This window comes from Mchenga conophoros, linkage group LG4 (assembly GCF_057382185.1).
Source record: "Mchenga conophoros isolate Kocher_MC1m ecotype Shallow Benthic linkage group LG4, M_conophoros_male_GT1.1, whole genome shotgun sequence".
Lineage (NCBI taxonomy): Eukaryota > Metazoa > Chordata > Actinopteri > Cichliformes > Cichlidae > Mchenga > Mchenga conophoros.
Genome location: NC_140529.1, coordinates 11,210,595 through 11,271,542, shown reverse-complemented (window position 1 = coordinate 11,271,542; position 60,948 = coordinate 11,210,595). Strand labels below are relative to the sequence as shown.

At 40.9% G+C, this 60,948-nt stretch overlaps 2 protein-coding genes, 1 long non-coding RNA gene and 1 pseudogene across 6 annotated transcripts in view; 1 reads left to right on the top strand and 3 right to left on the bottom strand.

The window, feature by feature from the left end:
- Positions 1-838: 838 nt before the first annotated feature.
- LOC146575558 (uncharacterized) lies at positions 839-3,805 on the bottom strand. 2 transcript variants are annotated; one of them, XR_014892157.1, is made up of 3 exons: positions 3,769-3,805; positions 1,848-2,750; positions 839-1,759 (listed from the first exon to the last, which is right to left on the bottom strand). It is a non-coding gene; the product is annotated as an uncharacterized LOC146575558 (long non-coding RNA). The 2 variants fall into 2 exon arrangements; XR_014892158.1 differs by having other exon boundaries at positions 3,760-3,804.
- Positions 3,792-37,083, top strand: LOC146575557 (TANK-binding kinase 1-binding protein 1-like). 3 transcript variants are annotated; one of them, XM_085270286.1, is made up of 13 exons: positions 3,792-4,395; positions 22,339-22,552; positions 22,665-22,796; positions 23,374-23,478; positions 23,598-23,748; positions 25,702-25,895; positions 26,417-26,484; positions 26,568-26,674; positions 27,261-27,433; positions 27,534-27,815; positions 28,414-28,494; positions 28,588-28,815; positions 35,002-37,083. In XM_085270286.1, the coding sequence occupies exons 1-13, from the start codon at positions 4,322-4,324 to the stop codon at positions 35,128-35,130; spliced, it is 1,938 nt and encodes a 645-aa protein (XP_085126412.1). In that variant the 5' UTR covers positions 3,792-4,321; the 3' UTR covers positions 35,131-37,083. The 3 variants fall into 3 exon arrangements, with proteins under 3 accessions (XP_085126412.1, XP_085126411.1, XP_085126413.1); XM_085270285.1 differs by having other exon boundaries at positions 22,336-22,552; XM_085270287.1 differs by having other exon boundaries at positions 4,286-4,395; positions 22,312-22,552.
- A 5,711-nt stretch (positions 37,084-42,794) lies between these two features.
- Positions 42,795-44,357, bottom strand: LOC146575556 (uncharacterized; annotated as a pseudogene).
- A 14,334-nt stretch (positions 44,358-58,691) lies between these two features.
- Positions 58,692-60,948, bottom strand: part of LOC146575555 (G2/M phase-specific E3 ubiquitin-protein ligase-like) — a 4,824-nt gene continuing 2,567 nt past the window's right edge. The window contains exons 6-10 of the mRNA XM_085272570.1: positions 60,727-60,948; positions 60,317-60,495; positions 59,981-60,162; positions 59,621-59,835; positions 58,692-59,530 (exon numbers count right to left, since the gene is read on the bottom strand). The exon at positions 60,727-60,948 is cut by the window's right edge and continues 92 nt beyond it. Of these exons, the coding sequence (XP_085128696.1) occupies positions 59,295-59,530; positions 59,621-59,835; positions 59,981-60,162; positions 60,317-60,495; positions 60,727-60,948 (1,034 nt within the window). The 3' untranslated portion in view covers positions 58,692-59,294. The remainder of the gene's footprint in view (positions 59,531-59,620; positions 59,836-59,980; positions 60,163-60,316; positions 60,496-60,726) is intronic.

Genomic DNA, 60,948 nt, shown 5'->3' with positions numbered 1-60,948 from the left:
TCTTCTTCCTCCCATCACCTCCACCTGGTAGCAGCAGATAGCTGTCCCTCCCTGAAAATGGTGATGGCGGAGATTTCTTCCTGTTAAAAGTTTTCCTTCCCACTGTTGTCAAATGCTTGCTCAAAGGGCTCCTTTGACTGTTAGGGTTGTATCCTTATTATTGAAGGGTCTTTACCTTACAATATTAGGCACCTTGAGATGACTGTTGTTTCGATTTGGCGTTTTATAAATAAAATTGAAAATTAAATGTCATCAGGGGAGGAATGAAAGGAGGAAGGGTAGATTGTTTTTGTCTGAATACAATGGGATGGTTAGCACTGTTGCCTCCAGGTCCTGAATTCAATTCCAGCGTCAGGGAAAGGATGGATTTGCATGCGCTCCTCGTGTCTATGTGGGGTCTTTCTGGGTACTCGGCTTCCTCCCAAAGTCACCATATGTGCAGTTAGTGGGGTTAGATAAATGGTGATTCTAAAGTGGCCACACCATAGGTGTGAGTGAATGGTTGTCTGTCTCTCTGTGTTTGCCCTGCAACAGACTGGCGATCTGTCCGGGGTGTACCCTGCCTCTCGTCCTCTGCCATCTGGGACAGGCTTGCTAAGTTGTGTAGGAGGAAGAAGGTGGATAAATGGATATTGTGTTGTGTGTAGACGAAGATCAGATCTCACAGATTGTTGCATGTCCAAAATGATTTTGTTAACCCCTGTATATGCAATCCATCCATCCTTCTCATTCCCCATACCCAATACAGGGTTTTCGTGAGGCTGGTCATAGAATGTGAGAAAGCCTACACTCTAAAAAATATTTTGTTGCCTCAACTTAAAAAAGTAAGGTAACAATTTCCACTCAGCTTTTTAAGTTACAAATTTTGCATATTATTAAGTAAATTCAGCAAGTAATTTTTAGGTTTGGCTAACTCAACTTGTTTAACAAACCAACATGATTTACCTTGACCTCCACAAGCATAATTAAGTTTATTCAACCTAATATTAATTTAAAATTTCTGGTAAAATTAAGTTGAGAAATTACATTAGTTGAGTTACACCAACGAACTTTTTTACATATATCCTACTCACAATTATCCATGCCAATTAGTTTAGGTTTCTATAGTAGCTTTTCTAAAAATCACACAAAGCCATTTCACTTATTCCAATTGATTATTTTATTACAAAACATTTTCAAAGTAATACACTTCTGTGTCAATACAACATAAATGAAACATTACAGCAGCCCTTTAATTATAAATGACTAAAAAAAAAAAAAAAAGTACTTCATGTACATTAACATTAACATAAATTGGTATCAACTTGTTCAACTTGTCGCAGAATCAAGGAAATGACAAAAGATTTTAATGTTCAACAACAGAACAATCCAAAGCTAAGATTATATGTATTACAAACTTTTCTCAAAACTACACTCATCTGGGACTGCATACAAAAACGTAAGAGGCACATCGGAATACTACAGTCCAATTCACATTCGTTTCATGACAGAAGTTTGCACTTAACAGACATTACCCGTGGACTGGTTTAAGCCCATCAAGTTCCAGAAATACCTCTAGAGTGTTCTTTACTTGTTTTGGGTAGCTCAGATTGAGAGTGTATATAAGCCCCATCATTAAGGCACACACTCTGGGCACATCAAGGTCTTCCAGGACTGCTGTTCCTTCAATCACAATTTTAGCGACAGCTTTGAGAGACACTGCTGCACATCTGGTGACTACAATCTTTACCACTTCTTCTGGGAACTGTTGTTCACCATCCTGGCAAGTAGGTAGTTTAAATGGAAACATGTCAGCATTTTATGTGCCATTTAAAAATAAAACACAAAAGAATGCGAGATTCACCTACCAGCTGTTCTCTGAAGAGATCCTCTTCCTTCTCTTTCAGATACACCTTCAGGCAACGGATTGCGACCTCTCTCTTCATTTCCACCGAACTCTGGAGAATAAAAAAAGCAAAACAAAACTTAAACTTACAGTTTATTAGGTGAAAAGTCAAAACTATTACATTTATGTGACTTGCATTGTGCCAAATATTGATTTTAAATATGTTTTTAAAAGAAATAAAGATTTAATCTTTGTAACTTCAATTTAATAATAATAATAATAATGGATACTTTATTGATCCCCATGGGGAAATTACTTGTTTTTCTCTGCATTTGACCCATTCACTCAGTGAAGCAGTGGGCAGCCCACTAAGCAGGCGCCCGGGGAGCAGTGTGTAGGGACGGTACCTTGCTCAGGGGTACCTCAGGGTAGCCGTTAAGTGGATTCGAACCGCCGACCTTCCGATCATGGGGCGACCACTTTACCTACTGAGCTATCCCTGCCCCAATTTAAACTGTTACACACTGGCCTGCTTTAAATGCCCACTTTGCTAGCAATAGGATAAAGTGACTAAAAGTAAATGTAACCTAAATTTCATCAACAGCACAATTGTGCTTTTGATGAATAGGACCTGAATCAGAGAATGACATGAACTATAACTGTAACTGTAACAACTAATTCATCAATACACCTGCGAGGTACATTATATATACTTTCCAGTTTTAGTAGTAGGTGGGCTAAATGTTTCTCAATTAAATTAGGCAATTCCCCAATTTCTTCATCCTCTTCATTTGCTACATCTTCACACAATGGATTTTCATTATGTTCCTCAAGAGGATCATCTCCTGCATTCAAACGACTGACACACCGCTGTATCAGCTCAGGCTTGAAGTCATCCAATGAGTGAGGAGTGTGTTTTCGGTTCCTATGAGAAGCATATGTTCAAATGAGCAGTTACAATCCCAGTACAGGCAAGGCATAAACAGTCCACCATGGCTATGTTTAAGCCTGTAATGCTTTAAGAGCTCATTCCTTCTTGATGTTTCAAACTTGCAAATTTTGCAAGTCCAATGCATTTTGAAATTTACTGCAACCTTTTGTAATGCAAAGAATTATTGAAGCTTTTGAGTTAACAAGCTATTTTAAGTATAAAACATTCTCTAAAACACTACAATGCAACACTGAAAAAGATTAATCATAAAGACTGAACAAAATTGAATTTTAAAATTGACATCTACAGACTGCAGTTTAAACTTGTAATAAGGTGTCAAATCCAAATGTGCAAGAGAAATTTCTTTTAAACTATTTAAATACCACTGTGGACATGCCACAATCCCACACTTTACATTATGCTTATAATTACAGAAAGCAAATGCAAGTCGTATGCACGCGCACACACACACACACACACACACAATAAATATTGTTTTTTGGGTTTTTTTTTGCTAGGTCAACCAACTTTAATCTCAGGCAGAATTCCCAGTCGAGCTTAGAACATCAACACAATTGATAGAAATACTTTTAGTCAGGGATAAATTCACCACATTTTACTCTGTCAGTAATTAGTTACCTCACCCGAGACCATCTTGTGGAAACACGAATTTACTGACACCATGATAAAAATGCAGGCAGCTACTGACCGGTTAATTTGAACATATACGGGTTCAAATTGAACATGCTCTGCTGTCGACATAGTCTATCAGCTAACCAAATGTACCCTGACAAGTGACATGTTTTAATTGTATCTGTACTCTTTTATTTGTGAGGAACGTTTGCTAGCTAAAAGAAACGGCTAGCTAAACTTAAAAAAACAACAACAACTATACTCTGCTAAATTACGATTAAAACCATCAAATTTCAGTTTTTTTTAAATATGACATTTTAGAGTGTACAAATATAACTTGTAATTCATCTATTTAGAATTCAGTACTTACTTAACTCACCGAACACAGTCGAGGGCAAACACACCTCTTCTCCCACGAAGCCACAAGAATCCAGAAACTGTTGCGCACGATACGAACATATGCTACGGGGTTGCCCTTGTCTGTCTGAATGGTCTCAATTCAAACAGGAAGGATGTTGAAACTCATTTTTACATGTTACACAAACTTAATATTTTCTGTTGTTGATTGATGACAAAAGTATTTTATTCAATATACTCAAACATTTAAGTTAAGGAGCTGTTTTTTAATTTTTGTGTTGCACTGACTTCTAACATTGATTATTCAACTCACTAAAACGTGTACATGTAGGCAACTTACTTTTTTTTAGCAGAAAAATGCTTTTTTGTTAAGTTCTACCGACAAACACAACAAATATTTTTTAGAGTGTACACCTTGTTCAAAAGTGTTTCTTTATGAATAACTCCCCTTTAGACAGTTTAGTAAAAAAGTTTTGCGAGCTGGTTTTCCTCAGTATTCATCTTTTCGCTTACCCTCCCCATGTTGTTAAAAGGGGGAGGGGGAAGTACACTCAACCCCGCTACACACACTGCTGATGTCAGACTCCAGTCATGTCGACCCTCCTCAGGATCAACGATACCATCATGTTCATGGCGTTTCTTCAGAGCCGTGAGTAAAAGTAGCTTTAGTGCCGCATGCGTCTTCTCTCTAATTTCCGATATTGTGCGTGTTGCTGCAATCTACTGTATCTGCTGTCCTGTTATGTTACCGGCTAAAACATGTCTGCATTTCGAAACGGGTCAGGATGACATGCTTTAGTGGCGCAACGGAGGATGCTCTCGGGGAAAAGCATCAGCAACACCGTTGTAGCGATTTTTTTAAAAACACACATTAATTTATTGTTACATCACAGAAAGATTATTTTCTTTTTTACCCGGCTCGACAATAGATTGTATAGATTGCAATATCCCCCTGCAATATAAGCATGGATAGAGAAATATAATGACATACACTTGACACAGTGAGACTGTGTGTTTTTGCGTGTGTGACTATTTGCAGTTATGACTAAAGGAGCAATGGAGATGCGAGGCTTTATCAATCGCATTAGACGTGTTGCCTTCAAGTACTGTCGGGTTTTGGACACTTTGTCAATACCTTAGCTAATTTCCTCTTAAGTGTGCGTGTGTGTGTGTGTGTGTGTGTGTGTGTGTGGGTGGGGGGGGGGGGGGGGGGGGGGCTTTCGAAAATGTGCAAATCACAAATCGTGCTATTCACACAATAAGGTTAGTACAGACATGACCCTACTTTTGAAATCGCTTTTGAAATGAGCTGAGATGGCCTATTTATAACTCAGACAAACTGATCATATAAATGGACTGGTTATTATATAGCACTTTTCTACATTATTTATACAACACGACTCATTCATCCATTCACACATATTCTACAGGTGTTAGTAAGTGCTTTCTATCTAACATTTACATGCATTCATTCTCCAGTGAATACATCAGAGAGAAACTTGGTGTTCAGTGTGTGAGGATACTTAGGCATGCAGACTGGAGCAGTGAGGATGGACCACTAACCTTCTTATTAGTAGATCACCTGCGCTACAGCCAAAATAGTATAATACTGTTCTTCCCCAAAACTAATGATCCACTGCATATGAGCACTGTAATAGCTTACCGAATAGAATACATTGAAGCTTAAATTAATATAAAATTTCGGAAAAAGATTAAATGTGCTCTCACTGATGGCCAGCATTGAGTGTTCATCTATTACTGAATGTATAAAATTGCTGGACTAAAATCATCAATCACATTATAGCTAATAATCAAACAGTTTTGTTGTGACACTTGCATGATCAGTTCTTGAATTTTGTGCATAATGATGCATAGCAAAGCATGACTTAAATGTGCCTTTTCTGTGCACACTTGGATGGTCATGCTTTAAAAAAGAGAATGGTCTAAAATAGAGACCTAGTTATATGAGCAGTGCTTACATAACCTAGAGATGGTTATGTGAGAAAATCCCAGTAGATCAACAGTTTCTGAAATACTCACTGATGCCAGACTAGCCCGTTTGGCACCAATGACCATGCCACATGCAATTTCACTTAAATCACCTTTTTTCCCCCCTGTTCTGATACTAAGGCTGGACTTTAATCATTGTGATCACATCTACATGCCTAATTGCACTGAGTTGCTGACATGTGATTGGCTAAAATTTGCAATAAGCAGTTCAACAGGTAACCTAATACATTGTCTGGTGAGTGCATACAGAGGGTAAAATAAGTATTGAACACTTCACCAATTTTTTAAGAAAATATATTTCTAAAAGTGCTACTGACATGAAATTCTCATCAAATGTCTCAACCCATCAAACCCACACATGCAAATAAATCAAACCATAGAAGTACATAATTAAATTATGTGTACTAATGATGCAGAAATGACACAGGGAAAAGTTTTCAGGATTCAGGTCAGGTCATTGGCTGGGCTAGTCTAGGAGGTTTACTTTCTTTCTCTATTCAAAGGAGCTTGCAAAGATTGCTTTCTCTATAAGCAAATGAGCGTTTCCTTGGCTGTGTGTTTGGGATTGTTGTTTTGCTGACACGTCCCTCGTTTCACCTTCATCATCCTGGTAGGTGGCAGTGGATTTTTTTTAATCAAAAATGTCTCAGAACATCTTTCCATTCATCTTTCCTTCAATTATATGACCCCCCCCCCCCCAATGCTGAATGCCAAAAAACAGCCACATACCATGCTGTTCCTACCTCCAAATTTCACTGTTGATATGGTGTTTTTGGGGCGACATGCAGTCTGTTTTTACCTCCAAACATAGTGTGTATTATGGCATCCAAATGCTTTAGTTTTGGTCTTAATTAATCAGGCTATATCCTGGCAGTATTTCACAGGCTTGTCTAAATGTTGGTCAGCAAACTGTAAACGCGGTGTGGTGAGTGTCCATACATGGTTGAGCGCATTATTTATTGCTTTCTTTCAACCAATTCTACCTGCTGATTTCAGGTCTTTCTGTAGCTCTCCACAACTGGTCCTTGGCTCTTGGAAAACTCTTCTGATAATTCTTTTCACTGCCTTCCTGAAATCTTGCGGGGATCACCTGGTCGTGGCCTGCTTATGGTAAAATGATGTTCTTACCAATTCTAGATTATGGCTCCAACAGTGCTCACTGGCACATTCAGTAGTTTAGGAATTCTTCTGTGACAAATCCCATCAAGATGTTTTGCAACAATAAGGTTTCAATGCAATGGCGTGTCCAGCGGGGTGGCCTGGGGGGGCACAGGCCACCCCCCCAACCAGACTGGCCACCCCAGGTGCCACCCCAAAGGTAAAACAATAAAATTCAAACAAATGTACGATTATGTTTTCACGGTGAAGCTCAGATATCCGAGTGTAAGTGAATGCAGCATCGGCTTCTGCGCTATGTGCATCACGTTAGCAAAGGTAGGAGAGCCAAGCACGAAAGACAGCACTGCAGGAAACAATTTTTCGGTGAAAGAAAATGAAGACAGAATAAATGTCCCGGTAAGTAATATTAAGTTTGTTGAGTTTAGTAAACTTCGGTGAAATTAGAATCCCAAGGAGAAAATAACACTTAAAGAATTATTGCAGCCGTCGTATATTTCAGACAGTATGCTACTGAGGGCAGCTAACATAAGAGTTATGAGTTAGAAGATATAATCTAAGTCGTAACATTGCTGTATGGAGCTGCAGATTTGGTTGCAGGTTAACATAGGACTGGCCATCGGGCATACCGGGCATATGCCCGGTGGCTTATTTTTTTATTTTTTATTTTTGTAATGGCATGAACAATGACAGGTGGTGGGCTGGCCAGATGCTGGCAGATGTGTAAAAATAACTCAGTTGTTTGGTGGTGTCTATGGCGGGGCTCCCACAGAGGCCAGCAGGTGGATGAGGGAAGGGGAGGCAGGTGGAGAGCCCCGAGGAGGCCACCAGTCCGAGTGTCAGGTGAACTGAACTTCAGGTAAGAAGTTATGACCTGCAGTCTATCTGGGTCAGATATAAACTAAGTTTAGGTGCAGTTTATTTTCGTTGTGCTGACTTTTTACTGTCAGTTGCAATAACTCGTACTGCGTTCTAGCCAGCTTGATGGAGTTTTTAGGTGGGTGATGTTACTGATAGTGAACTTTATTTTATTCATAAGGTTAGTTAGTAGAGTTGCCAACGGCTCCTTAAAAAAATGGGATGGTCCCTCATTCAGAGAAAATATTACACGTTTCGTATTGAGCTGAGAAGAGACGCAGTTTGTCCCGGACTTTAGCTAGAATGGAAAAAGACACAAAGCTGGAGTTATTCTGTCGTTACGCTGCACAGCTGCCTCTTCTTCTCTCATTCTCTCCCCCCTCCCTCTCCTGTTTCTACTTCAATCATAAAACTGATCAATGATCAGCTGATCGGCTTTTCTCTCTTGTTTGTTTATCACTCACTTTGCGCCAGAAAGAGGAAACCTGCTGATGTCGCGCTAAACAACAGCAGCACGTTTAAGCTTGATCAGCTGTTGTCAGAATTTATTTAATATTAATTTCTAGTATCAGCTGATGTTTGCTGGAGCCACAGCTGTAAAGCTGCTGGTCATGATGTCAGTTTGGATATGTGGTGAGAGGGAAACATGAAGATGAAACCAGGAGATGTCCTTACTGAATCATCAGAGCTGAACAGATGATGGAGAAACAAGTTTACCTTTTAGGTGACATGAATGAGTTGAAGGGAAGTTATGAACTGTTTCTGAGAGACAAATAACACCAGGATCCTTTTCTAAGCAGCTGACAGCTGGTAACTGTGCAGGGGCGGGTCTAGGAAGTTTTTGCCAGGGGGCCAGGTAGGGCATTAACAGGGAAAGGGGGCACAAAGAAATACTTTTCTTTCTTATTCTCATTTAAAATATCTAGCTTTTATTAAATAATTATCTAAATCTTACAACCATAGTTTTTATCTGACGTAAAATGTATAGAAATCATACATATACCAGAAAGACAGTGTACATCACTGTCACAACAGCATTTGTTTTCATTCAAAGTCTTTATGGCTTTAATGGGGCAGGGATAGCTCAGTAGGTAAAGTGGTCGCCCCATGATCGGAAGGTCGGCGGTTTGAATCCACTTAACGGCTACCCTGAGGTACCCCTGAGCAAGGTACCGTCCCTACACACTGCTCCCCGGGCGCCTGCTTAGTGGGCTGCCCACTGCTTCACTGAGTGAATGGGTCAAATGCAGAGAAAAACAAGTAATTTCCCCATGGGGATCAATAAAGTATCCATTATTATTATTATTATTATTATACCTGGTGGGCCGGTCTGTAGTCAAAATGCCAGATTTTCTGTCCCAGTCCAGCCCTGCAGGTTAATACTGGCAGTGTCACCATGCCAGCTGACTGTATTTCATCATCAGCCAGTGTTGTTCTTCATACATCAATATTACCAAAGTTTACCATAAGGCAGCATAGAAAGTATTTACTTGCTTTCAGGTTTCATTCAAATGTTAGTCTTTTCAGTTGTTTCCCCACTTTTTTCCTGTTTCAAAATCAAACACCAGTTTGTGAGAAGATTATCTTCTTTTTTTAATAGGCAGATAAAGTTTTGCATTGGCATTGGCTAATTTGTCAATTGTTTGTTACAAATGTTCGTATTTTAATATTAAAAAATGTTTTTGCCCAAAACATATGTGCACTATGTGTCAGTAAAAATACTATGCAAATATTGCTGTCCTTGAATGCTGAGTAAACACTGACAAAGCACTGATTGTATCTCTTGTACTTTATCAACGCAGTATCTAAAAACTTTGCACCGTAGTGGTTAAAATCTCATTCTAATAAGAGTTAAAAGCGCATTCGGTTATTAGGTTTACAGGGTTATTGAATTATGGTTAATGGTTGGTAGAATTTTTTTTAAACATTATCTGCCAATTACATCTGCCACCCTTCTCCAAATCTGTGCCCCTACCTGGCCCCCCCAACAAAAATTTTCTAGACACGCCACTGTTTCAATGGTCTGGAGAGAGCTCATTGGTTTTTACCCATCATGAGATGTTTCTTGGTAATGAGACACATTTTTTAAAATAGGTCAGTTGGGACTGAATCAGCTGACGTTAATTCCTGTTTTATTTTGACAGTGTCTGTGTACTACTGTGTGTTCAATTTTGCTTTCCCTGTCCTGTTAGTTCATCGTTTAATTATCCTGTGTGTATTTTAGTCTCCCCCTGCTTGTTGTTGCGTCATCCCTGTTTGCTGTGTGATTCCCTGTACCCTATACTTTCCATGTTTTCTAGTTCCCAGTTCCTAATTTCTCCCTCGTTAGAGTTTTTTAGTGATGTTCCGTTTGAAGCGGAGGCTCCGGTGCAGAAAACCAAAAACAACACACTGCTTCTGAAGCAGTGTCGAGGCTTGGTTCGGCTAACCTGAGTCACATGATCAGTGATGTGTGAAGCTTCATTTGGTCTCTGCTTCAATACCTGTTTCCATGGTTTATAATGAAGGGAATCATTGGCAGGATTTGTGCTGTGTTGTTGTGATTTTGTGTGAGAGAGCGAAGTGTGTGACATATTGAGAGACATGGAGCCAGCGAGAAAGAGAGGACATTCTGCCTATTCCTAAAGAAAAAATAAATAGAACAGTCTTATGTGTTGTTTTTATTTTACTAGTTTTTAAAAAATTCTACCCCAAGGTAAAAAAGTACCTAAAATACATTATAGATATAAGTTATAATATATTATATACAAGTGTAGCTGTGCATTGGTTAATTACATAACCATGTGGAAATGGGGACCTTACAGCACAAGCATACTCCCAACCTATTATAAGAGCGTGTTGTATATTATTATAAAGAATGTTTTGCTTTCAAATGTCAAGAAGTCAAACAAAAGGAGACCATAACACAGCACGTTTAAGAAAAAGTTTATTTATCAAAAGTATTTATTAATCAAATAATCATTCTTTTTCACTCCCCCCCGCCCCCCCATAAATACATACATACATTCATACATACATAAAAACATGTTCAAAGCACCTCAGTCACATGATATTAAACAGAAACTGTCAACTCAGCTCTGTAGGAAGCAGTTCATTTCAAGCTGTTTATTCAAGCTGCTCTTCATACTTTTGGCCACAAGATGGCACAAAAGAGGACTGTTGAACAGCTTCGAGTAATGAAACCTTTTTGAATACAAGCTTCAATGTTTCAGAAAGCTTAATTTGGCCATCATAGCTGCCACCTTAAAACTAATTCCCTTGTGTTCGAGTCCTGTGTTTGGGTTCTGCCTTGCCTGTCACACAGCCACATATGACATTCAATCTGTATAGGGATTAAAAATACAGAGTACAATACAGACAGTTTTACTAGTTCTCCTACTTTAAATGCTACTGAAACCTGTACAAGCCAACCAATAACAGAGGAATATAACGACACAGACGGCATAACATTATGGCCACTTGCCTTATATTCTGTTGGTCCCCCTTTTACTGCCAAAAGAAACATGGGGAGTCATGGACTATGCTAGACTGTAGTATCTGACAACAAGATGTTAGCAAAGATTCTTTGAGTTCTGTAAGTTGTGAGATAGGACCTCCTGGATTGAAATTGCTTATCCAGCTGTGTGTGTGTGATATTCTCTGTTTGACTTGGTTTGTTGAAGTGTTCAGTTTTGAGTTGTATGGAGGGGATTTTTACTTAGGTTGTGTTTTTGTTCATATTTGGTATTTATAGTTATCATTTTTAGATTTTCTTCAGGGTTGTTTTTTCTGTCCTCCTGTGTTCCCTTTGTCAAGTCTGCCTTTCTCTTAGATCTTCCGTGCTTAGTCAGTCTTGTCTTCATGTTTATTTATCTTTTGTCTATGTCACGTTCTTTTGTCTTCGTCCCTGTCTGTGTTTATGCATCTTGTTTTATTCTTTATATGTCTTTACATGTGCTCTGAAGCCTCGGCACAGTACCTCCCATCACTGTGTTCCCTGTGTGTTTCGCATTTCCCCATTAGTATCCTGAGTTTCTTGTAATTTTGCCCCGTCTACTTTTTTGTAAAGTTGTTTTGAGTTTAGTTCTGTCTCTGAGTTCTGCATATTGGGTCTCAACCTGCCTGCTACACAGCAACGCATGACACCAGCACATCAGAAAACAGAGACAGACTCTTTAGTGGAGATATCATCTGAATTTCAGGAGCGGGACCACTCCTCCTTCACTCCCCCTCCGGCCTCAGGCTATAACCCCCCCCCCCCCCCCCCTCCAATACCTGCTGTTCTCATTTTCATGCTCCCCCCCCCCTTTTCTTTCTGCTCTTCTCCTCTTCTCCTCTCCTCTCTTCCTTTCCTCCATTTATTTCTCGTTAGTACATGGGGATCTGCCCGGCCCGAGAGCCGTTGCCAGTCCCCTTCAAGGCCTTCCCCAAACCGCAGCACTATACACACTTCCTCATCCCTCATTGCCCATCGTTACCGAGGAAGTGGTCCCTGCTAGTGAATTGTCATTGTAGCAATGAAGCATTAAACAACGAAACTGAGTTGCAATTCTCTCAGTGCGAAAAGAAGAAAAAATAAAGTAAACAAAAGAGATTACACATTCAAATCCACTTCCAAATCCAGTCCCAGCTGAAGTTGATCAGACCCCAGCTTGCATCCCAGCAGCAACCGTCCATGGATCATGGATATGGATGTTTTAGCAATGTGCTGGGGGAACTTCAATTGCTTCCCCAAATGGGGTTGTAGCTTCCAGGCTGTGTAGAGAAGACCTGACCTTGTCCTTTGCTGTTGGCAGGACTTCTCTCCAGCTTTGACAAAGGCAATTCTCCTCTTCGTGGCAAGATGTTATTTCCCAGAGAAGATTGCATTGCCAATGCTTTCTGCCACTGCTTTCAGCATTTGGTTGTTACGCCAGTGGTAGCAACCTTCTGCAGAGCCTTTGGACATCTACTCTGTAGATGTTCTAAGTATCCCCTTTTTGAGCATAGCTGACAGATTGGTGTCTCATGGTTGCCCCACATAATAGAGATTGGCTGGGCTTGGTAGGGCATGGATGAGGAATCAGACACAATGGACATCCGCTTGCATGATGTTCCTCAGGTGATTTTCCACTGTAGCTTACGTTTTGTCCAGGCCACCTGCTGCCTGAGCCCCACTGTCCTACACATTTGCTCTTCCTTCACATCTGCTCAGTCCTCTTCTTGGATTATGTGGTCTCTCTCATTTTCTCTAGCCTTGTCCATGTGAGGCTTTTGGGGGGGGGGGGAAACAAGCAAGCTCTCCTGGATGCCAGTGTACCCACCAAATCCTTCTGCCTGAAGAATGACTTGGCCACCTCCACAGCTCTCTCTGCCTGTTCAGTGATACAACTTTTAAAACTTTTCACTAGCTGCCCTGATATGGAGGGGATGCCAATCCTATCTAAGAAAGATGGAATTTGTCAGCCACTTTCCCCCTTTTTAGCACCATAGAGTTTGATTTGGTGGGCTTAGTGCTCATCCTTGCCCAGGTAAAGGTGAAGTTTCTCAAGGCCTTGCAAGATGTCCTTACCTCCTGGATATTACAACAACATCAGTTAACTCCTGGAACTGATGTTGTTGTAACAGTCAGGTCATCCATAAATGCTCTTATCGGATGACTAAGATGGTACATCTGGTTATAATCCCTTTTTCCTGCCGATGACAATCTGATGTTTCTGTCCTAGAAGTGACGGTCAACATGAAGATCCTTGCTACTCTGCTCTCCGAAGGGTCCCCAACCTTCTACCTCCTTAGGATGTCTTGAAGGTCAGCTTGTTTCTTCTTTCTTCTCACTACACCTTATATGTTTTTTGAAGGTATGGAGCTCTTGCCTCAGCTGGATCTTGATGGCTCTGGTGTAAGTGGTTCTTGTGTAAGTGGGCTTGGTATCTACTTTCTTGACAACACTGAATCTTTCTGCTGCATAGCCGCAAATTATGTTAGTCATTGTATGGAGTCGGCGGTGTGAAGGCACCTGAAGGCCAGTACTTATGAGTGGATTCAAGCACAGACACAATACAGAGCAGTGTTAAGGTTTTTACAAGTTTTATTGTAAACACAGGAAGAACAACCTGGACCAGAAGCTGCTGTTGACTGTCTACCGCACCTCATTGGAGAGCATGGTTTCCTATTGCCTGGGTGTCTGGCCCACAGATGAGAACAGGAAGCATGCACATAGGGTAACACTGCTGAAAAAAATCTTTATTTTTTATTTATTTTATTTATTTTAGCTGTCCTCCGCCACCCTGGAGGCCGTCAATTGCTCCTGTCTCAGGAAAACAAGGGCCATCACAGGTGGCCTCTTGCATCTTGCCTGCCACCTGTTTGACCCGTTGCCCTCCAGACGGTATCTTAGGTTTATAAGGTTCTCACACCTCCAGACTCACAAACAGCTTTCCCCCCTGGGTTATCTGGATTTTAAAAAAGAGATCATTTATCCTTCAGATGCAGATGTACAACTGAGTCTAAAGGTCTCTCTTTCAAGGATGCCAATGTTAAAATTTTGGATAGAGAAAACAGATGGCTTGAAAGAGGAGTGAAAGAGGAGGTGGCTACGACACCAACAGTCTGATGTCTATAATCCAGCTTTTGAGATCCCTTCCCAGACACCTTAACATATAGCACTCACATCCTGGGCCATTTGACCTCAATAAATAATATAAATCACATGATAGGGTGGGGCTAGGTTTCACTATGGGTTCACCTGAAACCTTGGCTGATTGTGTCCCACACCGTTTTCACACCTTGGCTCGTGTGATTAGGTAGAGGATCGATACAGGGTCCATGACCCTCTTGCGGACACTCCCATAGGGCTTAAAATCTGGGACTCTCAACCAATTGCACCTAGAACTGAAGAAGCTTCTTGGATGAGAGGTGAAACGTCTTCAAGAAAACTTAAAGAAGTCCAGACTCTTTTATTTCCAAGCTCCTTAGACTACGATGACCTGGATGACTGAGAACCTTCACAGATACATTTAAAATGCTTCTCCTGACACACTTCAATAATCAGGCTCCATCTTATTGTAAAGACCTCCTAGTCCCATCTCACCCTAATAGTGGTGACTTGTGGTTCTTTAAAAGTATAATGGTAGGCAGAGCCTTCAGCTTTCAGGAGCTTCTATTGTGGAACCTGCACCATCGCTTGCCACGTGGCCAACCCCTGGACAAGCTTCGCCGTCGGCGCTGGACAAGTCAAGGCCGACCACGCAGAAGGCAGTGGCAGCGCGTTAACAGTTCAGGAGGCCGAAGCTGAAGCTGGACCATGCGAGGCTGATGCTGGGGCTGGACCAGGCATGGATGAGGATGCTTGACGCTGCAGGCGTGGATGAGGATGCTGCGAAGCTGAAGCTGATGCTGAAGCTGCAGGTGAGGCTTAAGCTGCAGGTGAGGATGATGTCAATGCTGCAGACGAGGATGATGCTGATGCTGCAGATGACAGCGTGGATGTTGTAGGTGGCAGCGCTGCAGGCGATGGCATGGAAGCCGCAGGCGGTGGCGCTGCAGACGACGGCGCGATAGACGGCGGTGATGGCCGGACGGGCTTCTTGGAAGCAGCAAGCAGCAAGCTGAAGCAACTCCTCGGACCTCCCAGCAAAAGCAGGATGCTGGAGCAGTTTCTCGGACCCCCCAGCAGAAGCTGCCAATGATGGTTATGGCTGGACGGGCTCCTCGGACCCCCCAGCGAAAACAGTCACAGAACCAGCAGGCACGTGGGCTTCTGGCACACATGAGGCAAAACCAGCAGGCATGGGGGCCTCTGGCACACATGAGACAAAATCAGCAGGTGTAGGAGCAGACACACACTATAAATACACACAAGGTAATGAGGGAATGACACACAGGAGGGGAGCACAGCCGAACCTAATTCACAAGACGAGACACAGACCTACAAAGTAAAACAGGAAACACACAGACTGTTTTACAACACAAATTCGGGGATACGAACAGAGCACAGAGGACAGACACAGGTAGGGCTGATAAAACACGGAAGCACCAAACCCTGAGAACTAATACAAAATTAGAATTAACACAAAACACAAGATGAAACCAAAAGGAAACACAAAACGCTGGGTCACCGACCCAGGACCATGACAATCTCTAATAATCGGCTATGTACCACAGGACTTCAAGCTGGCTGTAGTTAAACCTTTACTCAAAAAGCCATCTCTAGCCCCAGCTGTCTTAGCTAATTATAGGCCAATCTCCAACCTTCCTTTCATATCAAAAATCCTTGAAAGAGTAGATGTCAAACAGCTAACAGATAATCTGCAGAGGAATGGCTTATTTGAAGTTTCAGTCAAGTTTCAGAGCTCATCACAGCACAGAAACAGCTTTAGTGAAGGTTACAAATGATCTTCTTATGGCCTCTGACAGTAGACTCATCTCTGTGCCCTTACTGCTAGACCTCAGTGCAGCGTTCGATACTGTTGACCATAATATCCTATTAGAGCGATTAGAGCATGCTGTAGGTATTACAGGTACTGCGCTGCAGTGGTTTGTATCATATCTATCTAATAGAATCCAATTTGTGCATGTAAATGGAGAGTCCTCTTCACACACTGAGGTCAACTATGGAGTTCCACAGGGTTCAGTGCTAGGACCAATTCTGTTTACTTATACATGCTTCCCCTAGGCAGTATCATTAGAAGACATAGCATACATTTTCACTGCTATGCTGATGACACCCAGCTCTATCTATCTATGAAGACAGATAACAAACACCAATTAGTTAAACTGCAATTAGTTAAAGACATAAAGACCTGTATGGCCGCTAACTTTCTGCTTCTTAATTTAGATAAAACTGAGGTTATTGTACTTGGCCCTGAAAATCATAGAAATATGGTATCTAACCAGATTCTTACTAACAGTGTTACTAAAACCATTTAACTCAGTTACATCACTGCCACATTAATCCTAGAAGCACTTCGGTATAAGATGAAACTCCACAGATACAAAGAAAAAGAAGAATGGAAGCCAAAATCAGTAAGGATGTTAGTTAACTAATGATAAAGAGGTACAACAGGGTTTCCATAACAGAGGGTCTGGAATATGCCACACAGAGACTCACAGCTCTGGTCACTTAGCTCAAGAGATATACCAGAGAAGCAGAGGCCAAAAGAATAAATGGCCTGGTCTCCAAAGATCCATCCATGGTGTATTGTCAGCTTCAAGGGCAGACCTACCCAGAAATGAAAATAAGCAATATTAGAAGAACATCTGAGAGAAAAAGGTGTCCCACTACACCAATGCCAAGTGGCTGGTGGGCCTAAGAGTAGGAAAAAAGCAACCTCACAAAGGAAGGTATCCAACAACAGCATGAAGAGTTGGAGAGCACCAGGACCAGACATTGTCCCACAACTACTGAATGAAGAAGCTAATAGCAATCTATGGATTGCAGTACAAATAAAATGTCTGCTAACAGTATGTACTCATTCATACTGTCCAACACAGGGCAGAACAATAGCTATCAAAGGGGTAAAACAATATCAAGCTATTGGCCAATTATCTGCCTCTCCACAACATGGAAGCTCCTCTCAGATATCATAGCAACCAAGTTGAATAAGCACATGAGTGAGATATGAGCACACTTCAGAGACATATTGCAAAAAAAACAAAAAACAACAACAACAACAGGGCGTAAAGCCCCAGCTATTGGTTCACAGAACAGTTGACCAGACAGACCCGAGCATTGTCTGTATTGGCTACAAGGCACTCTGTGACTCAATGCACAGCACATGGATACTGGAGTCCTTAGCACTATACAAGGTTAATAATGCACTTATAACATTCATCAGGAACTCAGTGTTGAACGTGGAAGACAACACTGAAGGCCAACTCCAAGGCACTATCTACCTTCAAGTGCAGAATATACCAAGGTCCCTGCAGCTATTCCGCATAGGCCTCAACCCCCTAAGCCAGCTCATCACGAAGAGTGGAAGAGACTGGAATATACATTCAGGACTAGAATGACCATCAGATACCTTGTGTACATGAATAACATCAAGCTGTATACTACTTCAAGTAAGACATTAACTCACCTTCAATACATATGCCCCACTAGTCATCAGATACCCAGCTGGAATAATAAGTTGGCCAATAGAGGAGATAAATCCCACTGAAGCCAGACCAAGAAAAAAACCAAAAAACGTGACATTTCTTTTCTTTGTATTTTCTACTTATTTGGGGCAAGAGTAACAATAATCTTTGTATTTTTATTCAAAGAACCCCATAGATTTTTATATTTAATCATACTTCAGAAGTAATTTTAGCATTAACTTCATGTAGTAGAATTAAAGGTGTCTGTAACAGAACCTTTAAACCTAGTTCACACTTTAAACCTGGTGAGGCGTGATTGCAGATGTCACTCAGGTGCATCTGTGGTCCATGCAGCGGCACCGCAGACCACGCGCCTCCACATATCATATAAACTCCAATAAATAATCAGAAGAGTTTTTGCGGCGGCATCCTTCCGTGTCAAGAAGTGATGTTGTAACATTCAGACAGGTGTTCTTTCAGGTATGCCAGCATCAGTGTGCATGACTGAGAAGTCCTGTCCATGAGTGGCAGTCTCAATCGCATGCGTCGCAGACACAAGGAGACGTCTGATGAGGCTGGTGTTTGTCTGCCTCCCTTCTGGCTCTCTTTTCAGAGATGTGTGTAGCCCTGTTTTCCTCTGCCTTTTCCGCTCCCCTCCTGACAGTGAGGCGCCAGACTGAGCGATCAAGTGTGCCGGGTTTCCATGCCATGGTATTTATGCTGCACAGTTTCATGTCTTTTTTACAGACATCTTTAAAGTGCAGCCGTGGGTGCTTGGTCTTGCTTGGTCGCAAGCCCTTCATCAACTCGCCAGGTCCTTCAAGGATGCAGCCAAGTTCCATTTGACTGATGTGGCCAAGACAATGAAGGTGCCACTCACAAAGAAGGGCAAACATGCTGTCCATGTTTGTGGATTTCAGGACCTCTGAATTGGGCACTTTGTTTAGTCTTTGAATCCACAGAATGCACTGCAGGCACCTCAGGTGGACGTTTTCTCTCATGCCTCATGTAGTTGGTCGAGGCTTCACTGCTATAAAGAATGATTGTAGGTTGTACCCATCTATAGCGATGTTTTGGGGGGTGATCTTTACCCCGTGCCATGACTTGCATCTTCTTTAAACTTACAGCAAGCCTGAATTCCTTGTAAGCATAGAAGAGACAAGTAACAAGCTGTTTCAAGTGTCTTCCTTGTGGGATGTTAAGCCTGTGTCATCAGCAAAGAGCAACTCAAGTATAGAGTAGAAACTAGGGCTGAACGATTATGGAAAATAATCTAATTGCGATTTTTTTGCCCCAATATTGCGATTGCGATGCGATATGCGATTATTTTTTAAGGTCTTTGTCTTCTGTATTATTAAACAAAGACAAGCAATACATCATATAGTATGGCCAATACTATATTACATTAATTTTAAACTGTTCTTTCCTGGAAGACAGACCTCTGTTATGATGACATGAGGTGATGCATGAATTGATGACTGACATTTTTATTTAACTTCTTCAATCACAACAGTATATTTGAACATACACAATAGTTTATTTTTAGCTTACAAACATCTGAGCATAAAGTGCTGACAAGGAACCCTGGTGTAAACATTAAAATGAAAGTCAGTGCAATGTGCAGATTGCAGAAATATACATAAAAAAATCTGTGGCTTTACCACACTCAGTTTTTCGACATCTGTGAACTACTAGACAGTCATTCAATTAAAAAATAATATTAAATAAATAAAACTAATAAATAAAAAATACACACATCTTACTGATCTCTGCAGTCAGTAACATTACACATAAAGTGCAAACATAATAGCAATTGTATAAACACACACACAAACACGCCTTTAAAATTTAAAGGCGTGAAATTGGACGGTCTAGCCTTCTGATTAGCGTCACCGCTGTCTCGGTGGAGTTTAATAAACTCGGCCGTCTGCTTCTTGCTATCTAAAATATAACCAGACACTGGTGTAAATTCTCGACTGTCTCATACTTCTGTTTAATAAGTTTTCTGTTTGACGTTTAGTCAGCTGTGTGAAAACCAAGGAGGAACCCACCCGGGGGATTAATAAAGTTTTACTTTATCTAATCTAATAACTTTAATCTCAGCCAAACCGATTTACTCACGAACAAACAAAACACTGAAAAAAGCCCAACAATAGCATTTTTAGGTCGTCTAAGTGACTTATATATTACGTTTAACCCGAGCAGCGAAACTCCGCGGTGATCTGAAAATGATGTGCAGGGAGTTGTGCCGTTCTCGGCCGCATCAGTAACCCTCGAGCTCCCGGCTAGCTGTCGAGCTGGTGGGTAGCAGACGCCTCTGAAAACGTCGAAGCACTTTTGCAAATATGGGATATCTTGATAAACCGAGCAGATATTTGATGTTTACACAACTACTTTCTCGCCTGAAAATATGTTAAAAGTTTATTTTGTGACCCAGAAAGATTAGTATGAGTAATTTTAAAACTTAGTAGTGGCCGCCATTGCTGGAAACTGGAGTTTGGCTGGGCCGCGCTATGAATTCTGGGATATGGTAGTAATTTGGACAGCCTTCGGCGCGTCGCTGTGACGTAATCGGTCTACAAATGCGGCCTCAGGAGGATGCAGCCCATGAATTTGGACATGTCCAGAGTATAATCGCAGCCTTTGCGGTTAGAAAATTGCACTTGATCATGTCGCGATATTATCGCAAATGCGATATATCGTTCAGCCCTAGTAGAAACAGTGTGTGGATAACATGGATGTAGACTCCACTGTGTTTGTGTTTTAGTGAAGGGGTAACGATGTGATGAATACATACGGGCTTGCTCTGGTCTGTCCTTGGCTGATGCTGATTGTGCTTCTGTAAAAATCCCTTAATAATACAGCTAAGTGAATTGATTTGAAAATTTAGAGCCAAAATGGGGAAAACGACGACAAACACAGGCAGTATGTGGGCTGAATGTGTGTGAGAGAGGCAGAGACTTTGATGTGAGGGGTGGGGTGGTAGGGGGTGCATTGGAATTATGTTTTTTGTTACATTCAGCATGAACAAAATGTGTGGTTTTAACCATGGTCACATGTTTGAGTGACTCTCTGCTGCCAGCCATTCCTTTTTCTTTCCTTTTTTTATTTGAAAATATTAATTTCAAGTAAACCGATATGAATCAGTATGCATTAGAACAGTATCCAGAATCACAAGCAATAGATTACATGTTGTTTCTGTTCCACAAACTGTCCTGAGCTGTTGTTGGTCTGTTAAAGATCCATATGCAAACTGTATACCATTAAGGATATTTGGAATGGATATTTGCAGTTAATCAATCAATCAATAAAATATACAGTACTGTGAAAACAGTGGGGAGCCACCCCTCATTACATTTTGCTTCCAAGGAGATGTTCTGGTGGAGTTGCTCTCCGGGGTTTTTGAAGACCTTTCAAACCATAACAAAATCTCTTGTTTGTTAGGCAACTGTTCGGCCACCGTCATATATAAATCAGTTAAGCATAAAAAGGCACACACCACAAGAGACAAAACAGTACTGTATCTACATATAAAAAATAATAGAACAGACAGACAGAATCGGAGACACTGACACACTAGATGAGAGATGGATCTGGCTGATCACTTGATCTACTACTACTTGCTGAAGAAATAGTCTCAGTGGAATGGTGGCATTCAAGAAGCCATTCCTAATAAAGGGAAATAGGAACAAAAGGATAAGTAACCAAAATTACACACAAACTGGACTGGACGTTATTTGGAGCAGGTGGAGTGATGAATCCAAATTCAATTTCTGTTTGTTTGTTTCTTGTTTGTTAACAGGTATGGACTGTACAGAGAGTACCAAAAGGCATCGTCATGGCTGCATTTCTGACAATAGTGTTGGATGTTGTAACTCAAAGTTTTGGATGTCAAAACTGATGATAATGATGGATCACGATGGAATAATATATCACCATTCAGCAGTATTTTTGGTTAGCTCCCATCAATTAGTCTTAGGCCCCACTTCTATGTATCAAATTACAGGTAGTGATCTTTTTCTACTCTCCAACCTCATTGAAACATATAAACTCCTGGCTGCACACACACTGGCTTTAACTTCTGTCAGGATGTAGACTTTTATACATTTATTGCAGGTGCTCCTGTTGTGTGAAATGGGTGTGGAGGAGCATGGTGAGGTCACATGGCTACTAGTTTTTCTGTCTGTTCACCCATTCCAGTTTGTTGCAGTAATCAGAATCAGAATGCTTTATTGATCCCTAGGGGAAATTATTTTGGTTACAGCGCTCACACCTATGGGCAATCTAGATTAATCAATTAACCTATCCCCAATAACTGCATGTCTTTGTACGGTGGGAGGAAGCCAGAGTACCCAGAGAGAACCCATGCAAGCATGGGGACAACATGCAAACTCCACACAGAAAGCCCCTGGCCTGATGGTGGAATTGAACTCAGGACATCAACAGCGCTAACCTAACATTACTGGCCTTACGGATCAGTTTATTGTAACTTAACAGAGCGAAGAATTTCTACAATTCTCCCCCATTTTGTCTCTTTCCCTTGTAGCTAACTGATGATGGATCTGTTCAGCAGAGGGGAGCTGGGGCTGCTGGGAGGAGGAGAGGGCCTCAGAGATGATGTGGCTGCGCATGGCATCCGCTGGCCACCCAGTCGTCTGCCAGAAGACATGTATCCGCCGTCTGGATTGGCCCTGGCTGCTGCCTACCATGACATCAAGCTCCGACTAGCCAGTCTGGAGAGGGAGAACAGTAGCATTAAAAGGAAACTCGAACACTACGAAGTCAAGGTGGAGAGCAGCAGGCACACACACATATCCACACATCCTAGACCCCATACACAAAACAGCATACAGTAACATTTCTGTGTTGGGAATGCTTTGTTTGTGCCCTGTCCCCCAGTTCCCTATGATTACTGAGTTTGGAGAGGAGACAATACTGTGTTGTTCCTGTGAGCCCATCATCAAAGATACCAGCACTATTCAGTCACAGACCACCAACCTACAACAGAGGATCAACTCCCTCACTCAGGAGGTAAAATTTGACATGCAGTACACCAGTTAGATGTGTCTGGTCAAGTCTCTTATGTGAATCATGTTGAGGTTTTTTCTCTGTCAGCCTTGTTTGGATTTTTTGTAATCTGACAAATAGTGAACACACAGCTGAGAATCAGGCAAAACAGTGATGAGACACATACCAGACTGTTATGATGTTGCACAGCAGTCAGGACCACAAGCACTGTACTTGCACAGTGAAGCTCTAATTCAAGGAGTTTAAGAGAAATATTACATTAACTGTTCAGGAAGTCTCTCATTTTCAGATTTGATTAACTATCATGACATACCATTGACATACTTCAGATCCTCAGACTGAAAAAAAAAAAATGCTAAAAAAAAGTCCTAGGGGTTACCTCTTGGAACCGCAAAGCAATAACACAGATTTGAGCCATGGCAAATGTCTCAGTAACTAGGAGGCCTTCATAATGGGAGAAACCTTTCTCCTTTTAAAATGTAAAATTATATCATAACATATCTTTCTGAAATTTAGATACCTGTAGTATACTGTATTTCATTTGGAATTAATTGAAATTGTTAGAAATAATTTTTCTCAGCTCCAAAAGAGCAAAGAGAGAGAAGAGAGACTGGAAGAAGTCATCCAAGCTTACGAGAAGATTCACCTGGAGAAAAGCAATGTCCAGAGAGACCTAGACAAAATGGTAAATACATACAAACATAATAATGTGTTTTGTACTGTTAAACACATTTTGTGCTGAGGTATTTCCTAGCAGATTGGGTTTCAGTTGCAATTTGCTGTGTTTCCATTTGTGTGAGACAGACAACTCTAGTGGAGCAGCACGTGGACAGGATCCGCATCCTCGAATCAGCTCTCAGGCAGAGAGATAGTTCCCTGCAGAAACTCAGCACTGAGCTGCACAGCAAAGACTTACATAAGTCTCAACTCCATGCCAGTCTAGACATACCAAGAGGTGGGTTCTTTATATATCAGGGGCACATCTGCTTAAATAAATGTCTATGGTAGCAGTAGGAGAAATATCCTAATCCATAAAGGGCAAGTAAAAACTATACTGTTTGTAACTGTCATAGTTATAGTTCAGGATTTCCATTTATTTAAAATCTGTCACATTCACAAATTCATTGCTTTACATATTCTATTCCCGCTATTCTTCTGTACCAACAGCAGGGCGGGGCATTCCTGATGAATGCTATAGAGCACTATTAGCCTTGTACAGTGTGTGTGTGGCATTGGGTCATAGTCTGTCTTGTAGTCAATCCAAGCAATGCTGTCTGGTCTTCTCCACTATCGGAGGGCGATGGCCCTCTAGTATGCACTCCGCGCTCATGTGTTTACTCATGTGCCTATTCAGCTTGGTTGCTATGCCTTAGTGGAGCTTCTATGTTGTGAAGATGCAGGCAATTAGCAGGTTTGATGGTACTGGACCGTTTTGAGGATCCTTCATGATTACGATTGTTCTTCCATTCGTTAGTCAAACACCTTAGTAGTGCTGCCAAGCATCCTTGGTCTGCCTGTCATAGTGTGGATGTTTGGGGAGTTTGAGACCTGTTTTTTCCAACCTTGGAAGACACGTTTTCCTTTTCTCCTCCATTTGGGGCGGAGCTGGTCTCTGCTGTGGTCTAGGTACACCTGCTCATCATAGGGCTACAATAAAGTGAGGGTATTTAAGGACCAACTTGAACCTTCATTCTTGGAATTAACTCTGCTCTCTGCTCGGATTCCTGTTCGGTCCTTTCCTAGTTTGTTGAATTATGTCTTTGAAAATCAAAGGAATCCTTTCTTGCAATGGAACAATTGCTAGGGCATGATCCGGACAGCAGGAGGTAACAGCGAACAGAGTTGACCACCCACAAAGTTCTGGGACACACTTTCGGGTGAGGTCAGAAGCTGGTCAGCTAAGCAAAGTTTAAAAGAGCCTGCAGTAATAACAAGCCAGCCCCAAGTACTGCTTCATCTCCTTTTTGGTTTTGGTGACATAGTGTCACGGCGGGGTGCGCCGGTGTGTTTGTTGGAGCGGACCCAAAAGCAGACACTGGAGGCAAGGAGCTGGTTTGCAAACTGAAGGTGAGCCTTTATTTCGGCTGAAAACATGAAACTATGAAACACCAAGCATAACTATGATAAATTATGTTGAACCTATGACTGACCATGATAACAAAAGGTAAAACTATGACTGTGACTAGATGACATGAGGAAAATTGGCAGACGTCCTGACAATGAACAGTAATAGACAAAGGACTTAAATACACACATGAGGTGATCAGGGGAAGTGGAGACACATGAGGAAACAGCTGACTAGGATGAACATAATGATGCACAGGAAATGTAAACTAAAACACAACGACATGAAAACTGGACTTTCAAAATAAACAGGAAAACATGACACCACACAGGCATGACAGCATTAACCAGGCAGAGCAGAAACATGACACATAAGACACAATAAACAACAATGGGAACTCTGTGGCTCCACTCTGCTCCAACAGCACCAATTCATAGTCAATGTGTTGGTAACACTTGTCATGTGTTACCAACACACTTCATCCAGCTCCACTTGGTGAGCTGGATGAAGGGAGCAATACAAGCAATTTATCTCCCAGCAAAAATTATCTTAGGTGCTGCTGATGTTCCTCGGCCTAGAGCAAATTTTCCCATGATAACCTCCCCAGTGTGTATAGCTTTGCTTTTAGTTCCAGAACATATTGAAGTTCATTCTTACCTGAGCTTGGACCTTGCTCCCAGCTTTCTTTAATGACGTCCAGCACCCCCTGTGGCTTCCTGCCAAACAGCATTTCCTTGCTAACGCTGCTCAAACTGGGTTACACTGCGAAATCCAGAGCAGGGAGATATATGTGAAGCTGTCATTTCTTTTTTTCATTTTTGTTTTTTTGTTTTTTTTTTCCAGATGGTCCAGGGCCGACACTGCAGAGCTCCTGCAGTCTGGATGCCCTTCTGGACCTGAAGGTGCAGCAGCTGGAGGCTGAGCTGGAGGGTGCGCAGAACCAGGCTGAGGGGGCTTTTCAGAGAGAGAAGGCAATGAGGGCTGAGGTCCAGAGGCTGCAGCATGAGGTAGCAAAGCTGCGGGAAGCACAAAGACAGGTACCTCTCAATTGCTTTAAATGCTTAACTGGCCATGATCAAGTACAGATGGACTGCAGGACATTGTGATCTCACAACTGCTGTGGGTCAACAAAGCACACTTAGGCAGTCATGACTAAGGTGCTGCCATGCAGCCACGCTTTAACGTTAAAGCTTATAAGCTGCACTATTGTCCATTATATGTCAGGTTATTTTAAAACAAATTCAACAAACAAATTACACTCCTGGACTGCCACTTGCTGCAGTCTTTCAGAGTTATTGTGGTAAAAAAAAACAAAACCCTTAAATTAAAATAAATGAATAAATCTTCAGAAATTGTTAGAATACGATAATACGAGGATACTGAGGAAAGGTTTTCAATCATTTATCCCATGCATAGACTTTAAGCTTTATTTTACATACTCCCAAATATTAATTTATAATAATATTAATTTATAAACATTTATCATTTTCAGTCACATCTCGTGTTTTCCTTCAGTGATTGGTAGTTCTAACCACAGATCCTTGTGTGTCTGTGTCAGTCACAGGACCTGTCTTCTCACTGTGAACACTGTGACGTAGAATGGATAAAGAAAGCCGGCGATGAACAGTAAGTCTAATTACAAAGAATATTTAAATAGAAGTCTATAGTTCATTGTCTTATGCGTGTGTCTGTGTGTGTGTGTGCTCCAGGGTTAACCTGGCATTAGCTTACACGGAGCTCACAGAGGAGCTGGGTCATGTTCGCTGTCTGGCTGCAAAGCAGAGTGACCTTCTGCAGCATGTCTCACAGGAGCCTGGTAAGCAACCTGAAAGAGTGACTAATTTGTGGATTTTGTGGTAGAATATTTGTCAGAGAGACTTGTCCTGTAGATATGCTAAAAGTCTCTACCAGCTTGAAAGTTTTTCATTTTAATTGCATGTACTGTACCCACTTACTGGAACAGTTTTTGTACTGAGGCTCAAGTGTTACTGTGAAACAGTAATAAACATCTTTCTTTCATCTTAGTCAATAGCTGATAGTTTATAGCAACTCATGTTAGCTGTGGAGTTGTTGGATCATGATGAAAGAGTTCAAACATCCTCTGTTTACATCAGACTGCAGGAGGTATAATCAGCCTTCTGTATAGATGACCATACCGTGACCACTGCAACTTCTACTTGGATTCTACTTGATTGGAAGCTATGCAGTAACTTGTTGGACACATGTCAGCACCCACAGTAAACTTAAGTGAACTATCTATGGGACAAACCCTATAGTCACTAATTTAGCTATTGATTTTGATTGATTTTGATAGTCTTTGCAATTCTTACACATTTAAGCAGAAGTTGTTTTCAGGTCTGTTATTTCCTTTCTTCATTCATCTTTCTCTTGCTCTTGCACAGCTCCTCAGCATCTCTCTCCAACCTCTTCCCAGCGTGCCTCACTCTCCCCTGACAGACTCCTCCCCACTCCCCCATCTCCTATGTCCTCAACTGAAGGGTCCATCTCCTATTCCCATCAGCAGACTAGCAGCCGCCTACGAGCTAAGTTCCAGGGTCGCCGAAGTTACTCAGAGGTTAGGTTACACATTTTAGTAGAACATGAAAATGACAACTACTTTGTGAAATATTTTTATGTATTTTATTTTGTACTGATCCTTGCCTCCTGTTTCCAAGGTATCTAACACATCAGTCAACCAAAAGCCCCCAGTTCATCTGTTAAGGGACCCAGTATCTACGCTTCCCAAACCCAGGCACGTCCATGGGGACATGCAGGCTTACGGTCAAACCAAAAGTCAGCTCTGTACCTCACTGGTGGGTTTGGTCAGACCAGCATCAGCTCATGGAGCTGGAGTGGAGAGAGGAGGAGGAAGGGGCGTAGAAAGGTGTGGTGACAACAGCCTGAGCAGCAGTCCTTGTCACTGTGTTCTCGACCTGGACTTTCCTGTGGCTGCTGAGGTGAGAAGTAGAACTTGTATTCACTTAGTTCTTGTTTTTCAGATGTTATGATGAAACAACGGTTTGTAACCCATTTTAGCAGTGAGTGCTGGGTGCTCTGGCCATTACCAGTCCATAGTCCATAGTTTATTTGAAGATTTTATGACGCTTGAGCATGCTGAGTTAGACAAATCAAGATGAGGTATTTTAGTGTCAAATTTTCTCTTTTTGGTTACCCTTGATATTTTAGATGTAGTGGGCTTCAAAGTAGTCTTCCACTGATGGCCATATTCCTATTTGGCTTCACTAGATAAAACTTGCTGACCTATTGCTAGTGTTTGCTAGCACTAACATTCTTGGTAATGCAGACAAATGGCTTGATGCACAATGTAGCAGCTAGCTAATGGAGTCTGTGTTGTGCTAGGAACTGGTTGTTTGTTCAACTTAGTAAATAGTGGATTCGTTTCTAAGCTGCCTTTGGCTAGTGGATTATCAGAGAAAAGTAATCACTCTGATAATCATTTAGTCATTTTTGATGTAACATGATAGTTACATCAAAAATGACTACTATTCTGCCAAACTACAGTATCTACTTAACCCTACTTTTCTTCTCATGAAGGTTCACCACTTCTGTCACACTGATGAGCCAACTGAACCCACGCCACTGGTAACACCACCTCAGTCTTCAGATGATGAAGAGGTGATGATAATGATTCTGATGTTTACTGATTTTCATCTAGAGTTAGAGGTCATATTGAAGATGTGTGGGGTTGTGTGCTATGTAAATTTACAGGACGTATGTACATATCCATCGCCCGTTGCCAGCCCACCTCATACTCTTGGTGCTGTTGGGACTGGTTCATCGTCACCTAGGGAACAGCCCCTTCACTCCTCTTTCCAGTCTCCAAGGAAACAGTCCCACCATCCCTCTTTCTCAGCCCTTGAGGGCCCTACCATGCTCTCATGCCATCTGCCTCCCTACGTGAACACTGAGCATGCTCAGTCATGGCCATCTATTAATGTGAGTAGAAAACAATATTGGGGATTACATGAAGCTATTAAGAGATTTCCTGCAGACCCAACACGCTCAGTGCTGCAGCTCAAAAGAAGTCCCACTGAAGCACAAAACCCCTCTGTTACCTCGGGTAATTTAATTTGTTTAACATGCTGAAGATTATGTTTGTATAATTTGTGTATGGAAAAAAAATGTAAGTTGCTTTAAAAAGACATTCCTGTATTCCTTTTAGCTGATGCCACAGAGAAATAAATCTGCCTGTTTAGTTTGTGCAGTAAAGATGAGACACTGAAATATTCTTTTAAACTTGGTAAAAAAAAAGAAAAACACTCTCACAGACACTTGCACAAACTCTTAAGACTCTTAAGACTCTGTAATACAGGAGAAAGTAATATTTAAAGCCTGAAATAAGTTAGCAACTTATATTTCCAGTTCTCCTGGCATAGATGGGCTTTCTTCATGAGGTTTTGTTAGATGCTCGAATAGAGTCTCTGGTTAACTCAAACTTTACCAAGCTCTGGTTCTGATGCAGCCAATGGAGCAGATTGTGCCCATTCAAGACAATGATCCATCCATCATCTTCTTGCTCTTATTAATTTCAGGGTTGCAGGAAGCTGGGGTCCTACCCCAGCTGTCTAGTGCAAGAGTCAGGATAGACCCTGGACAGGCAGCCTACAGTGATTCAAACTTCACCAACTGTGTCATTTTAGAAGCATTCCAAAAGCAGCTTTCCACTCTGCAACACTGGACAGAGCTGGCAAGGAAGGCAGAAAAATCAAACTTTGCATGTGAAAAATTCCCAATGTAATTTGAAGCTCTGCAAAAAATTAGTAATTAGTAGCATCTTCTCAGAAATTTAATGTCACAGATACACACCATTTCTGATAAATATCTGTGACATTGACTCTTTGGCAATGTTGAATATTTTCATTATATTGTTCTAAATGTTGAAGTAAGTAAATAGCCACCCCATTCATGAATTACGTTTTGGTTTGCTCACAAGCGGCTAAATAAGACACTGAATGTCATCACATTAAACAAAGACACACACTTTGTTAGTGTCCAAATATTATCGTTTTGCTTCTTTTCATTATGTTTGCTCTTCTAAAATCATATAACTGTTATGAGCTTGTTGAGATTAGCTTGCCGAAAGCTTCAGTTCAATTAAATCAAGTTTTTTAATTAATGGGATGACTGTGGATCAGGAAATAGCACATATCATCTGCCATTCGGAAGGCTGGTGGTTTGATCCTCTGCTGCTCCATTTGGCATGCCAAAGTATCCTTGGGCAAGATACTGAAGCTTGAGTTGCTTCCGATGTGCTTATTGGAGTGTGAATACGTGTGTGGAAAAGACAAAATAGATAGAGAGGGGGGAAAAAAGAGTGAGATATAGGCCTATTTAACAACATATACTGTTTACACGAGATAATTTTATTTCCTATATGAATGCTAAATATTTAACTGCCATAAACAGCCATAACTGTACTTGACTGAAAAACACGTCAAGTGAATAACAAATGTACTGCACTGAAACACTCAGTGAGGCTATTAACTGCTCTGTATCAACTCATTGGTTATTTGCAACTTAGCCTACATACCTAATGAGAGGAATGTGCATGGCTCTGTAAACACAGTTCTGTGATGTCTTGGTCATTTGAGGTCAGCTTCAGCCTCAGGTTTGATTCAGATCCAATCTGCTTCTGTATTTTGTGTAGATACGTGATCGTAAATGGAAGGAGAAAGCACATCGCCTTGTCTGAAAGTGCAGGGTATTTCCTGCACAGCTGTATTCAAAAGTCCAAAGTTTCTGCTGTCTGCTATTCTGTACAGTTCTCCTTCTGATACTTCCTGTTTGGAGCCAGGATTGCAATGCTTTTGAACCGTTATTTTTCATTCCTCCACTTGCCATGACGACTTAGTTTGTCAACCCTTTTAGCTACTTGTTAGGCCGGCCTAGTAAGCTTGCCTACTGGCTGATTTAAAAAGGAATATGCCTTTTTCAAAAAAGACAAAACTTTATTTAAACTCAATTTTTGTGATCTTGAATGTTTTTAACATTTTAAATAATCATTTGATCTTAAAAAAGTCTTTGAGACGTTCCAGCAGTGGTACGTGTACCACAGTTTGAGAATGACTGTTTTAGGACTACATGCATTTTTTACTTGTAGGCTGGACTACTGTAATTTATTATTATCAGGAACTAGTTTTTCAGCGTCACTCTGAGATAGATGTTTCTAATTTTAGAGATGTTGCACAAATTGAAGAAAGCAGTCCTTAAACATTTGGTTTAATATGAACACTGAAGGATATGTCTTAGTCAGCTCACAGTATTACTGGAGGCCAAGGTAATGCCATCCAGAGTAAGCATGTGGTTAGATAACATATTTCTAAGATTGTCACAGTAAACTCACAGAGTCAAGCACAGGACTCTGTGAGTTTGGAATTGAAATTTCATGGCTTATTTACAACAACCGCCAAGTGCTATGGAGAGAAGGAGGACACCACTCTCCGCTGCAGTCAGACACTGCCAGAAACACACTCGAACTTCCAAACTCACTCTCAGGGATCCAGGGCAGAAACAGGGACAGTGAAATCTATATACAAAGAAACAGGCGAAGAATCAGTAGAATCTATTATCAGTAGAATCAGTATTGACGAAGGCGAAGAGAACATGAGTAGAAAGAGCCGGGGCTACACTGATGTGAGCAGTACAGCAACAAGGACCACTGAGCCGCCGTAGTGGCCGGACGAGTCAGGTCTGGTTGGGTATCATTTCATAATTAAGTGTGTAAAGAGGACTCCCCATTTACATGAACAACATTTACTGTCTATTAGACAGATATTATTCAAACCACTGCAGTGCAGCCCCTTTAATTCCTAATAAAATATTGTGGTCAACAAAAAAAAACGCAAATCTAGCAGGACAAGTGCAGAGACTCAAGATTCAAAGAGTTTATTCTCATGTGTACAGAAGAAATAGCATTTCTCTGTGCAATGAAATTCTTCCTTTGCTGTCCATACACAAATGAGATGAGCCATAAGATCATTTGTAAACTGTAACGCTGTCTCTGTACTGAATTCTGAAATCTGACCGAAACTCTTCAAATAAACCATTTCTCTGCAGGTGATCAGTTAAATCCTTTAACTAATGTTTCAAGTATTTTTAAGATAAAAAAAAAAGCTTGGACATTGGGCTATAATTAGTTGAGGTAGCTGGGTCAGGTGATAGCTTTTTAAGTAATAGTTTAATTATTGCTACCTTAAAGATTTGTGGTAGGTAACTGATTATTAGAGATGAGCTGATCACATTTGAGGAAGCATTAACTAACAGTTGGACTTCTTAGAGAAGTCTTGTAAGAATGGGTCTGCTAGTAATTCCTGAAGTTAACTCAGAAAGATCATTCTGAGAAAACAGGTCTAAAAAATATCAATGATATTTAAAAAGGCTGGACATTATGATGGGTTTGAATCATTTTTATCCAATGAATCTAATTTTATTTGTGGAGAAAATCATGAAGTCATTGCTAGATAAGATTAAAGGAATGCTTGGCTCAACAGACCTCTAACTTTTTGTCAGCTTGGCTACCATGTCGAAGAGAAACAGACTTTTTTATTTTTATTTTCTTGAATCAGTGATCAGTAAGATGTTCTAGCTTTGAGGAGGGGGTTCTATTTTTAGAGCAACAAGCTATTTTTAGGCTGATTGAAGCTCTTTTAAATTTGTGATGTGTCATTTTCTTCTCAAGCTAAAGCTTTGGGTTTGCCATGTGACACCCAAGAAACCTAAAGGATTTAAAGACTATGTAAAAAGGAGTGTGCCATAATCTCTCTTAAGATGTGTGTGTAGCACTGGTGGTGCAATTCTAGTAGTGGGCATTGATAGGTCTGTGTAGCACAGGCCTACTGCTGGAACACCGAGACAATTCTACTACAAAAGCAAGACGCAAGTCACCAGAGCACTTTGTGTTGCTCGTGCACGACGGAGAGAACTATGACGAGCGCCGTTCCTTCCACTTGAACCCCAGTCACTCTCAGTTAGCTCCCCCGTAGCACTTCTCTTTATTGTGGTTACATGAATATGTATAGGTTCATTAACATACATATGAACAAAGAGTACGTGTGTGTGTGTGTGTGTGTGTGTGTGTGTGTGTGTGTGTGTGGTCAAGATGTAACCCTGTGAACGACTCCCCAAAGCTGGTGCTAGGAGCCCAGCGGTCCACCTAAACAAAGGGCTCTTATGCTAAAACAGATACAGAGCAGGTGTCCTCCTATACCATAAATCAGTAAGAGAAGGTACGACTTCTCTCATGACCTTAGGATGTGTGTGCATATGCCAGAGTGCTCTGGGGGCACAAAGAGTCTTTGCAGACTGCTATATCATTATACAATTGATTATATACCTCTAAGCATATATGAGCAATTGTTTCCAAGCATAAATGACAAATCAACAATATAAACCTAACAGGCATATAAGACCTGTTAGTGCTACTTCTAGCCTTCTTTGCACATAGTATAGGCAGTATAATTACCTTTAACCGCAGTATGAGGACAGAAGGGAAATATGGGCCAGATCAGACAACTTCTAGATTCGTAGGTGCTAAGGCCCCCTACGAGCAAGCACTTTGGCTCCAGTGGGAAGGAAAAACTCCCTTTTAAATGGTAAATGGCATGTATTTGTATAGCGCTTTCAGAATCAGAATACTTTATTGATCCCTGGGGGAAATTATTTTATTTTTTACTAGTCCCTAAGGTCCCTAAGGACTCCAAAGCGCTTTACACATCCAGTCATCCACCTATTCACGCACACATTCACACACTGGTGATGGCAAGCTACCCTGGGGCACACTGCCGGACACTGGCGCTACCGGTCCCCCTGACCACCACCAGTAGGCAACGGGTGAAGTGTCTTGCCCAAGGACACAACGACCGAGACTGTCCAAGCCGGGGCTCGAACCGGCAATCTTCCAATTACAAGGTGAACTCCCAACTCTTGAGCCATAATCGCCCAGGAAGAAACCACCAGCAGAACAAGGCTCAGATCAGATCATGCCCTGCAAGGATTACCAGCATGGTGATGGTGGCTGCAAAATTGTTGTAGACGAGAAGGGAGAGCAAGGAAGGGCAAGAAAAGGAAAACTTTTACCAAATATGACACATATTTTATTCATGATCCATATTTATTTTATTTTATGTCACATAAGTTTCATCAAACTAAATTTTGCTTGGTGCATGCAAAAGGATTTTATGCTGCACATTATTTTAACAAATAAAGTTCAACTATATGAAAGAGAAGACAAAGGCTGATGTGCAGTAGCGGCATATAAAACAAGTCAAGTCAAGTCAAGTCAACTTTATTTGTCAATTCTGCCACATGTACAGGACATACAGAGAATAGAAATTTCGTTACTCTCAAACCCTAGTGATTAAAAAATGCAAATAAAATAATTAAAAAGTAAAAATTTAAATAAATACAATGCACTATTTGCCTATTTGCACTACTATGCCTCCTTAACTTGAATATTGTATATTGTATATTGCATAGCTTTTTTTTTTGTTATACGTAAAATTGTAAATGGAGATTTAGTAGTGAAATGGGAGTGAAAAGAGGTCAGCGCAGAAGAAATCCACAGTGCATTATGGGAAGTCCCCCAGTAGCCTGAGCCAATAGCAGTGGAAGGGATGGTTCAGGGTCACCTGACCCAACCCTAACTATAAGCTTTATCAAAAAGGAAAGTTTTAAGAGCAATTTTAAATAGGTTGTGTATCTTTTGAACCCAAACTAGGAGTTGGCTCTACAGGAAAGGAGCTTGATTGCTGAGACTCTTCCACCCACTTATACTTTTAGAGATTAAGCCTACAGTCTGAGAGTGAGCTGCTCTTTTGGGATAAATCATCTATTCCAAAGCTATTCTAAAAAGTCTCACTGGCATTTTGTTGAGTGAGCCAGGGCGAGGCTAACTTAAAATATTTAAAAGTATTCTCTGTGATACTTGATCTAAACAATTAATAATCCAAGCTATAAGAAGCTTTTCTACTTCATCATATCACAATTTTCCATCATCGAGAAACTGTGCTGAAGGACTTGTGTTCTCTTTGATTGAAGCTTTATGAAGACTTTATGAAGGATTTACCATTATTGATGGTTAAGCAATTTGACACCTATTCTTTTTTTTCTTCCTAATCTCCACAGTTATGGATGGAATCGGAAGAGAATGCTGCTCGGAGCTGCCCTCTGTGCCAGCTGACCTTCCCAACCAGTTACCCTGATGATGCCCTCATCAAACACATTGACTCTCACTTGGAGAACAGCAAGATCTGACCTTTCATTTTTATTTAAAAAACAATTGTAAGCTCACTTTTCACCAGAGATGTACATAAAGGTTATTTTTGATTGGTTCTTGGTTTGATCCAGGAACGGTTTGAGTAGCCTGCATGAGTCTTTTGCATCACTCCAACCTTAGTATGGCCATTACCCATCTCACTGAAGTGGATAGTCCAATCTAATTGTGAAATGAAAGCATTCACAGGCCACAATTTCCTTTTCAGTAAACACACATGGATTGCATATTATTTTTCATCAAGCACTATAGGTTTTCTTTCATTCAGAATCAAACTAACATTTGTACATTTAAGAAATTATATATGTTATAGTTGGAACCACTGCAGCTGGCACTCTTTTTGCAGTGCCGCATGTGCTGGCCTGAAAGCAGTCCTGGAAACAGAAGACAATTCAATGTTGTAGTGGATCAAGTTGGCAGTTTGAAAATATACAAACCTTCCTGAGGTCTGATCTGGGTATGAAGAGCACACTTGGTGTGCAAATTTAGACCCGTAGAACCATGGTAGCCACATTAACCCTTTAACATTCTCTGTAAGAAAATAATAATAGAACTATTATTTCTTAGCACTTTTTATTTACCATGGGCAATAATAATATTAATCAGTAATTTGTTTTTAAATAAATCTTGCATGTTTTAATATTGGCTTAAAACACGCTTAAAAATACAAATAAATACAGATTTTTTTATTAAATGATTCAGGCTTTTCATTTTAGCTCTATTTTATTTTATTTTTTTAACTTTTTAAACTAAAAATGTGATTACAAACCATGTAATGATGTATTGCTAGAAACATGTTTACCAGCATATGTGAGATTGTTAACATGGGACAAACCATCCTCTCCCTGGCCACCTCCTCCAGCTTGTCCGGTTCAACACCAAGGCATTCCCAGGTCAGCCGAGAGATACCTCTCCAGCGTGTCCTAGGCCTCTTCCCGGTGGGACATGCCTGGAACACCTCACCCAGGAGGGGCCCAGGAGGCATCCTTGTCAGATGCCTGAACCACCTCAACTGGCTCCTTTCAATGTGGAGGAGCAGCGGCTCAACTCTGAGCCCCTCCCGGATGGCCGAACTTCTCACCCTATCTCTAAGGGAGAGGCCAGCCACCCTTTGGAGGAAGCTCATTTCTGCCTCTTGTATCCACGATCTCATTCTTTCGGTCACTATCCACAGCTCGTAACAATTGGTGAAGGTAGGGACGTAGATCAACTGTTAAATTGAGAGCTTCGCGTTCACACTCAGCTCTCTTCACCACAACAGACCGGTACAGCGTCCGCATCGCTGTAGTTGCAACACCAATCCATCTGACCATGGGATTACTATTACCTAAACTGTCATGATTTTTACTTATTTGTTTGTTTATTTATTTATTTATTTTTTACCAAACTTAGGATACTTAATTACTTTAAAATAATATTGATGACATTATTATTATTATTACTGTTATTATTATTATATCCTTGAAAAAAGGAGCCGTGTATTTATTTGTCCTAAGATAATTATTTTGTTTTAAACTTTCATGAAGGAAGTTTAAGTTTTTAAACTTCCACTTAGAAAAAAAAAACAAAGCTCTACCAGCTGCTTGGTAGAACTTGGAAAAAGTTATTTTTCTTTTTTTCTATCAAGTTAGATAATTAAGTAGGACCTAAAATAAAAAAGTCTACTTGAGTGTCATGCCTGGACTGAGCAACAACGTCCGTGTCGGAAAAGAAAGGCCCAAAACTGTAGCCTGTCAGCTGAAGCTTCAAATTGAGGTGTCCAAAAAGCAATGGGTGGCTACATCCGTGTTTTATATGAAGTTTTATATGAAGAGGATGCCCCTGGATATTCAGATAACACAGATGTCCCTTAAGTGGGGACTGGAGGCTGTCTCCAAAGGCGAGTCAATGTGCATGTTTAAATGTCCATATCAAGCAAATAAATGTATGACATTGTACAAACGTTTTGGTCTCTGTGGCTTCTTTCCCCTTCATAACAACTATCATTGGCCACTTATTTATTTATAATGTAACCAATGATGTGAATTTTAACATATGCTGAAGTCTATCTTTTTTATAGAGTCTGGACTGAGTTCATGGTACATACCTTCCTGGTTTAAGCTAAAACGAAAACTTAAACTAAATCAAGATATTTAGTGTTATGTCAACAATTTAAAAATAATGTATGGTAATTTTAAATGTCCTTTAGTTTTATTTACAAATTTTCACAAATCTGCTGGAATATTCATAAATTTATGTAAATGATATAAATCTCCACTAAGAAAATATAGAACTCTTATTATGCTCTCTGCAAGTTGGCTCCTGTGCAGAAGATGTGGACATGCATCCAGAACTATAAACAAATATTTTGACTCTTGGCTGCTATTGTTTTATGGATTACAGACAAACTTAGCATTAGAGCTGTTACAATGATGAGCAGTAAGGGTTCACTGTCTCGCTGAAGGTCACCAGTACCAGTGTGTTACACCCCGGCCTAGGCAACCGGAGTGCAACACGAAAAAAAAAAAAAACACAAAAAAAACCCCACTAAGGCTCTCCACCAAAATCCCAAAACGAAAGTATCGACAAATCTATTTACAGCTATTTACAACAAAACAACAAACCATTTACAACACGGGGGAGATCGCGACCATGACACCCTGAAACACAGGGTTTAAATACATAGAGGGAGCAATCAGGAAAATGGACAACAGGAGGGAAACACAGCTGGGGCAAATTAGAACTGACGAGACAGGGAAACGTAAACTGAAAACACTAAGATAACACAGACTTTCAAAGTAAAACAGGAAACACATAACAGTCACGCCAAAAACAACACACCGACAACACCGAAACGTAACAAGTGCCTGTGAATGAACATATGCTGGCTGCTGGAAGTGGAATGGAAGTTAAATTTAAGCTGATTTACTGAGTGCTGCTGTCACAAAGCTGACAGGAAAGTGCAGGAGAGGTGTGAAGACTCCAGGTTAGCCTCTGTTTGGGTACACCTTCCTTTTATTTCATCGCTGTTTTTTTTTTTATTATTTTTTTTATTAATTTATATAGCACATTTAATAACAACAAAATGTTGACCTAAGTGCTTTACAAAGATAAAAAGAAAACCCAAAAAACAAAAATTACACAGTAACAAATAACATCAATAACAAATACCTGGTAACAGATGACTAGGTGGATAGATAGGTAACTCTCATGCGGTGTTGAAAGCCAATGAGTAAAAACGTGTTTTAAGATGGGATTTGACACCATTAGACGCTATTAAAGAGCTGAAGGCTGGCAAAGTAGCGGGACCAGACAGACTATGTGCCGAGTTTTATAAAGAATTCAGAGAAATTTTAGCTAGCCCGCTGCTGAACATGTACAATGACTCCTTTAAAAAGGGTCTCTTGCACAGTTCTTTAAGGGAATCCAATATATCCCTTATACTTAAAAAGGGCAAGCTACCTGAAGATTATCCCTCCTATAGGCCAATCTCTTTGTTGAATGTGGATCTGAAAATCCTCTCCAAGATATTAGCAAAACGTCTGGAACTTTTACTCCCCTCGCTTATTAATGAGGACTAAACGGGTTTTATTAAAGGGCGCAATTCATATAATAACATGCGTAGGTTATTGAATATGATCCAGTTCTTCCAACAAAAATCTCTGCCTGGTGTGGTAATTTCCCTTGATGCCGAGAAGACATTTCACCATGTTGAATGGTCTTACCTGTTTTTTACACTACATCAATTCGGTTTCAGTGGAAACTTTATAAACTGGATTAAGTTACTTTATAACAATCCCTGCTCTGCAGTTCTTACAAACGGGGTGCGGTCCTCCAACTTCCGGATACAGAAGGGAACCAGACAAGGCTGCCCCCTCTCCCCTTTGCTCTTTGCCCTAGCCATAGAACCATTGGCAGAGGCAGTACGAGTTCAGACGGACATACATGGTCTATCTGTAGGACAAAGACAGCATAAGATTATTCTGTATGCTGATGATGTACTTGTTGTGTTGACTCGGCCGGAAACATCAATCCCCTCTCTGGTTGAAACTATTAATAAGTTTAGTGAAATCTCAGGCTATAAAATTAATTTCAATAAATCAGAAGAGATGCCATTGGGCAGTCTGAAACAAAAACTATGGGCCCCTTCTCCATTTCCCTTCACTTGGTCCACACAGGGCTTTACGTATCTGGGGATTAGGGTTACTCACGCCTTTGAACAGATGTATAAAAGTAACTTTACCCCCCTATTTGAGCAGGTCAAACTAGATCTAGAGAGATGGAAGTCCTTACCGTTATCCTGGCTCGGTTGTATTGCTCTTCTGAAAATGAATATTCTACCTAGGCTACTTTACCCAATACAGATGGTTCCGACCCTTTTTCCACATAAAGCTATCCAAACTCTAAATGGCTGGTTCAGCTCCTTTGTTTGGGCAGGGAGGAAACCTCATCTTAAAATATCCACGTTATGTCTTCCATCCTTAAAAGGGGGCCTTTATTTCCCAGATATAAGGAAGTATCAGCTGAGCACCCATATGCGTATAGCTGCCGATTGGGTACAACAGCCTTCTCCTGTCTGGTTGGATATTGAGAGCTCTATGTCTAAATTCCCTTTGAAAAGTTTGCTTTTTGTGGGAAAACTTAAGACCTTAACGATGTTCTGTAGCAACCCACTCACATTATCTACTGTTAAAAGCTTGGCGAATGGTTCAAAACATTCGCCAAGCTTTAACTTGGCGAATGTTAAAGCTTGGCGAGGTAAGGTAAGGTGAGGATCGGGGAAATATGCTTGTGTCTCTTTGAACGTGTCAGGAAACGAGCTGCAGCATTCTGGACCAGCTGGAGCCGTGCTAGACAAGACTGGCTAACAGCTGCATATAGAGAATTACAGTAGTCCAGTTGAGATAAGATTGCTGTAGTTAGAGAAGCATTGTGGCAAGCTGAGCTACATCATCCTATGCTCCTCCCACTTTTTTGCATTCACTACTACTACTCTCTAAATGTAGGGTTATAAAATGTCTGTAATATAGTTTGTGTACCTCCACTTGTGTAGAGTTAATGTTATGCTGTGTAGCTTAACATTAACTGTGACACATACATGGTTTCACATGTCTTGATGCATGCTCAATCATCCAGGTAAGTAAATCCCAAAAAGTTGATTCTGTTCATCTGGACGTTTTCAGCGGGAGAAACATTTCATCATCATCCAGGTGACTTCTTCAGTCTCAGCAGACTGCAGGTTTGCCCAACCTTATAAACGGTACAATGACTTAAACTAGCTCACTGAATGATCAGGGGGCTGTGAGGTGAAGCTCAGGATTTATCCAAAGGAGAGCTGCATCATTACAATCTCTTCCACTCTATGAACCTGAAATCTGTGTGGAACAGCTAACCAATCACATATGCAGAACAGGACAAACATTATTTACTGTCGTGTAAAACAACAGGCATAAAGCCTGATTCCCCCCCCCCCCCCCCCCCCCCCCCCCCGTGGTGTCAGATTTTGCACAAATTATATGTGACTAAGTTACAGTGGTAATTATTGCACACTTTCTGTAAATCCTAAAAGCTTGATTTCACTTGTCAAATATCATTGTGGTCATCTGCTGATATATTTAAATGAAATTGCTGATGTAAAGAACCAATGTTTTCTAAAGGAAAATCGTGAAGATTATCAGGGGTGCCCAGTGCTTTGCATACAACTGTGTAAAGTCTCCTCCTGGAAGTGAAAAGCTTACAAATCCATATCCCATTAAGCAAGCTGCAAAGATAGCCCTGTTCACAACTGTCAGTCACAAATTGACTCTGAGCCTCTTTAGTAATTCCAGCAACTTTTTAAGATCAGACGATGGTTTCATGCAACTGCAGACATTAGTAAACGTTCCTTCTTTAGAACATCAGCCTTTGTAATGAAGATATTTTTCACAGGCTTTTCATGACCTCCATAACACACCGGGTTTAGAACACATCATAGCAAAGTAAGGTAGTCCATCTTCTGTAGTTTCAATACGGTGGACATCTGGCATCACATTGTTAAGGAGAGACAAGTGTAGGGCTGTTCCAATTCTCAGCAAATAGCTCTTCTCATTTCGTAAGTCCTTAGCAATTCTTTTACCGAGGAATAGGAGAGAGGTACTGCATATGTGTGGAACACACCCCGTGTTTCCATCATTTCAGGGTTAACAAACATGGAGTTGTTATCTAAACCTGCTTCCTGGAATACCCCAGTGGGCTCTACACTACGGGTTCAACAAATCCAGGATATCTTTGTTCACTGACCCTAACATTGTCTATTAGAATAAGTGGTGACACAAACCTTAACTCTTTAAGTTGACCCAGGGTTTCCCTTGGATGTTTACATGAAAGGGGTACACTGAAAAAAAAAGTTCTTTCAATTTACTTGATTTTATTGTGTACATCGGTCCCACATAATATGAATAAGTATGACTGACTTAATTTTCCACTTTCCAACAAGTAATAATTACTTGTAAAGCCAAAGTATTTCATTCACATTAGATTACTTAAAAAAAAATCATGTTCGATGTACATACTGTTTGTCTGTTACCAAAATATCAATGTATTACGTAATGTTGATATATTTTAAAGTTTAACACCAACGTATTTTTGATTGTCAGTGGTACTTAATGAAATTGTGTAACATAAAGGCATTATAATTATGTTCCTGCAACACAAATTATGGCTTTAAATCCTACTTAATTATTTTAAGTCAACTTCATAAAAATTCAGTCCTTGGTTTCTTGCCTATGTACAATATAATAATGTAAATATAAACTAAATGTTATTGACAAAAAAGGCAAAAAAAAAAAATGGGAGTGCTGAAAAGTTCACCTTTATTTTAACAGCAGTGAAAACAGCAAGCATATAAACTTGTTACACAGTTTTAGCGATTGCCTGCAGATATAACTGAAAGAAAGATTTAAAACATTTGTAAATATTTCCCCTCAAAACTGACCTTAGCAGCAATACAAGAAAGCTACAAATAAGTGCTTATTAATGATCCTGTCATCTTACACATATTTGTATTTAATTTCACAATTAAAAGTTTGAAACTAAATTAAGCCTACTTGGAAAAAGAATCAAAAAGCATCCATGAACAAACAGGCTTACACAAATATAACTTTTTTTTGCATTTAACATTTCTACAACTCCTGTTACCTGGAGTTTAAGAGACAGAAACCAGCAAGCTGCTTTGAATGATCAAGTCTGTACATATATAGAACAACTTCAGCTTAAATTGGTCTTCCAAAACTCAAAGAGGCAGCAAGCTGCTATTAAGGATAAGATATATCTTCATACATGTCACATTTTGTATTTAGCTGTACAGAATTTTTTTACTAAATTGAAGCTTAAATGACACTGTCACATAATACCAAACACCTAAAGGAATCTTCCTTTTGAACATATAAGCAGGATGTAAAGGTTGACCCAGAGCACATTGCTAAAAAACCTCTGTAAACATTTCTCGCAATACAATACCACCAAAAGGAAGAAAAGAAAAAAAGTGTCACCTTGAAGTGCAGTCACATGAGAAAAAACAACAACAACAACAACAAAAAACCCCCAAACAAACAGTATCAGCAGTATAACATTGCAGTTTTTCGTTTTGTGTTCAGTAAAGAATTGCTGAAGTGCAGTCTTTGACCCTTCAGTGAAACAGACGGTTTTTGAGAGCAAGAACTTTGTTGGAGAGTTTAGTTCCATGAAAACCTTCTGGAAAACCTCAAAGGTGTAGCAGAGGTCAGTAGGGTAGGCAAGGTTTAGTGCATACATGAGTCCAAATAGCATTACCACAGCAAATGCTACATTATCCAAATTCTTCACCACCCTGATGCCTTCAAGGACAACTCCAATGTCTTCTTGTTCATCTGCTGAAGCTTGTTCTTTAAGAAGATAAATTCCAACAGTGGTGTCTTCAATGGCCTCATTGATGGCGTCTTCATCCATGTCCTGTAAAAAATACATAAATAAATAAAATAAAAGTCATGTTACTCAATCCATGGCAAGTGAGCAATATGATGTACTGGTGAAAGTCACCCCCCCACCCCCCCCAAAAATAAAATAAAATACCCCAAGTACTTACCACATACTCCCGGATAAGGTTGTCAGGATCTTCACCCATGTAGATACACACTCCCTTAATGACACACTCACGTCCAGCATCAACATCTTCACACTGAAATGAAATTTGTGTGATTAGTATCTTCAGTTAGCCCTTCTCATTGATTTTAGGTTTTAGTACTGTACTTTACATGAATGCTTTCAAAGTAAAGGCACACATACTAATAAAGTTGACTAAGTAGATTAAAACAAAAACAAGCAGATGTAAAAGTAGTACAAGATGACAGCATTTATCATTGGAAAAACATTTACAATTTTTAACCAATTAAAAGTTTTGTCCAAAAGGGGTCATAGTTGTGTTAAGGCTTTATCACTTACATTATCCATTTGTGCCACAACTTTTTTCAGTCTTTGTCCAAGCTGTCCTCCTCTTCTTTTGAACAGCTTCACTAGGTTGTCTAAGTGGAGATCCATCTGAGACAGGAACTTTGATTGAAGGGGGATTGTGGTAATTCTTTTAAACTCAGCATTGATCTGAAAACATCAGCACAAAAGAGTGAGCTTCAAATGTTTAACACCAGGAAGAAGGCCACAATCACCAATGCTGAAGAAATTGGCTGTTAAATGTGCCTAAAGTATTTTAGCTTAACACCTCTTCCAAGAACTCCCGGTGTGAGTCAAACTTTACCTCATGGACATCAAATAGAGCAGGCCATCTTGCCATGAAAGCCTCTACCATTGGTGCATCACGAACAACTTCATGTCTTCTGTAGGCAAAAGTCTTTTCCATCTTGAATTTCACCAACTCTCTGTTGTTCTTCTTCTTTATGTCCAAGAGTAAAGTTTTCCGCATTGCCTCCAGGCTCTCCTCAGTTTCTTCTGGTGGGTATGTTGGGCAAAAGTTAACTTCTGCCCTCTTTGCTTTTTTGACACCAAAGGCTGCACTGCATCTTCCAACAGGTTTGTTCTTTAGAGAGTTTACAGTCACCTCTGGGCAGCCCAGTTTTCGTAGCTGGGTGCGATAGTTTGAGAGTTTATATTTTAAACTGGTCTTCCATCCTCCAAATCCAGTGTTGGAGCCTGTCTCAGTTAGACAGGGATGCTTCTTGATCAGACTCTGAGCTACTTGATCCATTTCTTTATCACTGACATACACTTTATACTTCACAATTTCCTGCACCAAACCTTCAAGGATGGCTGACTTCAACTTGGGATCTGGAATAAGTGCAGTTCCATTCTGATTGTACACAATTTTTGCCTGCTGAAGTTGTAATTCAGCATCATACGAAAACTTGGGCACATAAAAGACAGCAGGCCAAGAAGATCGTGAGCTTGTTGACTCACTTGATGACAACACATCCGTGTCCACAGATCCACCAGACAGGTACGAAGAATCGTTAACAGAGGAACAGCTGAGGGCTTCGGAGTCCTGGACAGGATCAAGAATGATATAATCCTCATGCTGCATAGTGGTGGGTCTTGACATGTCAATAACTTTAAGAGTCCCTCTGTCTGCCACTTCTGAAACTGAGGTAAGATTAAGGAACTCATTCCCAAACAAGGAATCCATAAACTGAAGTCTGAAATCGCCCTGAAGACCACACTGTCTCTTGACTTCAACAATGAGATCCTCAATTGATTCAGGTGGTCCATTGGAGAGAATGAGCCTTTGACAGGTTCCATCAGTCAAGATGATCTTTAGGATCACAGGGGTCCCCATTTCAAGCAGCTATTCTGTAGACGAAAAAAAACAACAACAATACATCAGACACCCAGAAAGAATAACTTCAGTTTAGTCTTCATACAGTTACCCATACATATCAGTCAGTTATAAAAGGTCAGATATACAAAAAAAAAAAAAAAAAAAAGTATCTAGTGAAATACATGTGACTGAACTTATTACAAATATTTGCACACCTTTTATTTCTATATGCCTTTTTAAAGTCACCATGCGGACTGATCCGATCTTGTAGTCAACCAGTGGATAAGTGTCAAGGAGTTCACGGAGTGAAACAAGAGTGAATATTCTTGCAGATACTGGGTTGAGCTCAAAAGCTCTGTAGTGCTCCCTGTACCAGCCACCGAGCTCTCTGACAATGTAGAATATGCTCTGGTTTACAATGCAGATGTGGTTTATTTCACAGAATTCTGGCAACCCACCAGCTGCCCTGTGGGCCAGTACCATTCCCTTCCTATAAGTTATGCCCTTTATTGTCACACACTGTGCAAGGTTTATCTCTAGAATGTCAGGGAATGTTTGCCTAATGACTCTAGCCATCTCCTCTTTAAGCAAATCCACTGGAAAAGTTGATACAGCCGAGACCTCTAGTTCAGACTTGCCAAGAGATGGGGAGCTTAGATGGTAAGCTATCATCATCTGATGCTTTGAGGCCAAGGAGAGAGGCACATTCTTAAAGCAGCTTGTGTGTCTCATGACCTGCTTGAAAAAGCTGTGTTTGGCCTCGAAACGCATTGTCCACAGCCAAACAACTGGACCAAAAAACCTAATCATCTGTGGATAGTGCTCCAAATAATGGTGTTTTGGTAGTAGCTTAACATCAGGAAACAGTGCCTGGTATTGCTGTCTGTGCTCTATAATTTTGCTTTCCAAAAAAGCCAGAGAGTCATCACTATGCACAGGGGACACGACAAGTTCTGTGATATCCTTCAGAGTCATGAGAACAAGCCATGCAGGCTCATCTTCAGGCACAAGTGATCCAACTAAAAAAGGCAAGAACCGGAGCAAGCTCCAGTTCTCATGCGCATTTCCTCCTACTGTTTTGGTGCTAGAGAAAGTTTGTGACACTACATGAGGTCTGTTTGTCTTATCTTCCCATTTGTAGGGGAACTTCAGAATCGCATTGTTTAAGTCGGCTAAAGTGAAAAACTTCTTTGATATAAGAACTGTCAAGCAATGAGCCAACTCTACTCACAAAAACATCGTGAGCAAGATCAGGCGGATAACCAAATATGACATGAAAGTGGGACAGATTTTTGGTGAAGACACATTCTCTTTTCACTCCACAACAGCCTGTACCTGTATCTTGGGCTTGTTTGACATGGACTTGGTGAAGGTCTTTGCTTCTTAGCGTGAAAGCACCAGACGCTACAGAATACAGCTGAATATCACTGCTCTTCCCTGTGCAAAATCTGCAATAGTATTCTACAGAAAAGCTTTGCATAAATCCTGCAACACTGTGTGCTCCAAGGTTATCTGCGATTACACTTACGACTGTACCTTTGACTGACTCTCCTAATAGTGGAACATAAACGCCATGTTCTTCAAGAGTTTTCAGATCCTGTAGAAGAGGTTCCAAGATTTTGTCATAACCATAAGTTTTAACGTCAGTGGTTTTGCACAACACTGACAAGTAGATGGACGATAAGGTACCAAGGGGGTTACAGACTTCAAAGTCATCCACATAAAAACGTAGGGAAATCCTTAGATTTTCTCCAGAAAGGAAAAAGTTTTCCTTAAATAGGGAACCATCACTTGAAGACTTGTAATGATATGACCCAGTAGTCTGTTCCCACCTGTTGTTTATGGCATTTCACAACTTCATCAACAACATCTTTTCTACTCAACAGCTGCTGTAACAATTTCAGCAATGGGACATATTGGAAACTGTGTTTCTTTTCAGCATCAAGTATATATTCAACTGGTTCTAAAACACAGAAATTTTCCTTGTAATACTGCTTACGCAGATATGCTGTGCTTAGCGGACCACCCTTTTGAATGGACCTTAGTACAGGATTACCTGAAAAAACTGCATTAATAGTTTCTGTAATGAGATCTTTATCAATGGGGAGGTTTCTTTGATTAAAGATATTCGTCACAATATCACAGGATAATGGTACAGGTGCCGACCGTATCAAATGATAGAGTTCCTCTAAAAATACATCAATAGCTGTGCTTGGCACATGGACCAAATGCTCCAGCTTTAGCAGAGTATTTGCAAAACTTTGCTCTATGACTTTTTGCAAGTCCTCAGTATCACACTGACCATGTGAAGGAATGACAGTATCCAACTGATCTACAAACTCCTGACTATTTTCCGCAAATTCATTTGTAGGTGCGATTCCTGTTCTTACTATACCTCGTTTAAAATCACCTGGTGTATAATGTCTGTGTTTACGGTTTTTGTGTGATTTAAATGTACAGTAAATGTTTGTTTTAAAGTTGCAGCCTAGAAACATACAAGTAAGTGTCTCATTTCTTTTAAGATGCGCATATATGTGAGCAAAATAATCACGCTCTGATGCTAAATCATTGCATTCGCAAAGGTGGCAACTGAAAATCGCCTTTTTTTTAGTAGTGACCCCCGTGCTGTGGATTTTATTTTGATGGACAATAAGGGCATTCCACGTTTTAAAGGTGCATGGACAATGCAGGTATGTACATGGAAAGTGAGAACGACGTCCAAAATGTGGATGTTTTAATCTGTAGTGATGCAAAAGCTTGGAACGACTTGATACCGTTTCTGTGCACCCCTTACAACTCCACATTCCCAGCACCTCCTAACCCTGTAAGACATAGATAATCAAGCGATTGTCCAGTTTCGATGCGAGGCTGTCCCTGGTGGAGATCTTACACCGGGAATTTAAATCTCTGAGAGAATCCCTGGAATTCAGCCAGCGGCAGGTGGAAACGCTTGCCGCTGAAAATGCCACGCTACGGGAGTCGGTTAAATCTCTCACCGATAACGTGACCCAGCTAAACATTGAAAATAAAAAAATAAAAGAGTCCGTTATCGATCTACAAGCCCGTAGCATGAGAGATAATCTTGTGTTTTCTGGTATTCCAGAAACTGCCGGAGAGGACGCAGAGGCAACGGTGAAAAGCTTCATTAAAATCCACCTGAAGCTGCCGGAGGACACCGTAAAGAACATCGACTTCGATAGAGTACATCGCTTGGGGGGCGCGCGGTCGCGGACCGGGAGACCACGGCCTATTGTGGCCAAATTCAGCCAATTCAAACAGAAGGAACAGGTGAAGAGTCGCGGCAGAGAGCTGAAAGGAACGGACTTCAGCGTGAACGACCAGTTCCCCAAAGAGATCCTGGAACGACGCAAGGTCCTGTTCCCAGTTCGACGTAGCTTTATCCAGAAAGGCTCCCGTGCTGTCATCGCTGTGGACCGGCTCTACGTGGACGGACAGCTGTACCGCGACCCCGGCACCACACCGTGGTTATACTGACTGCACTCCAGATAAGAACCCGCTACACTCTTTTCTTATTCATTCACACTTTCTCCTTTAAAATGTGTTTAACCTAGTAATATCAGTAGGATGTCATAGCAGATATAACACCGTCACCCTCCGTCATTGCTTTAATTGGAATGTTTCCGTTTCGTTTCCTTTTTTTTGTTGTCGCTCACAGTTCATGTGGTTTCTTTCTTTCTCTTGTCTTTCACTGCTGTGGTCACCTACTTCCCCACTCACCTACAAACAACACCCTCTATTTCTCCATATTTTCACAACACGATCACGCAAACACATCAGCTCAACGGCAGCACATTCACAACAGCCTCACAGCACGCACAGACTTGCAGGACACATAAGCAAGCCACGCTTGTTCATATTAGTGAATATTCACACACATAGTCAGACTTATGGAGTCTCTCACCACACTTCTTTTTCTCTTTCTATTTACAAACAAGGGATGTTTCCATATTCTCTCCACCTGTCTAAACGAAACACCCAGCATACATCATTAAACATACACGCACAATTAAGGGCATGCTGAGGTTTGTCACATGGAATGTAAATGGAGCTGGCACCAGAGGAAAGAGGTTAAAAATATTTAACCAGCTTAAAAAACTACAGGCAGATGTTGTTTTATTACAAGAAACTCACAAACCTGTCACAGGTTTAAATGAACTTAAAACACCTGAGTTTCCTAACGTGTTTGCAGCCGGTTATAATTCTAGACAACGGGGAGTAGCAATTTTAATACATAAAAATGTTAATTTTACAGTACTCGATACAGTTATAGATCCAGAGGGTAGATTTCTAATTATTAAACTATCAATATTGAACAAAAAACTATGTATTGTTAGTATATATGGTCCAAATGTTGATGAACCCTCATTCTTCCACGGTTTTTTTAGTGCACTCTCTGAACACCTTGATTGCACACTCATTCTTGGCGGTGACCTCAACCTTGGACTAAATGAAGAAATGGATAGGCTCAACACAACAGGAACTCAGCGTAATTGGCAGTCCACAAATATAATCAAACAGTATATGAACGACTTTGGTCTTTGCGATGCATGGCGCTCTCTTCACCCCACCAGTAAGGAATATACTTTTTTCTCGCATGTTCATCACTCTTACTCTCGTCTGGATTATTTTTTGGTCAGCAGCTCACTGCTGTGTGACATTTCAGACACTGAGATTCATCCTATAGCTGTCAGCGATCATGCTCCTGTATCTTTAACACTAATGCACAAGAATAATACTACGCCAAGTAAAAACTGGAGATTTAATATATCACTACTTAAAGATGAAGACTTTATTAAATACTTTAAAAAGGAATGGACTTCATATTTAGACTTTAATGACACTCCCGGAATATCTGCTTCTGTTCTATGGGAAGCAGGGAAAGCTGTGATGAGAGGTAAAATAATTTCTTTCTCATCACACAAAAAGAAAGAAGAAAACAAAAATATTCAGGAATTAGAAAAAAACATCAAATCACTAGAAGAAGCCTACGCGTCCCACCAAGATCAGGAAACATTGAACAAAATATGCAAAACAAAACTAGAATTAAATGAAACTATTAATAAAAAAACACAATTCCTTATACAAAGACTTCGCTTGCAGAATTTTGAACACAGTAACAAATCAGGTCGATTTCTAGCTAACCAGCTAAAAATAAATAAAGAAAAAACAACTATATGTGCTGCTAAAGATTTATCGGGGAACACAATATATGATCCTGGAAGAATAAACAACATTTTTAGGGATTTCTATGAAACTTTATACTCACCACAAATAAACCCATCTAAAAATGAAATTGATCTGTTTCTTGACAACGTAACTCTTCCAAAATTACTAGACAGTCAAGCAATGGAATTGGATTCGCCACTGACGCCAAGTGAACTCCAGGAAGCCCTGATAAGTATGCCCAATAATAAGGCTCCAGGTCCAGACGGCTTCCCTGCAGAATTCTACAAAGAATTCTGGACAATTTTGGCACCAGTATTCCACAGCATGTTGCAGGAAATCGAGGAAAAGGGCAGACTACCACCAAATATGAATTCTGCCAACATTAGTCTCCTGCTAAAACCAGGCAAAGACCCTTTATTTCCCTCAAGCTATCGTCCAATTTCTCTTTTAAATGTAGACCTTAAAATAATCTGCAAAGCTCTCTCAAAGAGATTAGAGAAAATGACCCCCCTCTTAATTCATCCTGACCAAACTGGTTTCATAAAAGGTCGGCACTCCTCAACAAACACTCGTAGATTACTTAATTTAATAGACTACTCATACGATAAAAACATCGAAGCCATAATATTATCTCTAGATGCAGAAAAAGCATTTGACAGAGTTAACTGGAAATTTTTATTCGCAACTTTACACAAATTTGGTTTTGGAAACTCTTTCATAAACTGGATAAGAATATTATACAATTCCCCAACGGCTCGTATCAGAACAAATGACCAGACATCCTCCAGCTTCTGTCTCCTGAGGGGCACCAGACAGGGATGCCCACTCTCCCCCTCACTTTTTGCAATTTTTATCGAACCTCTAGCAGCAGCATTTAGACAGGCTACAACAATTAAGGGCATAAAATGTAAGAACATAGAACATAAAATCAGTCTCTATGCGGATGATGTGTTGCTTTTTCTGCAAAACACACAAACCAACCTCTCTGAGGTAATTACTTTAATAAACTGGTTTTCAAGAGTTTCAGATTATTCAATTAACTGGCCAAAATCTACAGTTCTCCCCATTAACTGCTCCTTCCATAATTCTTCCTCTGCCCCACTGCAATCCGGAAATATTAAATATTTAGGTATTAATATCTCTCCTAAGCTTTCAGACTTAACTAAACTAAACCACATCCCACTTCTAAAGAAAGTAGAAGGCGATCTGACTAGATGGAAATCTTTACCCATATCACTCATGGGAAGGGTCGCCACTATAAAAATGATGATCTTGCCAAAAATAAATTACTTATTTTTGATGATCCCTAACAAACCATCACAAGATTGGTTCAGATCTCTGGATTCATATATTTCCAAATTCCTTTGGAAAGATAAACCCCCGCGTATCAGCTTAAAAACGCTACAAAGAACCAAGGATAGAGGAGGATTAGATCTGCCTAATTTTCACCAATACTTCTTAGCCAACAGGCTTCAGTTCATCTCAGAATGGTTAAAACATACCTTCTTAGTTGAGCCCTGGCTAGATGTTGAACAGGCACTATGCAAGGATCTAGAGATTTCAGACCTACCATTTATTAGCTCAAACATCAAAAGACATGAATGCTTTAAAAGTATCAACATCAGCTTTTCTCTAACAGCATGGTGGGAGTTTCTAAAAATAACGGAGTCTTCATTAATCCCATGCAAACGTACACCTATCTGGAATAACCCTGACATATTACAAAACAATAATATGATTAATTTCCCAGAATGGAGTTGTAAAGGAATTAAATACTTAGAACATATATTAGAGGGAACAGAATTTATTCCATTTGACAGACTAGTTGAACAATATGGGATCAACAAGACAAGGTTTTTAGAATATCAACAAATTAAATCCATAGTAAAAAAGAAATTTAACCTCAGTCAAGTTGAATTACAAACACCACTAAGTGCGGCACATTTTCTTACTCTTAAATCCCCCAAATTATTATCTAAAATATACAGAACACTTTCTAAATTAGATGAATCAATATCCCTTCCTACTGCAAAGTGGGAAGCAGATTTATCAGTCAACCTAGACCAAAACTTCTGGTCTCAGATTTGCTTAAAAACCTTTCATCTAATTAGAAATCCCAGTCTGCAATTAATACAATACAAAATACTTCATAGAGTGCACTATACAGGTCATCGGATGTTCAAGATGGGCTTTACATCTTCCAACAACTGCTCACACTGTCAAGGCAATACACCAGACAATTACATCCACGCTCTTTGGTTCTGTCCACCAGTGCAAAAGTTTTGGCGCGAGATATGTGAAGACTTATCAAAATGTCTGAAATGTAACATTCCAACCTCCCCCTTAGTGTGTTTGTTGGGCAGCTTAGATAATGTCACTTCAGAAAAGAATATAGCCCATATGATCTTCACTGCCCTATGCATAGCCAAGAAAACAGTCCTCATGAACTGGAAAAATAAAAATAATCTTAATTCTAACCAATATAGAAATTATCTATTAGATTACATTAGTCTTGACACAGCCTCTGCCACCACATTAGATCAATTGCTCTGGGCCCCTTTTATCAGCTCCATCACCTAGTGGGGGTGGGGGGTCATAGTTTGGTCCCGCCTTCACTGTTGTGATTGGTGAGGGGGTAGGGACAGGCTTAGGGCGTCGGGGGGTTCCCCGGAGGCATCTTCCTTGGGGGGCTCAACCCGGGGTAGCGGTCACGTCCGGTTGAGGGCTCTGTTGGCTCTCAGGTGACTGTTTCCTCGCGGCTGCGTGCAGCGGGGCTAGGGGACGCGGGTTACTGACCTGGCAACCTGGCTGCCCCTGGGTGGGTCCGGGATGGGCGTGAGGTTCTGGGGGCGCTCCGTCTCTGGGCTGGGGCCCGGGCCGGGCCTCGGGGGCTCGGGTCCTGGTTGGTGTGTTGCCGGGGTTGTGGGCGGGTGGGTGCATGGGGGCCCGGCCCTGGAGCAGGGTGCCGCCGGTGCATCGAGCCGCCTGGGGGGCTCTTCAACTGGTGGGGGGGATGGTCACATCTTGCAGGAGCTTTCTTCTCTCAGGAACTCTCTGCAGGAGGGGGAGATACAGGAGAGGTGGAGGAAGATCTCAGCCTGGGCGTTTACCGTCTTATGTAGTCTGGAAGATGTGTGGTTGGTGGGGTGGGTGCAGTTTTCTCTGTGGTGGGGTTGGGTGGACTGTCCAGGGCTCTGTGGAGCCGGGGGGCGCTACTGCACTGGGCCCCGGTCTGATGGGCCTGGGCCCCCCTTCCCTGGCGGGTCGCGGAGGGTGGGAGTGCCTACTGGGGTCAGCGGGGGAGCTGGCCCCAGGGAGGGGTTACCTGCCCCTCCCTTCCTTCCCTCCCCATCTCCAGCTGCCTCCCTCTTCCCGCTCCTCCACAACCACCCACACATGCAGGGCCTTGGAGTGGGGGTATGTCACCAGGGTGCAGAGGAGGCTACCCCCCCCGTCCCCTTCTGGCTGCCTCTGCCTCAATTTTATCCCACAACTTAGACATTCACATTATTCACACTCTCATTACACATACATATAGGATCTTGGGGGTGGGCACAATCACGGAGTCCAAATCACCATCAGGGTGTATACCTCACCCCTGACGTCGTTGCCCACCTCTCAATTTTAAATACACTTAGTCATTGAGGGTTAGCAGGAGGGACTATGCGCTTACCTGCTGCTCCTTGGCAGGTAGCTCCATGCCCTCCTGGGTTTTAATTGCACCTTAGAACACATATGCATCAACACTACAATGAGCGGGTGGAGGGAGGTTTGGAGTCTTCTCCCACCCCCATTCTCTGCGGCCTGCTGGAGCGGGAGGGCTAGTAGGAGGAGTTGGCCGTCCGACTGCGGTCTGGGGTGTGGGGCCTCCCTGCTGCTGCGGAGTCGGGGTGGTCTGCCTCTCCCCACCGCAGGGAAAAGGGTAACACCACCTGGGTCTGGGTGCAATTCCCCCCTCCAGGGGCAAGGGTACCTAGACCCGGTTTGTAGAGTACGCTTGGGGAGTGTGATTGTGTGTACAGCGTCTCTTTATGTCTGTCTCCACGTTGGTTGAGTGTGGAGTGAGTGCATATGAGAGCATGAGGGTGGGAATGGATGTTTGTGTCTGTGTGTGCCTGTATGTCTGTGTCTATATGTCAGGTTGGGTATCAGACGCCACCTCTCTGGGGACACCTCAGGCCCTCCAAGGTTTGGAGGCCTATCTCCACCCACCACCACTTCCCCTGCCGGTGGCGGACTCCCTCAGGTGTCGGTGTGTTGGTGGTTCTTTGTGTCTGGGGGTGGGCGTCCGGGTACACACCGGCTCACTCCTTGGCGGCCGCTTGTCGGGGCCTGGGGCCTGGGGCTCGCTCGGGCCCCTTTGGAGGTGGGGTGCCCCCGGCCTCTCGGCCTAGGGCTCGGTCACTCAGGCGCAGCTGGGGGCCGGCGGAGCTCACGGGCGCGTCACTGCAACTCCCCCTGACTTCTGCTCCGCGGCTGCTGGGCGAGCCCTCATCTGGGACTCTCCTCAGCTCTTACTGGGACAGTGGCGCGGCTGCCCCTCTGTTGGTCTTCCATGGTCTCTTGTGTTCTGGGGGCCTCTGGATGTCTGGAGTTTTGATCTCCTCCATACCCGCTTCACACCCTGGAGGACGGGGCTGTGGCCCCCCCACACTCCCTAGCAGATCATTACATGGAGAAACCTTTGGAATGCAAGCATGCTGATCCACACAGGTATGCACACATGGGTATTCACAGACGCGGACTAAAGCTTTCTTGGCTGCTGCCTCAAAGCACACTGTGCGCTGTCTATCTTGCGTGCTGCACAATATCGTTTATTACTTAGTAAATACTGATATCTATGACTAGCTAGTTTATTGTGATGGTGCTTTGTTTTCTCTATTATTATGTTGCTCTTTGTTGTTTGCTGTCTCCTCTGTTTGTTTTTGTTTGTTTGTTTGTTTGTTTTTTTTCTCCATACAGGTGACCCAGGAGTTTTTTTTTTTTTGTCTCTCTTCCCCCCCCTTCTCACCGTCTCTTCTCCCCTTTGGTTTTCTTTCTTTCTCTCCCCCTCTCTCTCTCATTCATTCCCCCTGTCCTATTTATTAAAAAAAAAAAAAAAAAAATGACAAAGGATGAACTGAAGCTCTGCCATCACGTAATGTCGCATACTGCTGTTTCTGATGTCATTTAGAAGGAAAAAAAAAAAAGAAAAAAAAAAAGAGTCAGCTCATTCAATATCCAGAGGATTACGTCAGATTCAGAGATCTGACACACACACACACACACACACACACACACACACACTTAAAATTGGACGCCAACATTGAAGATTTATTTTGTTTCTTTATGCTAATCTACGTATACAATAACATTGATGTTATTGCACATAACAAGAATATAACTTCATTTTCCAGACATGTGCAATCATAAAAGTAAAAAATGCCACCATCACATATATACGGTGGCTGGGAAGTGCAAAGCGCAACAAATTAAAAAACGGCAACAAATTAAAAAACCGCAACAAATTAAAAATCCACAACAAATTAAAAAACGGCAACAAATTAAAAATCCACAACAAATTAAAAAACAGCAACAAATTAAAAAACAGCAACAAATTAAAAATCCGCAACAAATTAAAAAACCGCAACAAATTAAAAAAACGCAACAAATTAAAAATCCACAACAAATTAAAAATCCACAACAAATTAAAAAACCGCAACAAATTAAAAATCCACAACAAATTAAAAAACCGCAACAAATCAAAAATCCACAACAAATTAAAAATCCACAACAAATTAAAAAACCGCAACAAATTAAAAATCCACAACAAATTAAAAAACTGCAACAAATCAAAAATCCACAACAAATTAAAAAACCGCAACAAATTAAAAATCCACAACAAATTAAAAATCCTTGACGGAAAGGGATTGTCTGAAATACCGGAAGTGGCACAACGATTAGGCTTACTCCATATTTGTAGCTCAGAAAAGTGATTCGGGATGTCAACAAACGTTGAGAAACTCACGCCTCACAGCGCTTCCTTATCACCCTGACGGTGCTTGCTGCACTACATAGAGAACCGGAAAATGTTTTGCCCGTTTTGTGGCGTTAGCTTCAGCCTCTTCACCCCTTTTTGTGCTTCCTGTGGACGGTCTCTGGAGCTTTTGCGGGACACATACCAGGCTGAAGGATCAGACACCCTACAGTACTGCATTAAATATTTCAACGAAGGTCACTCATATAGTGTTATCATGGACATGATGTTAAGTTTGCATGGTGTAAAGATAAGTTTAAGGAGTCTTAAAAGTAAACTTAATAATGCTGGACTTTACCGAAGAAAATATTTTCACTCCAGAACAACGATCATTAACGCAATCAGAGCGGAGCTTCAAGGACCTGGGCGATTGTTTGGGTATCGAACAATGTGGCAGGTACTTAAACAAAAGCATCATCTTAAAGTGAAGAGGGATGATGTGATGAAAATACTCCGGGAGCTTAATCCTCATGGATGCCAGATGAGAACACGCAGAAGATTCATTAGGAGAACCTATCATTCGCTGGGACCCAACTACATGTGGCATGCTGATGGTTATGACAAGCTCAAACCATTCGGTTTGGCCATTTCAGGGTGCATTGATGGATTTTCACGCAAGGTTTTGTGGCTAGAATGTGGACCAACCAATAATAATCCAGTGGTTATAGCTTACTATTACTTGTCATGTGTTGGGAGCCTTGGTGTTGTACCGATGAGACTGAGAACTGACTGTGGGACAGAAAACGGCATTATGGCTGCAGTTCAGTGCGCACTACGTCACCATCATGATGACCACTTCAGCGGAGAGTCCAGTCACATGTTTGGTTCATCAACGAATAACCAGCGAATTGAGTCCTGGTGGTCCATATATCGAAAAGGAAGGTAAATATAACATTTAATTTTGCCTGATATTTAAAGGCGTAACAAATTTGAATGTCGTGCAAAAGTTGATTTATTGTCAGTCTGCCCCAGGGCAGCTGTGGCTACAACTGTAGCTGCCTCCACCAGTGTGTGAATGTGAGAGTGAATGAACAGTGGAATTGTAAAGCGCTTTGAGGGCCTCGAAAAGCGCTATATAAATGCAATCCACTGTTGTTATTATTATTATTATTATTATTATTATTTCAGTAATTCAACTTAAAAAGTAAAACCGATATTAAATACTCATTGTATGCCAAACTATACATTTTTAGCCCATTTAGTAATTATGATGATTATGCTTTGGAACTTAAGAAAAACCCAACTTCAAAACCATAATATTGTGAAAAGGTTAAATATTTTAGACTTAAAGTGCCACTCTACTATGAGCTAATTAATTCAAATCATCTGCAAAGGGTTCCTGAGCCTCTAAATGGTCTTTCTAATTCAGGAGGACTCACAGGATGGACATGACTGCTGTCCTGACAGCTGTGGGAAAAAAAACATAATTGACACCCTCCATAAAGAACACCTTAAAAGAATTTGAATGTTCACAGAGACTATCAAAGCACATTAATAGAAAGTTTTGTCTAATGTAAGTGTGGATGAAAGGGGTGTAACATAGTGTAGTGGCTAAGACCTCAAGGCTGCTACTGAAGCATCCTGGTCTTCCATAACACCTCAACAGATCCACAGACTGATAGCATCCATACCACGCTGCATGGAGGCAGTAATTTATGCAAAAAGGACCCAAACAAATAGAACATACAAATTGTTAGAGACATTGAATTTGGGTTTTTCATAAGTTCTACGTCTTAATCATTAACATTGTAAGAAATACTTGAAATACCTCACTTTGTATGTAATGACTCAGTATCGCTAATTTCACATTTAATTAGAATTCCTAAAATAAATTAACTTTTGCACATTACTGAAATGTTTTAGAGTTTTGCCTGTATGCAATCCCTTTCGATAGAAAACATTTAAACTGACTGGAGTCTATATATGATTCAGTTAAAATGAACTGTAAAGTGCCATGCGATGACGTGTTGTGAAACGATGCCATGTAAACAAACTAAACTATCTCTAAACAATTTTTTTAGGGCTCAGTTTTGGTTGGAGCTGTTTGCGGATCTTCGAGATGCTGGACACTTCAATGGAAGTCACGAGCATCAGTGCCTTTTGAGATTTTGCTTCACTGTCATTGTTCAGAAGGATCTTGATGAATGTGTGAAGCTGTGGAACACTCATCGGATTCGTCCGTCAAGAACAGCTTCATGTCCAGGAGGTGTGCCAAATGAACTGTACTACCTACCCCACAGGTAACGGATAATAATGATCAAATAATTACTTTATGTGTAAACCTATATTAATGCAATTGTCTTCCATTGATCACAGATACGGCTCCAGAGACTGTGGATTCCTGATTCAACAATCTGAACTGGACGCTTTTCCTGAGTCTAGGCTGTCAGTAGTTGTATGTGGGGACTCAAACATACAGGAGTATCTGAATTTTGTAATGGAGCAAAATCATTTTCAAAAGCCCGTCTGCTGGGAGTCTGCCACTGAACTTTACATGAAGTTAATAGAAATTGCAAATTTCTAAAAAAAAACAAAAACCTGGCTTTTTGTTGTTTTCACCAAAACCTATAGCATATGCTGCTTTTTTGAACTAGGCTACATGAGTTGGCTGAAGACGCCAAAAGTTTAAGTTTGTGTTTGTAAAAGCATATTCTTACTGAATGTCTTGATAATTCTGGTCCTTGTTTAGCTGATGGAAGTTGAGATACAGTCCTGAACATTTATATAAATAATAAATCAAATCAAAATCACATCTTGCACTGTATTGTGTGTTTATTACAACTTTTAAGAGTAGAACACAGTACACCTTTAAATGCCTTTACTTTTAGTAGCACTGTCAAAACTTTGAACAAATCAAGTCTAGCGATTGCATTTTAAATCTCCTTTGAACAGATGTACCTACATTTTAGAATAAAAAAAACATGCTCAAATACATAACAGATTTCTGGATAAGTCCCGTAGCAAAAAACCTACAGAATTTACAATGTAATGCCAAGAAGAAGCAGCTGTAAGTAACTGGGTTATCTAATAAAACTACAATAAACCTGGTAAACTATAATGGATTTGTGCTGTACCGCCAGTATGTCCCACCTTCTCCTATTCATAACATATTTTAAAAAAAATTTGACTTAAAAACTTGAGGAATAAATCAACAGCAGGTTTGAACTACAAGGCCAGACATTCTAGAAACATCCAAATCCTGGGGAGTTTTGAATTCCAAAATCCATGTTGGATTTAAACAAGGAATATGAAGTTATCATTGGTAGTTTCAATAAGTTTAAGCATGTATTTGCCATCGGGAATAAAGAGTCATCCAGGAACTGTAGGCTTGGTAGTGGATCTAATCCAGAAGGTGGCAGTGATGTTAGCCCAGTTGCAAACATCAGAACATCGCCCAACGACACAGCAGTTTGTGATTCTGCAAAAAATTAAAAAAAAAATTATATATGTATATGTGAATTCAACACATTGTCTTGTAATGAGTACTAAAAGAAATACTGGTATAAACCTTCACAGTCCAGCAGATAGTCTGACCAGTAGCCCACAGTTTGACTTTCCAGATGTCTCCTGTTACTTCCAGATGGGCTGAAGTCAGGTTTGAAAAGTCTCTCAAGTTCAAGGGCTGTGAGTTTCTTTTCCATGTGACACAGGACCGGGGAAAGCAAAGTAGGGTGTTGCTGGAGTGCACTCAGGAAATTAAGTGCTGAAAGACCCTCTTTAAATCTAAAGAATGAGGAGAACTTTGTGTCATTTACCAGTTCATAGTACATGCACAAACTATGGACAAACTGTGAACTTTGGAAACCTTGGAGAATGTAAAATATTTCAGTCGGAAATTATGAACAACACTGTCATAACAATAATTCACCTGTCTCCCCTGTCAATTACAGATGAGTTTCGAGCAATTATATACCACCGGAGATAGTCAGACACAATGTCTTTCTTTTCCTCAACTGTGGAAACATGCCTTAGACAACCAGCCACCTGTAGCATAGTACTGTGTTTTATGACACAGTCACGCAGGACATCCACTGAACCAGCACTGTCGATCTGAAAAACCCATAAAAATGGACATACACAATGTAAGCTTACGTGTCTGATTTTCATTCCTGTTTTTTCCCTACACAAAGAAAGAATTTTTTAATGTCATACAGATGAAGAAGCTGTAGTTCTATCCTGCATTCAAATCCTGCGCTGTCCTCACCTCTTGTAAAGCTTTCCCTATGTCGTCATCTGTGACTGAGGCAACTGTTGCTTTTACTGAAGTCTGGCCTGCAAGATAATGTACCAGCTCTTCTGACAGGAAATGGGGCCCTGGACCACCATGCACAACTGACACGGCTATCATCTTTCCTGCTAGGTAGTATTCATCCTCCCTTACAGCTGTGAATGAATACAGTAAATGATAAACTCTCTCACACACACACCTCTCTCTACCGATCGATCAGATCCGATCGATGTCAGATAGATCGATCAGATAGACAGACTAATGCTGTTTTGAAATAATCCAAGAAATTATTATGAGTTGCTTCTGATAATAATTAAAAACAAATTGATTTAAAAGTCCAAAAAAGTCTTTAAATTAAGTTTATCAAACATCTGATCATTGCATACCCTTTGCATTGTAGACGAGGAATCGACGTCCTTCGGGTCCATCAAAAATGGGACGATCTTTCATGTGTTTCATTAGCAGACTCAAAAACTCTCGTTTTGGGCCACCTGCATCAAGTCCTTCTTCTAGAATGCCAGAATCATCAGTAAATTTAACCAGCATGTCATTGGTTTCAGAGTATGACAACCGCCTGAAACCCCTGACTGCTCCATCCCAGACATTTG

Excerpts from the sequence above, each read along its gene's own strand:
- LOC146575557 (XM_085270285.1), top strand. The coding sequence starts at position 4,322 with ATGTCAGACTCCAGTCATGTCGACCCTCCTCAGGATCAACGATACCAT. Across the intron at positions 23,479-23,597 it reads AGAGAGACCTAGACAAAATG|ACAACTCTAGTGGAGCAGCA; the intron begins GTAAATACATAC and ends TGTGTGAGACAG. Across the intron at positions 27,434-27,533 it reads GTCGCCGAAGTTACTCAGAG|GTATCTAACACATCAGTCAA; the intron begins GTTAGGTTACAC and ends CCTGTTTCCAAG.